Source organism: Urtica dioica, chromosome 1, assembly GCF_054948205.1.
Source record: "Urtica dioica subsp. dioica isolate 48M chromosome 1, U.dioica_male_clone48M_v1_H2, whole genome shotgun sequence".
Classification (NCBI taxonomy): Eukaryota; Viridiplantae; Streptophyta; class Magnoliopsida; order Rosales; family Urticaceae; genus Urtica; species Urtica dioica.
The window spans coordinates 18741426-18812516 of NC_142756.1; the positions used below are offsets into that span (position 1 = coordinate 18741426).

Below are 71091 nucleotides of genomic sequence, written 5' to 3' on the forward strand. Positions count from 1 at the left end.
ATTGGTGTTGCAAATTTTAACACCTTGGAAGGCATCCGATCTATGAGATAGATTGCATGTAAATAGCATCGCCCCATTAATATTTTGGCACATTCGTTGAAAACATAAGAGCACGAGTTACTTCTAAAACGTACCTATTTTTTCTTTTGGATCTACCGTTTTGTTGTGAGGTATCAATACATGAGCTTTGTTGAACTATTCCTTTTTCTCTAAGAAACTGTCCTAGAACTTTAGAAAAATATTCCCTACCATTATCACTTCTTACAACTTGTATTTTAGTATCAAATTGTGTTTGAATCGTGTGGTAAAAGTTTTTGAAAATTTGTTCAACTTTAGCCTCTTCTTTCATCAAATACACTCAACAGACTCCGGTGTGATCGCCAATTAAGGTAACAAACCACCTTTTACCATGGCAAGTTGTGACACGAGAAAGACCCCAAATATCAATGTGAATTAATGAAAATGCTTTAGATGATTGATATGGTCTAGGAGCGTAAGCGGATCGATGATGTTTAGCAAGAGCACAAAATTCACATTTAAACAACGAGGGATTTTTATTTTGAAATATTTTGGGAAATAGTTTCGTAAAATAATGAAAACTTGGATGTCCTAGTCAAAATTCCATAAATAAATTTCATCATTACTATTGAAGATAAGATGTTTGCAGACAACAATCCCCTTAAGCTTCTTTATTGGATGCAAACCCCTCGTCAAAAAGGTAGATACCATCATTTTCTCTAGCACTGCCAATTGTCCTCCCCGAGACCGGTTCCTATAATTCCTATAGACTGGATGAAAACTTAGCTATACGGTCAAGATCTTTGGCGAGTTTACTAATTGACACGAGATTGCAAGATAATTTAGGAATATGAAGCACGTTAGATAGGGTTGCTGAAGGAGAGATTTTGATATAACCAACTCCAGCTATGGATGAGTAGGATCCATTGGCAACTCTAACTTTTTCATTTCCTTCTGATGGCTTATAGGAGAAAAACGGGTTTGAATAATTTTTCATATGGTCAAATGCACCTTAATCTATTATCCAGGTGAGTTTAGTTTGGGAACAATTAAAGGAAGACGCAAAACTAATTTTACCATTTTGGACGAAGGAGCAAGAAGGATTCACTAGGTTTTGATGTATGAAGTAGCTTTAGGAGTTGCTCGAGGTCGGAGTAGTCTCACGAACAGAACCCCATACCTCCTTTGAGGTGTTCAAAAACATATGGGGTTTGGCGATTGAGGCCTCCATGGAGTTCAGCAATCACGCTGTGACCAGAGGATTCTCCGACCGCCGACTTTTGTATGTAGCTTCATCTGATTTGGGTGTTTGGTTTCTCCAGCTAGAAAACCCAATTTGCCTCTACCGTCGATGGCCAATTTAACGGAGTGTGACTATTCCAAGTAATTACCACCATTCAAACAATGCACTATAATTTGAATCGAGAACTGAGTCACATATGGGGTGACATAAACAGGGACGAGAGATATTTTTGGAACTAATCTCGGATTCGGAAGACATAATTTTTTTTTAAGATTGGATCTGATACCATATAAGCTCGAATAAAATGAGAAGCATATGTTTTTTCATTAGCCATCAGGCTATATATAATACATGCACATACATATAGAATAAAAAAATAAATATTGACTATAGAATAGGAGATAAACTAGGAAACTACCAACTATTCCTAAGGATGTGATTTGTTAAATCAACCAAATAATACCAGATCCTATAATATATATATCTAGGTATTTACATGTAACTAGAATAGATAAAATAAAATACGTATTTTGACATATATAAATATTGTTGATGTTAAAAACTAGATACACTATTTGTCTCAGCGAAAACCCATGTACGGTCATGATATGCCGACTAGAATATGCCGACCAGGACATGTTGATGACATGAAGATTTAGGCTGGATTATCCGTATAATAGCTGAATCTAGTTACAAGGAGAATAATAAATGTTGAAGGTGTTGATGATAGGTGAGAAGCATAGCCCGTCTGAATAATGAGAGAACTCTTTGATTCCCTTTCTTGATGTCATTATATAGTGCTTAAATTGCCTGAAATGTGGGTTGATCATACCCACGGTCTAATGATTATGTTGATAACCGTTCATTTTGTGCGTGTGTGAGTTATTTTGATAACCGTCTGGCTTATGTGATCAATTGACGGTTATTTGGAGTTTACATGACCATTGTAAACATTTTATTTTGACTAGTATTTAAGTAACCGCTCTCCGATATTCTCGGTTCTGTTCAAGGGTTATCAGACCTTAACTTATGGACATATTCGTTTATCATTCAAAGTTAGCAAGAACATTTTTGTTCGGCATATGTTTAGATGTTTGGTATATATAATTCATTGTTCGGTATGTATCACCTAAGTGATATTTTTCCGTTATATATAAAAGCACCCATTTTTTTGTTGTGTCCAGCTAGAGAGAGAGAGAGAGAGAGAGAGAGAGAGAGAGAGAGAGAGAGAGAGAGAGAGAGAGAGATGAACATGTGGGGAAAAAATAATTATTTTTAAAAAATTAAAATGATTTTGAGCCGTTCACGTGTCATTTTAACGGACTGAAAATAAAGATAGTACTAAAAAGTAACGATAAATATTTTTTTCGTCGGGAAAAAAAATAAAGATATTGAAGTGTATCGAATCGAAAAACTTTAGTATTTATGCGGTCAATAACCTAATTATTTATATCAAGCATCCCGACATACTCAAGTCAAAACATAAAACTTAATGATTATTACTTTGCTTCAAACAAATGAATTTGAGATAATAATAAAAAAAATTATAAATTCCTCAAAGAGGAATCAGTCTCTACTGTGCTAATTTTACATTCACGGTGCAACTTCATTTTTGAGACACTCTCTCGTTCACAAGGATCATGGGTTGTTAGGCAAGAGGAAGCTTGGAATCAATAGTCAACCCTTAAGCTTTGACCAAAGTCTCTCTTCTATGCTCATCTCTTGCGGAACAAATAGATGCCCGACATTACGGCCACACCAACGGCAGCAACGCCGAGAGCTTTGAACATCCTCACTTTTGAATCAGCCGGCTTCGGTACTTCCAAAAGTTCCATCAGCTGCAATAAATTATACACAGGACAGTCCGCATTTTAAAACGATCAGGACCCAGATTCTAAAAACCGTTCATTATGCTATTGACATTTTGGTCCCTAAACTAATTTTTGGAGCAAAATGGTCCTCAAATTAGTTTAGGGACTAAATTAGCTTCAGGAACTATTTTATCTAAAGTTGGACCAACCACGATGGGCTGTTTCCAATGCTTCTGAATTCCTTGCAGATGTCCCTTCCCGACCACAGCGACCACCGATCTATTCTTGCTCGCTACTCCATGTAGAGTCGCCGACATGTATCTGAAGAAACCCAATTAACATATACATAAGAATGAGTAACAAAATTCACTTTGAATATAATCTTACTATTTTAATATTTGCATCATCACAAGCACAAGAAAAGCAGATTCATTAGACAAAGGAAAAAGCAAAACCAAAGTATTCAATTAGAGGACATTCTAAGCTGGAATTATTCTCTGATTTAAAAAAAAATAAAGCAGAAAAAGAATACTAACCGATCTCGCTCGTGAACAAGAGTCTCCATAAGGGTGGGGAATTGTTTGCTCATTTCTTGAATCACAAGAGTTATCATGTCAACATCGTCCATTTCCTTGAGCTGAAAAAAGGCAAAGCCACAAGCTCAGAAACTTAGAGGATCGATATTGTACTTTTTTTTTTCGTGATGTATGAGAGGAAGATTAAATTCACCATTTTGTTCAGTTCTTCGGCACTCGGCAAAAAGACGGCTTGGAAAAACAAAGAATAGATCAGCTTTATCTTATGCCATCGCGGCATCTTCGCCCAAGTCCTTCGCAGTGTGATCTGTTTCATTAAATGATCACATATTACTGTCTTATTATCACAACATGCCAATATGATTTCAAATACCAAACAGAAATACGAATAAACCGTGAAATAATGTCCAACTTGTAAATTTAAGGTGTCCCTTGAGACGCTGAGAATAACAATATCAATCCAAGTATCGGTAATTGCAAATTTCATTCTAGGTATCAATAAGAAATTAAAAAAAAAACAAATTGAAGAAAGAGGCAAAATGTTTACCTGGACCGGACGGTCACCAAGTATCACTCGACCACCATACTTGATCGTTTCTTCATATCCCACACGGAACTCGGAACCAGGAAAAACTTCCAATTGACTAGCAACCTTCCACGAGGCCAAATTGGGTTCAATTCGCATCAAGTGAATATCATCATGATCATTGAAGACATCTATTAGTTCCAGCACAGTTGTAAATAAATAAATAAATAAAAAACGGTGTACGATACCTTGGCAAGAAACCACGAGTACAATATTCCAAAGAGGTTTTGATTATTTTTCCACATATCTATCATTTCTCGTGTTGTTGGCACCTGAAAAACCAAAGTTTGACCACGAACATGACACCGTGTTTCGAAAAGAATTTTTTTCTATCACACATGACACTTGAGATAATCGATGATCAAACATGTGTATCATTTCAACAAACTTAATCATATTAACAATCACAGCACAACCCTCCTAACCTTGGACAGCACTAAATTCAAGTATCAAGTTAACAAACCTAATTCAATCTACAAACCAAAAAGAAAATGGGCTACATTTGCAATTGCAGACAATTATCTTACCCCTGGACAAATATATAATATGTTTCGCATGAAATAAAATAAAATAAATATCAACACATACCTTCAAACTCTGAGGTAAGAGAATGGACGTTCGACTCGGACAGAGCTCCAAGAACACAACCTGAAATTTAAAATTAAAAACAAAGACTTTCATTTGCGATCACAGATCTTCAAGAAACAAACTTCAAACACTGCGAGTCTATAATAAATAAATAAAGTGACTTGACAAAAATTACCTCGGGTTTCAAATACTGGATAATAGCCTCAACCTCTCTGCAAGACTCCTATAAGACAAACAAGAAACCATAAAGACTTGAATTTGGAATCACAAAAAATCCTAATTTCCTCAAGAACCAATCGGAATCAAAACACTGGGATGAAAAAATACCGAGGAGACGTGAGCGGTTCCGATGATGTGGACATCGCAAGTTCCGCCGAGCGCCGACGACTCGCACTCGAGAACCACCACGCTTCTCGAGAGCTCTTCCGGGAGAAATCTCGGCCTTGGCTCCGCCTCCAACTCAGATTCCGGCTCTGGTTCAGACTCGGCGCCATCAGCGGAGGCATCGGTTTCTCTCGGCTCGTCGACGGGGACGATGCTCTCTGTCGAAGCCTCGGCCGTGGCGTTCTCGATTCGGACGATGCTTTCTGTCAAATCCTCGGACGTGGCGTTCTCGATGCGGACGATGCTTTCTGTCAAATCCTCGGACGTGGCGTTCTCGATGCGGACGATGCTTTCTGTCAAATCCTCGGCCGTGGCGTTCTCGATGCGGACGAAATCCTCCATTTCCGGCGGAGGATTGGCGTCGGAGGACATTAGAGGACGAGTTAGGTTATTGACTCGGGCGAGTTGGGAAATTATGGTTTTGGCTCTGAAACTGTGCTTTGGATTCGAGAGCAAAGGAAAGATTAAATTCATACAGAGAGAGAGGGGAGAGAGAGCTTTATGTGTAATAAATACTTTCTTGTTTGTACTTTGTAATTGTGTTTGCACTTTCCAAACGTGTGTGAATTGTTCAGAATTACATTCACCGAGCAATTATATTAATGAGAATATCACAACGATATATATATGTTCACCGAAAACTTAAACCCCAAAGTTTCAAATTGAGAAATCTTTTATATAATTGCACAATTGACTGTCTATTAGAAATGTATCATATAACCAGTTGTAAGCTTGTAATTTGTACGTATGCATATGATAATCTCGTAAGATGATGATCTTTTGGAAAAATAGTGAAGTTTGTTAAATTCAAATTAAATCAGAATTAACTCGATTAATTTCATTTGAAGTCTATTATTGTTTGAAATTCAAATAAAAATCTATTATTTTTAGTTTTATTGATATTTTTTCTCATACAAACATTAGGAGAAAATGAATTTTGAGGACGCCTTTTTAAAAGCGTTCAAGTTAAAAAAAAAGGGACAATATAGCAACGTAACCAATTTTAAACATGATTTTTAAGATTTAGCCAATATTTGGTAAATTTTGTAATTTAACCATTTACTGAAATTTACGGCTAGAAAATATCGAATATACATTTGTGTAGTTTTAATCAGTGTAACAAAACACTAGCCAACGTTTGGGTCAGCTTATTTAGAAAGTCAATTTTGTTAGTTACGCTTGAGATTGAAATTTTTAATATTTAAAAGGCAATTCATTATTGCATGTAATATAAGAAACATATTAAATATTAATTAAAATAAGTAAATAAAATCGATCACATGCGACGTGTAATGAAAACGTTTGATTAATTCATGAATTTATATAAAATCTTATACACAATTAGCTTAGTTCAGATTTTTACTTATAAATCATCAGTATATATTCATTAATTATCGTTAATAGGTGTTTGTTTTGTATGCTTTCAGGTTTTTACTTGTGATTCGTCAGTAAATTTTCGTTAATTTTTTTATTTATATATCATGCATTTTTCAAATTTTAAGAGTGTGATAATTATGCTTTTTAATATGCCTATTATAAACATTTTTCATACGTTAAAAAACATAAGTATTCCCTAATTAAGGGGATATATTCGTGTCAATTGAAAGAGAGAGTCAATGAAAATCAAATCGAGCAACTAATTGAACTACAAAACATAAAAAAATATGATGGAATAAATTCATATATCGTGTAATAAAGTGTATACAACAAATAAACCAAATACATTGGAAGCACCTACCCACAACAAACCTCCTTCACATACCACGTCGCGGTGAATTCCAACCTCTTCCGCCTTGTGCGACGATTGAGCAGCACCAAACACAATGACATACATGAGAGCGAGCACGATGGAGGGAGATGAGGCGGTCGAGGGAGGCGATTTCGGCGGTCTCTCGTGGTCTCCGGTTCACAGTCGAGGGAGATGAGGCGATTATGGCGGATCTGGGTGGTCGTGCAGATATGTGGCCTCGCTCAAAGGAGATAGCACAGTGGTTTGGTGATCTGCGCCGATGGTGGACGGAGAGAATAGCGAGTGGTGGTCCGGTGGTCTCTGCGTCGGTGGTGATCGGAGTGAAAAGAGAGAGAAGTGAGGGTAGTCATGGTGGTAGTGGTCACAGAGAGAGAGAGAGAGAGAGAGAGAGAGAGAGAGAGAGATCTGATTGTGAAACGTTGGCTACAACGTGTATTAAAGCTTCAATATTTAGCGGCGGTCAAACATTGGCTACATGTGATATTCAACTGACTTTTAAACAAAGGATAAACATGTAAATGGTTAAATGACTAATTATAGCCACGTCATCAATTGTGGATATATGTGAAACTTAGTCGAAACGTTGACTAGGTTGCAATTTCCACGTTTTAAGTGGCTTAGTCCGTGTAATTTTTCTTAAAAAAACACCATCAAAGAATAAAATTAATTTTCAGCGTGTTTCTAAAATTAAGCTCCAATTAAACAGCGCCACGTCATCTAATTTAATCCGTAATAAAAAAGTATTAACGGTATTTCCAATTTAAATGATATTAAATATATAATAGGAAGCTTGAGTATAATACCCAATTGGAAACATAAAATTGTCAAAATAGACAACGTTAATTTTATTTTGTACAATAGCCAATAAACCACATACACTACAAAATACCCATTTAGAGTCGCTCAAAAAGTGACGCATTATATTTTGGGGGTCGCTTTTTGAGCGACGCGCCCCTCAACGAACTTGACGGGAATCCATCTCGGAATCAACTCGTCTGTGGTGGAAACGCCATTATCACCGCGGTGACCTCGGAAGGAACTGAGCCCGTCACTGTCAGGTCTAAACTGACCGAAATAGAGGCTTTTAGCAGAATTATTGACGACAGATTTCGAGCCGTCCATTCTTAGATGGATTCCGCAACCAGTTCGACCTTCGAGATCGATCGGTTAGTGGTAGAAACCGGTCGAACGTCCTTTGCACCCAACATAAGCAGGGTCAAGATCGAGGATGCTGGAAAGGTCAAACTCCCAAAATACTCGGGGCCGACTAATCCAAAATCCCACATGATAGCTTTCCGTATTGCCATGGGTCAGGCTCATCTTTATGAGCACGAATTGGAGGCGGATTACTGCTAGCTGTTCGCAGAGAACCTAACTAGAGCCGCACTATATTGGTTCTACAGACTTGAGAAGGGCTCGATTGGAAACTTCCAAAAGTTATCCACTGAATTCCTTAAGCACTACTTTATGCTCATCGAAGACAAGGCAACTATGGCTGACCTTTGGAATACCTGACGAATCAGCTCCAAGACCCTCAAAGCTACATGACACGCTTCAAAAGCATCATGGAAAAGATCTCGAACATCGATAACGACTCGGCTCTGATTGCCCTGAAAAATGGTTTGTGGCATGATTCTCGTATCCGAGAGGAGATGACGATCAATAATCCGCCTCCTACTGATGCGATCCACTGCGCATCAAATTTCGCAGGGGCTGAAGAGGAAAGAAACATCTTGGCCAAGAAACATGGTGCCATAAATTTCCTCAAGGAATTTCCAACCCCGGAGATTCACAACCTCAAGTGAGTGAAAACAATAAGAAATGGAACGGAACCCCCAAAAGGAAAATGCCCCGCCAGGATTTGCATTCAATGTGAACGATAGGGATCCTGCCAGAGGTACCAACAAAAAATGGACCCGAGACCCTACATTTATTGTGAATTCCACAAAAGCAATGGCCACACCACCCTCAACTGTGAAACAATGAGGAAGGTTCTGGCCGAAAAATTTACCAAAGGCGAATTGAAAGGGATCGACTTGAGACCTCCTCCTAAGAAGAAAAACTTGAACTCGTAACCTAGAGGAAATCCTTTTCCTATTAAAAGGAGAAGAAACGATAAGGAAAATACTCCGCTCGACTTACAAACAAAACCAATAATCGACTGCATCATAGGAGGTTCAAAGTTCTGTAGAGAGTCAATCAACTCCATTAAGGCGTATCAGCGTAAGTTGAAAAAACACCCCCATAAGGCTTGAGTCGGAGGATCAGGACGAAGTCCTAATTTCCTTCAAAAATAGCAAAGCAAAGGGGCTAGCCACACCACATGACGATGCTCTGGTCATCGAACTGGATGTATCTAACTGCATCGTGACCCGAATCCTGGTCGACGGAGGAAGCTCGGTGGATGCTATCTTCAAAAGTACTCTGAGGAAAATGAAGATCGACGAGTCCAACATCGATAGGGAATCTATCGAGATGACCGGTTTCAACGGGTTGATAACACCTTCTATGGGTGTGATTAAAATCCCTGTCAGGATAGCCGTGATAAACAAGTTGGTCGAGTTCGTCGACCACGGATTCACGGCATGAATACCGTCCCATCCACTTACCACCAGTGCATTCGCTTTCCAACTCCGGAAAGAGTTAAGGAAATCCATGGGAGCCAAGAAGCATAAAGAATATGCTATATGAGCATCTACAAAATAAAGACGGAACCAACCAATAATGCCCAATAACAGTTAATGACCATCGGTGTCGCCTCACAGCCGCAGAGTGAGGAGATTGAGGAGGAATGTTTGGAAGAACAGGATTCCCCTCACCTTGAGCTAACCATCCAGGTACAGCTCGATAGAACCGACCCCGACCGCTGTGTTGGAATTGGGTCCGAGCTTAAGGGAAAAATAAGGAGGGAAATCATAACCTTCTTGAAAAAAAATAAGGATACATTTGCATGGACCACGGAAGACATGCGGGGTATAAGCATCGATGTCGTGTCTCAATAACTCAACGTCGACCCAAGCTTCAAGTCAGTCAAGCAGAAACATCAAAACTTGGCCCGGACAGAGCCAAAGTTATTAACGATGAAGTGGAACACCTGTTAAAAGCGATGTCAATCAGGGAAGTAAAATACCCAGACTGGTTAGCCACTACGGTCATGGTAAAGAAAAAGAACGATAAGTGACGCATTTGCATCGACTTCACCGATCTTAATAAAGCTAGTCCAAAGGACAGCTTTCCTCTACCACACATCGATCATCTACCACACATCGATCAGCTCGTCGAGGCCACGACATGACATAAAATGCTCTCTATCATGGAAGCATTTTCGGGGTATAATCAAATCATGATGCATCCCGAGGACCGGGAGAAAACGGTCTTTATCACAGACCGAGGAATTTATTGCTATAAAGTAATGCCATTCGGTCTGAAGAATCCTGGTCCCACATATCAACGGCTCGTCAACGAGATGTTTGCTGAGAAAATCAACAAAAACATGGAAGTTTACATCGACGACATGCTGGTTAAATCCCTCCGAGAGACTGATCACTTCGTACACTTGGAAGAGTGCTTTGAGATTCTGAACAAGTATCAAATGAAGTTGATCCCGGCCAAATGTTCATTTCGAGTTTCATCAGAAAAATTCCTCAGATATCTATTCATGCAGCCAGGGATCGAGGCTAACCCCGATCAGATTCACGCCATGCGTGAAATGCCATCACCTCAAAACCGAAGGAAAGTTCAAAGGTTAATTGGCCGTATAGCCGCGCTCAACCGATTTATCTCCCAATCAACGGACAAGTGTTTACCGTTCTATCAACTCTTGAAAGAAAATGCCGATTTATCTCCCAATCAACGGACAAGTGTTTACCGTTCTATCAACTCCTTAAAGCAAATAGGGAGTGGAAGTGGAACGAGGAATGCGAAAAAGCATTCCAAGAGCTAAAAAATTACTTAGCAACGCCCCCGATCCTCACAAAACCCGTAGTAGGAGAGCCACTCTACCTCTACGTAGCTGTATCACACGCAGCTATAAGCGACGTCATGGTTCGGGAGGAAAATCGGTATTCTATATAAGTAAATCCCTTTTCAACGCTAAGACAAGGTACCCCGCCATGAGAAATTGACATTAGCCGTTGTCACTTCAGCTAGGAAATTAAGACCGTATTTCCAATTACACACGGTCGTCGTAATGACAACCCAGCCACTGTGAACTTTTCTTAATTGCCCAAATCAGTCTGGAAGGATAATTAAATGGGCAGTGGAGCTAAATGAATACGACATCGAGTTCCGAGCAAGAACCTGTGCGAAATCACAAGTCCTAGCTGACTTCCTTGTAGAATTACCAAGAGACATACCTGAGACCAAACATGGAAATGGTGTTTGGACTTTAAATGTGGAAGACGCTTCTTCCAAACAGGGATCCGGAGTGGGAATACACATGGTGTCACCCCACGGCGAGGTAATCGAGCAATCGTTTCGGCTCGATTTCGTCGCCTCAAATAATGAAGCCGAATACGAAGCGCTTATTGCAAGAATGCAATTGGCAAAAGCTTGTGGAGCAAAGAAAGTAAGCGGGTACTGCGATTCACAACTCGTTGCTAACCAGTTTAGCGAAGAGTTAGAAACGCGAGACGAATGCATGGAAGCCTATGTAAAGGTAGTTCGATATTTAGCAAAAACTTTTGAGACCTTCGAGCTCATAAGAATCCCCCAAGGAGACAATTCATCCGCTGACGCTCTAGCAATATTAGCCTCAACGTCAGATCCAAGGCTCACTCGAATCATCCCAGTCTAGTCAGCCTGCATCTTCTCCTAGGTCCACGAATGAGAATACTGGAGCTACGCCGGAGGAAGAACCTTAGCCATAAAAATTAAAAGGCAACGATAATTTTGGCCAACAACGGTCGAGGACTGCGAAAAGCACTCCCGACACTATGACAGGTGCCAAAGGCACGCCCCAAACATAAAACAGCCAGCCTAAGTATTGTCCTCAATTCTGTCACCATATCCATTCATGAAATGGTCCTACAGCCTCGGAGCGCTAAAATTTTTATTGGTCCTCACTGACTATTTCTCGAAGTGGATGGAAGCTGAAGCCTTCCCCTTGATAAAAGACGCCGATGTCCAAGCCTTCATCTGAAAAGACATCATATGTCGACACGGGGCACCACAAGAGATCGTCGCCGACAATGGCGCAGTTTATATCAAAGAGGTTCACACAGTTCTGCTTCAACCAAGAAATTGAGCTAAGAATATATAACACCCAGGTATCCACAAGGAAACAGCAATGCCGAAGCCACCAACAAAACAATCGTAAGCTCCTTGAAAAAGAGGCTCGACGCTAAGAAATGACGATGGGCCGATGAACTCCCAAGAGCATTCTGGGCCTACCGTTCCAGTCCAAGGCGCCCCAAAGGAGAAACCACATTCTCTCAAGTGCATGGGATTGAATCAGTAATACCCATCGAGCACGAAGTCCAAACCATTAGGACAATGCATGCCCATGGGAACGAAGATGCCAACGATACGGCGCTCTTAGATTGTCTCGATTTAATCGAAAAGAAAAGAGATCAAGCTATGATCGGGCTGTTACAGTATCAGCAAAACATCGCCAGGTACTATAACAAGAACTTGCACCCTCGCCACTTCCTTGTTGGACACCTCGTTCTTAGGATGGTATTCCAGAACACAGCAGAATCTAACGCCGGAAAGCTAGGAGCAAATTGGGAATGACCCTATCGTGTTACGAAAGCGGTCTACCCAGGGGTCTATGAACTCGAGAACCTAAACGAAACACTCGTTTTGAGATCTTGGAACATCATAAACCTCAAAAAATACTACGTCTGACCACGTAGACTCCATAATCGAACTACGTCACGGCTTGATCCCAATTGTTGGGTACGTAGGCAACCATGTCTTCAAGGTCCAGCCCCCAAACCACCTAAACTCAAGAATCACCACCGTCGACTACGAGCAATGGTTCTTGACTCTACAAGGACGCCTTTGGACGAAGCCGCCCTTAAGATCATAAATCTACGTATGAGCGAGGCCGAACCTCCACCTCATACCAGCATCGAGGCTCTCGGTATGATCAAGAAATGCTTAGATGAAACATCATCACTTTGATATATACGGTAAACAAACGTCGGAACAATAAATTGACCTGGGACCTCCCGTGGGCAATGAAGCCATCGAAAAGCATCTTAATACTCAGAACGAGAGACCATTCGAATACTTTTTTGAAAATCTGGACGAGACATAATGAACAGAGAACCATAAACTCAAGGAATTTCGGACGAGCATAAATGAATCAAACGAAATCGTGTGACTATCACCCTAAAATCTAATGAGAATTTCAGCTCGATCAAAGAGCAAGCTAGCTGAAATACTTGACAAATTTATTGAATTCTTAAATAAATATTTCAGTTCGACAAAGTAGATCTCGGAATGAAATACTTAACGGATTTTTAAAAATTTACAACAAGAATTTCAGCTCGACCGAAGAACGAGCGAGCTGAAATACTCGACAAAATTTATCAAGTTTTGAAATAAATTTGTCGGTTCGACAAAATAAAGCTCGGACTGGAATACCTAACAAAAAAACTAGTTTTTTAGACAAGAATTTCAGTTCGATAGTACGAAAATCGGGCTAAAATACTTAGAAAATTTTCAATTTTTTTGGACAAGAATTTCAGTTCGACAATACGTGAATCGGGTTGAAATACGTGACAAATTTTCAATTTTTGTGGACAAGAATTTCAGTTCGACAATGCGAGAATCGGGCTGAAATACTTGACAAATTTTCTATTTTTTGGACAAGAATTTCAGTTCGACAGTATGGAAATCAGGCTGAAATACTTGACAAAGTTTCAATTTTTTTAGACAAGAATTTCAGTTCGACAGTAAGGAAATCGGGCTGAAATATTTGACAAATTTTCAATTTTAAAACAAGAATTTATGTTCGACAGTACGGAAATCAAGCTAAAATACTTGACAAATTTTCAATATTTTTGGACAAGAATTTCAGTTCGACAGTACGGAACCCGAGCTGAAATAACAAATTTTCAAATTTTAAGGTAAGAATTTAGTTCGACAATACGGAAACCGAACTGAAGTAATTGACAAATTTTCAATTTTAAAAAAAGAATTTCAGTTCCACAATACGAAAACAAGGCTGAAATACTTGAGAAAATTTTCAATTTAAAAAAGTAGGAATTCCAACTCGATAATACGAAAATCGAGCTGAAATACTAAATATTTCAGTCCGACAGTACACAAATCAAACTGAAATACTTGGTAAAATTTCATAAATAAAATATCAAGCATAAATAGTTAAGAAATAAATATTTTCGACGGGGCAGTCGAATAAAAGTATGAAGCAACGAGAATGACCCCGTGGCCACACTCATTGCATAAAAAATTATTACAAAATGAAGTGATATTTGCGCAAACAACGGGCCCAAAAGTTCGAGAATCATTCTTCAATAAAAAAAAATTAATTAACACAAAAGCAGCCAAGGGTCCATCACTTCGGGCCTTCAACTAGTTTCTCCATAGCAGCTGCCTCCACCATGACCTCGCGAACGACATCAAGTTCCTCAGCAATCCCCAACAGAGTCGAATTCTTGTTCAACCCATATTGGTCAATATCCATCTCGGATGGTGCAGTTTCAAATACGTCGTCCAGAGACACTTGGTCGAAAAACGGGGTAAAAACCACGCTATCAATCCGGCAAGATCATGGAGAGGCTCGACTGAAAGATCCACGGTGAACTTCTCAATGTCTTCACTGGCTTCTTGGAGATCGATGCGCACGTCATCAACATCACCCTTCACCGCATCTTCCAGCACGCCGATCGCAACGCGACACTGATCGAGTTTACGAAGGATAACATCCCTCCTCTTGCGAGCCGCGAGGTGGTCCCGATATTTAGCAATAATGCTACGATACTTTGTGGACGCCATCTTCCTCACGATTGAGTAGCCTGACCCTTAATCATTTGCGCGCTACGGTGAAGCTGAGCCACGTGAGCATTCGCCTTTTGAAAATCCGAAGTCACCTTGACCACATGGCAAAAAGGGACTTGTTGGCTTCCTGGAGCTGAGCAGTCTGGCGCTTAAATTCCTCAGCCTCCGCCTGGACAATGCTGAGCTCGCGCACCTTGGCCTCCAACACACTCGGGAACCCTGGATATCCAACGCTATTTCCTTGAAAGATTTCTGATCGACCAAGGCTTCCTTCAGTGCGCTCTCTCTCTCTCTCTCATCCAGTTCGACCTTGCCCTTGGCGAGCTCCCCTTTTAAGGAAGCCACTGTTGGAATTGATCTAGGGTTAAGAAAATATTTAACGCTTCGAGCAAGCGGCGGAATTTAAAAATTTTCTTTAAAACAAGTAAAACGTTTTTACTAACCTAGACAAAGAGTAAGTACATATAAATTAAAACTATTAATGAGCATTATTTGTTTACTAACCTTTGTGAAGCTTGAACGTTGAGAAGCCTTTGGAAGGTTGAAACGCTCCCCATGCAGCACGTCTCTCTTCTTTCCTCGGGAACTCGAGCAACCACAAAAGTTTCTATCACAATAATCACTCGCGAAAGAAAGGAATTAATGTGTGGGCACTTTAAACACGACGACTCAAGAACAAGTCTAAGAGTCGAAGAGCTAAAACACTAGGTCAAATGTGGACCTAGGTGCCAAAACAAAAACGAAAGAAAACTAGAGAGAGAAAGAAGAGGGGCGGCCACAAGTTCTAGAGAGAGAGTCTCTCAATCTCTAACTTATGTGGAATGAGAAAACAATGAGAATGAGGCCTCTATTTATAAGGGAGAGATAACCTTCATGAAGGTAGTTTCATCTTCTATAGAATATCCACATATTCATGAGCAACATTTTGCTCCTTCGTTCCTCATTCACACGGCCAAGACAATCCAATCAAGTCCTTGGATTTGTTTCCTCTTTTATTTTGCTCTCTCCTTGCCTTAGTTGGCCGCCCATCCTCTTTCCTTATAGAGGAAATTTATTTCCTATTTTTATTTTGGCAAGTATCTTCATACATTTAATGCACAAAATTGGTCTCTCTTTCTCTAGGTTGGACGTGCAACACCTTCTAGAAGGGGTTTCTAGATTTTTCTAAATTTGTTCATAATAACATAAGAAAAACCCATTAAGAATTTTCAAATAAAATTCTATGAGATGAAATTAATCCTTAAAGCCCAAATTCATCAATATGGCCGAGTGGTTTAAATCATTTGTCATCATATGACAATGTCAAAAAATTTATTGACATTCATTTCGTCTTATGTCCAAAAGGACAAAAATACCTTTTAGACAATTTTCGTAAAACTTGTCTTGTTATTGTTTTGACTTAGCTTCTAGTTTAACTATTCCTACTCGATATGATTTGTGACAGTGACCTCATGGATCCAAATGAACAAATCTTGAGCTAACATACTTGGACTCAAAAGTTCACAAACTTTTTCCAAGTAAAGCTTAATGTCAACTGACTCCACTAAAAAGTTGACACTGAGAATCTCTCGGGTCAAATGAATTTATTTTCTACTCAAGAATTCAACTAAATTGTGATGAGTGGATCCACTGAATGTTATCTATGTTTACCCTTCATGAATATCATCAGCTAGTCGAGATTTACAAAATTACCATTTTACCCTTCTAGTTGTTATTTCCTCAACTCATTTGTCGCTTGTGAATAAGTCAGAAACAATGTATTGACGAGGAGCTAACAAGTCACATTGTTTCATCCGAAAAGAGTCATGACTCAATTTGGACACTGGCCAGTTCATTTATTCAAATTCCAAGGAACAAAGCATGATGTGATATACATTGCATTTCAGCAATCTTGTACATGAATTCCATATCTACGAGATCTCCACAAAGTTACCCATGAGATCTTCATAACTTAGTACTTCACCAATAGGTCATGTTAAGAATCACATAGTGAATCCGAACTCTGACTTTCTCAAATGAGAATACGTAAGCTATGAAATGGCATATCTCATTTCAGGATTGAGGTAAGCATGATGCAATTCATACGTAGTGACTTCGAGACATAAGAGGTTAAATGGTTTGTTCTTATTCTGTCTCTAGAAGTGCGCTGGTTAATTCAGTACCTTCGGAAGATACCTAGAAGACCTATAGAGTCTCCAACTCTCAATGTCTCATAACCAGACATCATAGATTCTTCTAACAATCGTACTGAGATCAATAGTCCTTTGAAACTTAGATTGCGAATATATTGTTTTAAGAAAACCATGAAGAGTTTGTTCATGCAAATCTATATTTGTCTCTTCATGTGTTGTTAGGTTTGTTTATGGACTAAAGACTATGATTTTATCATAAAACTTCAGACAAGGAAGAATGAATGAACGTTTCAAATTTTATTAATAAATAAGCAGTTACAAGCAAGAGTCTTCGTGAGACTATATTACATCAAATGTATACAAATAGACACTACTACTCTTCTTGTGGGCACCATTGACAACAAACTCCTACTTGACTCAAAGAAGATGTGAGTAGTCCTTCATGCCTAATCCATCCCGATGTTGGTCGAAGACCTTGTTCGCTAGGGCCTTGGTGAATGGATCTGCAAGGTTGTCCACCGTTGAGATCTTTTTCACCTCCACGTCTCCGCACTGCATGATCTCTCGAATCAAATGGTATTTCCTCTCAATATGTTTAGAGCGATTATGGCTTCGATGTTTGGAACGACTTCCAAATACTTAAGGAATTTTCTAAGCCATACAACCTCCTTGGATGCTTCACAAGAAGCCACATATTCGGCTTCCATTGTGGAGTCAGCAATGCAAGATTGCTTAATAATCCTCCACAAAACAGCTCCACCATTAAGGATGAACACAGATCCCGAAGTGGATTTCTTGGAATCCTTATCCGCTTGAAAATCGGAGTCAGTATATCCCGTCATAGTCAGGTCAGTACCTGAATATGTAAGCATCAAGTTCCTAGTTCTTCGAAGATACTTAAGAACATGCTTAACAGCAATCCAGTGATCGGGTTCAGGGTTGGATTGAAAACGGCTAACTACGTCAACTGCGAAGCAGATATCAGGTCTAGCGCAAAGCATAACATACATGAGGCTTCCTACGGCTGAGGCGTAAGGAATTTTCCTCATGTCTTCAATCTCGTGTGCAGTCTTGGGAGACTGGTCCTTAGAGAGTGAGACTCCATGCCTAAAGGGTGTTTGACCCTTCTTGGAGTCTTGCATCCAGAAGCGATCCATCACCTTATCTATATAAGATACTTGAGCGAGCGACAGAGTCTGGTTCTTCCGATCTCGAAAGATTTGGATCCCAGAATGTACTGGCTTCTCCTAGATCCTTCATATCATATTGTTTTGCTAGCCAGACCTTAACCTCAGATAACTTACCCACATCATTACCTATGAGTAATATATCATCGACATATAGTACTAGAAACATAACTTTACCTTCGTGTATTAACTTGTAAACACACGACTCATCTATTGACTGCTCAAAGCCGAAGCTCTTCACAGTTTCATCGAATCTAATATTCAATGACCTAGATGCTTGCTTTAATCCATAAATAGACTTAAGCGACTCACAAACTTTGGTCTCTTGACCTTCTTCCACGAAACCGTCTGGCTGAGCCATATAAATTAATGTGCTCGTCAAGATTGCCATTCAGGAAGGCAGTCTTGACATCCATTTACCAGATCTCATAGTCGAGAGCTGCAGCTATGGATAGAACTATGCGGATGGATTTAAGCATCGCGACTGGCGAGAAGGTTTCTTCATAGTCAATCCCTTCTTGTTGGGTATAACCCTTAGCCACAAGTCGTGCTTTGAACGTCTCGACATTCCCATCCGGATCCCTTTTCTTCTGGTATATCCACTTACACCCTACGGGTTTAATCCCTTCAGGAAGGTCTACAAGTTTCCAGACTTTGTTGATATACATCGAGTGCATTTCACTTTCATGGCGTCAAGCCAAAGGTTCGATTAAGAACAAGTCATCGCTTGGCTATAGGAAACAGGATCATCCATGTCAAAGACGGCTACGAGAGTGTCTCCATAAGACATGTACCTGTCAGGCTTTTGAGTAGCCCTCCCACTACGTCGAAGTACTACTTGACAAGATTCTGATGAGTTAGGTTGTGTTTCAGTTGGGATAAGAACAGTTCTTACAGATGAGGTAGAAGCTTCCTCACCCAACTTTTCTTCAAGCACAATTTTGCTTCTAGGTTTTACATCTTTCATAAAGTCCTCCTCAAGGACACGAGCATCCGTGCTAACAAAAATTTTATCGTCATCGGGACTATAAAAAGTGAAACCTTTGGTTTCCTTTGGATATCCTACGAACAGACACAATTCTAACCTACTAGCCAACTTGCTAGTCTTTTGCCTCAGCACGTGTGCAAGGCAACCCCAAATTTTGATGCGGCCAAGATTTACTTTACGGTCAGTCCATCGTTCATAAGGAGTACCAGGAACCGTTTTAGACGGAACTTTCAGAATGTAAGCGGCTGTTCTGAGGGCTTATCCCCAAATGGAAAGATGGAGTGATGAGTAACTCATCATTGATCTAACCATCTCCATAAGAGTTCGGATTCTTCTCTCTGACACTCCGTATTGTTGAGGTGTGCCAGGTGCGGTAGGCTGAGAAGCGATACTTTTTTCTTTAAGAAAGTCATCGAACTCTCCAGACATATACTCACCTCCTCGATCAGATTAAAGGGTTTTGATCACTTTGCCAGTTTGCTTTTCCACTAAAGCCCTAAAGACCTTAAATACGTTAAAGGTCTCGGATTTGTGTTTGAGCAAATAGACAAAACCGTATCTTGAGTAATCATCAGTGAAGGTAACGAAGTATTCGTATCCTCCACCTGCCTGTTGACTGAGCGGACCACATACATCAGAATGTACTAGTTCCAGCAACTCAGTGGTTCTTCGACCCTTATCGAAGAAAGGTTGCTTAGTCATTTTTCCTTCTATACAAGATTCACAAGTAGGTAGTGAACCTATTGCAGAGTCTTTTAGAGTGGACCGTCCCTCACAAGTTTCTTAATCCTGTCTAGACTGATGTGACTAAGTCTTAAGTGTCAGAGATATGTTGATTTTATTAGATCGGAAGATTCAGATAGTTTGATCCTCTTTGGCTTCCTAACTAGATCATTATCTCTTTCAGTGTCTAAAAGAGAAGGTTGAGTGGGATAAATGTAAAAAAAGACCATTCTTCATACATGCATCAGTGACAAAAGAATTTGAAAAAGAAATACAAATTCTCACTACTACAAATACTGTTTTCCGGTGCGGAAGACATTCGGGTGTGACTTTTCGCACCTAAAATTCGCACCAAATGAGGCTTTCAGGTGCGACTTTTCGCACCCAAAACTCAAACAAGCATTGGAAAATTTTCGCTGATTTTTTTAACTTTGGGTGCGACTTTTCGCACCCAAAAGTCCGTCAAAACTTTTGGGTGCGACTTAGTCGCACCCAATACTTTATCAAAACTATTAGGTGCGACTTAGTCGCACCCAAATGTCCTAAATTTTTCCGCGGCCAAATTTTTCCCCTCTTTTTAAAAATATCACTGGGTGCGACTTTGTCGCACCCAAAAGTACTGACACGGGTCATTGGGTGCGAGTTTGTCGCACCCAAAAGTGTCATTGGGTGCGACAAAGTCGCATCCAAAATCTAGGTTAGGATATTAAACAAATTTTCACTTCGATTTTCATTCATTCTTAATATAATTCCGAGTCCTTCTCTCTCTCTCTCCGAGTTCTCTCCTACCACCACCACCAGTCCACTCCGAGCGTCCTCTCCACCGAGCCTCTCTCTCCGACCACCACCGACGGGTACCACCACCATCGAGCGTCCTATGGTGAGTTTCCTTTCCCTCTCCTTTTTTTCTTCCTCTTTAATTTCCGGCCAGCTAAACTCCGACTATTCGCCAAACTCCGACTTCCTCTTTTTTTTTCTTCCTATTTTCCAATGCACCCTAACAACATGTTGATAGGGTGCATAGGGCGCTATCGGCCGAGCTTTTTCACCACCGTGCGTGCCAACTGAGGAGAGAAGACGCCGCCATGAACCGTTGAGTCGCCGAAGCAAGGGGTAACCATCAGGAAGAGGACGAGGAAGCTGTGAGAATGAGAAATTCCTTGGTTTGAGGTGAGAATTTCTCTTCCTTGGATTAAAATTCGAAGCTAGGGTTCTTGGTTTGAATTTTTGGGGGTTTTGGTTCCGGGTTAAAATCTGTGGAATTGGCCGTGTTTAGATGATGTTGGAGCTTGATTATTGATGTTGATGTCTTGAGTTTGTCAATTGATTTCAAATTTCTTGGTTTTGGTATGATTGGCCGAATTTTAGGATGAACTAGGGTTAGAGAACCCGAGTTTTTGAGGTTTTTTTATTTGTGAAGTTTGATTGATAATTCTGTGATGTTTTGTGGCTCATTAAGTGTTTTGCTATTGATTGGAAATGGCTTTTGAGTGTTGATTAATTTTTGGACGAATTTAGTGTATTTTGTTACTCTTGGCCGTGTGAATTCTTTGGTTTATTGTTAACAATTCTGAATTTGTATTGTTGTTATGAGGCTGTGATAATTTGTTTAAGACTTTGGATTTTGGATTGAATTATTGTCTTGGTTGGGTACAATGTAATTATGTATTTAATTACTTTAGATTAATTGTAATTAGTATAATTAGTCTAGTAGTTAATTAGTTAGGTAATTAAATAGTTTAGTTTTATATATATATATATATATATATATGTGTGTGTGTGTGTGTGTGTGTGTGTGTGTGTGTGTGTGTGTGTGTGTGTGTGTGTGTGTGTGTGTGTGTGTGTGTGTGTGTGTGTGTGTGTGTGTGTGTGTGTGTGTGTGTGTGTGTGTGTGTATTAATAATGTAGTTAGTTTGATAATCGTAAATCTTAAATATGATATAATTATTAAAATTGGTAAATATGATATAATTAGTAAAATTGGTAAAATTGTTAATTATGTAATTGAAATTAATTTGATATAATTATTAAAATTGTTAGTTATGTAATTGAAATTAATTTGATATAATTAGTAAAATTGGTAAAATTGTTTATGTAATTGAAATTAATTTGATATAATTATTAAAATTGTTAATCATGTAATTGAAATTAATTTGATATAATTAGTAAAATTGGTAAAATTGTTTATGTAGTTGAAATTAATTTAGTTAGTAATTTTTTAAGTTAACATGATATAATTTAAGTTATTTGTTCAATTGTTAATCATGAAATTGAATTTAGTTAAGTTATTGTATAATTTAGTTTTAGTTTACATATATTTGATAAATGAGTTGATATTATTGAATTTTTGTTGTAATCGAGCCACGGAGGTTCGGTTTATAGGATGTCGACCGCTACAAGTTCTGGTGGAGATTCGCCACAGAGACCGGGTTCTCAAGGTCCGCCACAGGAACCTGATTCCCAAGGTCCTAAGAAATCAAGGGGACCAACAACTGGCTCGACGTCGGCGCGAGCAACACATGGTGTACTTGGTGCGAAGGTGGTCAAGTGGGACCCAATAAACCAAACCGTCTATCAAGATATAAGGAAAGAAAATAAAAAGATTGGACTATTTAACAACCGCCTCGGTGCTTTGGTGAAAACATATAATTATTTATCGTACATTATTATTATTATTATTATAATCGAAGAACAAACGGATAATTTTTATTATAATTATGAATATTAATTAATGAATTTTCTAATTAATAAACTATTTAGCACATATTATTTTATTACAATCATAGAATATATAAGCATAACAAAAAAAACACTATCGGGTGCGACTATCAGCACCCTAAAATGAGGCGGGTAGAAGTTTGGGTGCGAATAGTCGCACCCAAAGGTCAATATTCCCCGCCAAATTATGGCGGGAAGACCATTGGGTGCGACTTTTCGCACCCAAAGGTTGATATTCCCTGCCAAATTATGGCGGGAAGACCATTGGGTGAGAAAAGTCGCACCCAATGGTTGGGTGCGACTTTTCGCACCCAAGACCTTTACGTGCGGACTTGTGGGTGCGAAAAAGTCGCACCTAAAATTCATGACCATCGGGTGCGACAAGTCGCACCCAATGGCCTTCCCGCCATAATTTGGGACTTTTTCAACATCACTTTTCTGACTTATGGGTGCGATTTTGGGTGCGCAAAGTCGCACCTAAAATTCATGACCATCGGGTACGACTTTTCGCACCCAAGACCTTTAAGTGCGGACTTGTGGGTGCGGAAAAGTCGCACCTAAAGGTATCATTGGGTGCGACTTTTGACTTTTAGGTGTGAAAAAAGTCGCACCCAATGCTATTTTTTGTACTAGTGTCCATTCTTTATAAACTTTAAATAACAATCTTGCTCGAAAAGTTGAGCAACAGATATTAGGTTTTTCCCAAAGGAAGGAACATAATAAACAGTATTCAAATTTAAAGTGCGGTCTTCAAAAGACAGCGTCACGGATCCCACAGCCTTCGTAGACACCACGCTCCCATCACCCCACTTGAAGCAGAAGTCGCCATCCTCTAAGCTCTTGCTTTTCCTAAAACCAGTCAAGGAGCAACAAATATGGTTAGTAGCAGCGGAGACAATAATCCACGATGATACATTATCAGCTACTAAGCAAGCTTCGGTAACAAGTACAAAACATTTTTCCTTGGTTTTGAGGTAGGCAGAATAGTTCCTACGCCAGTGACCAGGCTCATTGCAGTGGTGGCACTTGTCGTTAGACTTGTCCACCTTAGGAGCCTTTGGCGTCTTCTTCTTCTTTTGAACCTTAGGTTGGTTCTTCTTCTCGGCCTGACGAGGTCTCTTCTTAGATCCAGAGGTGGAGGCAGTAGCATGTACCTCTCCTTGAGTCCTCTTTTTCTTAGTGAATCCCTCAACGGTGTGAAGCTCCTTCATAAGCTCGGTAACAGTGTACTCTAGCTTGTTCATGGAGTAGTTCAGCTTGAAGGTGTCAAAAGACTCGGGGAGAGTTTCCAAGATCATGTCTATTTTAGTCTCCCCATCAATCTCAGATCCAAGGATCTCCATTTCGTTTAGATAACTAATGATCAATATCATATGATCTCTAACGGGAGTTCCAGCCTTCATACGATAGTTCATAAACTGTCGGACCGTTTGTTGCCTTGCTTGATGGTTTTGCCCTCCAAACATCTCATGGAGATTGTAGAGCATATCGGCGGCAGTCTCGATGTCACGATGTTGTTGTTGCAACACATTGTTCATAGATGCCAAAATATAGCACCTCGCAATCTCATCGGATCGAAGCCAGGCCGCCAGGGCGTCTTTCTCCTCTTGTGTCGAATCATCATTCGTTTGAGGACAAAGGGTGGTGAGTACTCGTTTGTGCTTGTCGACAGTAAGGACTATGTCGAGGCAACATTTCCAGTCGACGTAATTTTCGCCTTCGAGTTTATTCGAGGAAATAATAGTTGAGAGAGGGTTGAGAGACATATTGCCTATAAGAATTGAAACAAGTTTATGATTAGTCTTCGGTTTAGGATTTAAGTTTTTAACATTTGATAACATCCAAAAGTGTTACAAACAAAATGATAATCTACTCCCTCAAGAGAAGGTCGCAAAAAATCTCCTTTTATAAGTAAATGACACATCATTAATGCTTAGCCAAGATGTCAATACACCAATTTTGACTAGCCACCTTTTAAATTGGTTTGATCACTCACATCTTTTCGCAGAGCCTCAAGGGAGGATTACTAGGGATTGAGCCTAAGTGTGCAACCAACCACTTAGTCCAAAAGGTCAACTTTGAAAAAACAATCCCCCAAGATGAGGTCTTGTCTTCATCATCTCACTCTCGGACGTAGCTCATTGAGCAACGATCGAAGAAAAAACGCCATAGAGTACTCCCATCGAAGATAGGGTCACAACAGTGACTCTTGGTCTCACGTTAATTGCTTTTTTCATTAGTGTTGGGGATCATGGGTTACAAACAACAAGTATAACCCTCCCACTTAGTGTTTGGAGTTGACACATCGTCTTTATAAGTTCGAAAACAAATTTCCTAGTTACAGAGCGATAGAGTGGACTACTAGAAAGGAATCCTAGATTTTCATGTTCAAGGAATAACAGTGTTAGTGCATAAAGACACAAGGTACATACTCGGACATTTTCCTATTTTCTATTCGGGAAAGTGCATGAGGGAAGTGTGAACTTCAACTCACTCGAACACTTGTAAGTTTGAGATTAACATCTTTTATTTTTCGGCTCGTCTAAGAGGAGACCTCCCACTCAAATTTTCAAGAGCATATAGATTTTGAACATATGTGATATAGATATAGCTTTGAAAACATATTGAAAACTTATTTGATTTGGATGAGAAAATATTTTCAAGTTTGAAAGCGAAAACGGTTTTTCAAAATTCAAACTAGTTTTGTAAAAATTCAATTTCAATTAAACTTTCAAAAATCAAAACATTTTAATCTTTCACATTATGTTTATTATCTTATAAAAAAAAACAATTTTTCTCAAGGAAATTTTCTCATTCGAGTTCTATAACTCATAGAGTGGGGTCCTAAATTCGGAATTCAATAATTCTAAAAAACTGGACATTTGGAACAGCCGCGCACCTCGGAGTAAAATCGCCATAACTGGCGCCTCCGATGTCCTTTTGACCTAAAACCAATTGCATTGGAAAGAGGACAAACAGACCTTTAATTTTATTCAAGAATCATTAAATTTCGAATTCTGAGCTGAGAGTTATGCCACTTTTACTGCGGGTTTCCTCGAGCTCGAAGAAAACTGGAAATAATTAAAGTTCGGACTTTGAGTGCGAAAAAGAATTGAGGGTAACGGAACGTTTTAGGAAGTTGTTAAAGTTTTTATATGTGTTTTATTAACATGGTAATAACATGGTATAAAAGAAAATAACAACAAACATAAAACGAAACGAGTAAATAAACGAAACTAGCAAGACAATATAATTAGTCACAAAATTACTCGAAATTTTCTCAAACTTAAAAACACGTTTTTCATTATAAAAAATTAAAAACTTTTAGAACTGATTCTAATGTGTTTTAAAAACATCCCAAGGTCATAGAAAATCAACATGATTTTTAATTTAAAGGCATGAGCAATAAATAAATAAAAATCTAAGAAAACAATTCTAACTTGTCACAAAATTAGTAAACTTTCGAAAACGATTTTCAAGCTCATAATTTTATTTACATGTACATGCATATCTTTGACCATACCTCTGATACCATTTGTTGGAATTGATCTAGGGTTAAGAAAAGATTTAACGCTTCGAGCAAGCGGCGGAATTTAAAAAATTTCTTTAAACAAGTAAAATGTTTTTACTAACCTAGACAAAGAACAAGTACATATAAATTAAAACTATTAATCAGCATTATTTTTTTACTAACCTTTATGAAGCTTGAACGTTGAGAAACCTTTGGAAGGTTGAAACGTTCGTGTCCCCACGCAATACGTCTCTCTTCTTTCCTCGGGAACTTGAGCAACCACGAAAGCTTTTATCACAATAATCACTCAAGAAAGAAAGGAATTAATGTGTGGGCACTTTTAAACACGACGACTCAAGAACAAGTCTAAGAGTCGAAGAGCTAAAACACTAGGTCAAATGTGGATTTAGGTGCCAAAACAAAAACGAAAGAAAACTAGAGAGAGAAAGAAGAGGGGCGGCCACAAGTTCTAGAGAGAGAGTCTCTCAATCTCTAACTTATGTGGAATGAGAAAACAATGAGAATGATGCCTCTATTTATAGGGGAAGGATTACCTTCATGAATGTAGTTTCCTCTTCTATAGAATATCACATATTCATGAGCAAAATTTTGCTCCTTCCTTCCTCATTCACACGGCCAAGACAATCCAAGCAAGTCCTTGGATTTGTTTCCTCTTTTATTTTGCTCTCTCATTGCCTTAGTTGGCCACCCATCCTCTTTCCTTGTAGAGGAAATTTGTTTCTTCTTTTTCTTTTGACAAGTATCTTCGTACATTTAATGCACAAAATTGGTCTCTCTTTCTCTAGGTTGGACGTGCAAAATTGACCCGAACCCGCTGAACCGAATAAACCGGCACTCCAATCCGCTCCGCTGACCCGACGAACTTCGACCTGCACAGACCCGATCAGTTTCGGATTGCACCAAACCGAACCGTCCGAGATTGTCGGACGGTTTTGGTTATCACTGACGGAGCAGCGGGTCAAACCGACCCAACCCGCATTGAAGAAGCCCTAAACCATTTTGTTTCCCATTTGATTACCTATATGTTCGTCGAACTTTTCTGACTTTGGGCGTCCAAATTCCATTAACGATTTGTCTTTGTTTCCATAAGTTAATATTCCTCATCTTTTTCCAAGAGTTTTTATTTTGAACGATGTATTCTCTGGTTGTGTTATTCGTAAATAAGTCTTCTTTATAATTTTTTTTGTCAGAGTTTGATATGGGTGTTAACACACAACCCAAATCCGTCATCGTCGTCGCGCTTCTCTGACCTCGACTGCCCGAAATTAGTCGACAACTATCTTTGTGTAAGTAATCATTTTTTTGAGCTCTATGTGTTCGATGTAATGACTATTTGTATTTCTTAGATACATTAGCAATGTATAATGAAGTTTGTATTTCTGAGACACATTACTACAACTTTATAAGTTTTAGGAGCTCCATGTGTTCGATTTAAGGTCTATTTGAAAGTGTGGGATATAGTCAGTTTTGGCTCCACTATATCAAACATCTGTTTCCTCAGAATTTGGCTGAAGTTGTTTGTTTTCTCTTTGTTTCACTGCGTTTATTCTATCATACTCTGTATCATCGGCATTTGCTTTGCCTTTGTAACTCATAAATCATTCAACTATGATTACTTATAATCAGTTGTACTCTAATGTTTTTGGTGTTTGTTTTTTCTTTGTTTCAGTGCGTTTATTCTACCAAACTATCCTCTGTATTTGGCTATTTGCTTTGTCTTTGTAACTCATAAATCATTCAACTATGGTTACTTATAATCTGTTGTACTCTAATGTTTTTGGTACAATTTTATATTTTTTTTATCGAACTTGGTTACTGTTTTATGAGTTTGTAGAACTCTGTTTCTTTTGTTTTACTTTAATGATTGTTTAGAGAACAAAGGAGCCATAAGTTATGAGATGAATATGAATATTGCAATATCAATATTGTCACCCCAATGTCTTTTTCTTAGATAAGTCTTTCACGATCATTTTATTGTAATATGTATATTTATTGTTTGTTCCTTTAAAAAAAAATATTTACTCTTTGTTCAATGATTTGTCTCTGTGTATTTAGAAGCAAATATTATTTGTCTCCATTCAATATTAAAAACAAAAGCAAAGCTGGATATGCTATTTGTCATCATTTTTGGATTTTTTTTACAGCGGCCAGAGTCATCTTTGGCTATTTCGACCCAGGCGAACAAGGAGGATCCGAACAACCCGACTCGAAACGACCCAAACAAACCAATCCAAACCAACCCGATCTTTGTTGGTTTGGGTTGGTTTGGTTCACATACCATAAGCGGTTTAGTTTGGGTTTTCAAATTGACAAACCGAATGCATCGGGTTGGGTCCGTCAAAAGTATAAAACCGAATAACCCAACCCGATGTACAGGCCTAATTTGAACTCCCTTTTTTCCTGTTTTGATGTAATTTTGAACTCCCATTTTTCCCTGTTTTAAAAGGGGTTTAATTGGCTGGCCTATTAATCTCTGTGAGCATCTTTCAAAAAAAAAAAAAAAAAAAAAAAAAAACCCAGACCCGAATTTTGTCCATGACTTTGCTATATTGTTTGTGGAATTTGCTGTTGAAGTCACAACAACAGCACATTATTTCATTTGTATCACAAATGAGTCTAAATTGCATTCGTGTCTTTTTTTTGCATATTTGTCATCTATACAATGTCTTTATTGCCCTTCTATTTTATATCCAACAAGAATTCATATACACACTCAAACCATAATCTCTCATCAAATTCTCTCTCAAACCCTAATCTCTCTAGCTTAAGCTCCGACCACCGCACCGATCGCCGCTCCGACGAGGCCACCGCCGTCGTAACCCTCGCCGGAGCTCTCGCAGGAATCACAGATTCAGCCTTCTAATTTACTTTTGTTTTGTAAATATTTAACTGTGATTCTACTTTTTTCTTCTAGTCTACTTTTGTTTTGTAAATATTTAACTCTAGTTCTACTTTCTTCTTTTAGTCTACTTTTGTTTTGTAAATATTTAACTCTTGTTCTACTTTAAGGGTATTTTGGTCTAATAATAAATAAGAGTGACTTACTTGCAACACGTTTTTCGGTGGTGACATAGATGCAATTTTGTTCATAAAAAGTTACTTTGGTGCAAATCTCCCATATTGTTTTGGCTTTAACTAAAAACCCTGATAAACCCTTTAATAATAATTAAAAAAAAAAAAAAAAAAAAAAAAAAAAAAAAAAAAAAAAAACCCATTGAAACCAGAACAAACTTCAATGGAGATTCCATGTCCAATCGATTCCCAGTTCGCCCATGTCATCTCTACTCTCCTCTCACCTCCTTCGCAACTCCAAGCTCAGGTTCTCTCCGTCTCTCTCTCCGTTTGTTTTCTTCTTCTTCTTTTTTTTTTAAATCTATCTGAGTGTGTTTGTGTGTGAATTTTAGGAGTATTTCGACGAGGTCATATCCGAGAGACAAACCCGTGGAGTCGCAGTGAAACAAAATGGAGACTATGGCAAATGTAAAAGCATAATTATTTATTTTTTGGGATACTTTGTGTTTGGATTGATGATTTGAAGCATCAAACCCGTAATTGAAGGTTTGTTCGCCGCTACGGAGTTCAAAGAAGGAGACCTCATTTTGAAGGATCAAATGCTCTTCGGAGCTCAACATTCCTCAAACAAGGTCTCTTCTCTCACCCACAATTTCAACAAAAGATTCAATCTTTTTAATGAATATAAGAAATTGTCTTGCAGATGGATTGTTTAGTTTGTAGCTTCTGCTTCCGTTTCATCGGTTCGGTCGAGCTTCAGATTGGAAGGAAGCTCTATCTGAGGGAATTAGGAGGTTCTGCGAGTCACGGCGAGTGTGATATGGAGGGAGGTTCTTTGGGCGATGACGGCGAAGAAGATATTTCTACGGAGATCGGGGAAATCGAGGGTGGCAAAAAAGTTGAACTCCCGATCGGGGTTGTGGAGTCTCTGATGAATGGTGGATTGAAACTGCCTTTTTCGGACAAGTTCTCTTTGCCCTCGGCTCTTCCTTGTCACGGGGGTTGCGGGGAATCTTATTACTGCAGGTAATTTATATTCTTCGTTCGAACCCAAATAACAATAATAAAATTCAAAAAATGAAATATATCGATATATCTAATTAGCTTGTGCTATTCAAAGCATTAAAAACTAAGGTAAGTGTATGGAAACTGATAGATGTCCCGTGTATGGCAAATATGTTTTCTTTTAGATGTTTTTCGTCGATACTTGTATATTTATTTTTATTTTTGAGTTTTTTTTTTGGTATATTTTTTTTTAATGTAGAATGTCGTTGTGGATTTTTTCCAGTGAATTCTGTGCTCAGGCGGATTGGGAGTCTTGTCATTCGTTGCTTTGCAGCGGCGAGAAGTCAGAAGCAATGTCGAGAGAGGCACTTGGAGAGTTTATACATCACGCTAATGGTATATCATGACTGGACCATTGCTTTCATTTGAATGATTTTCTTTTTCTCACCTCCGTTTGATTCTTTCACCAGAAACAAACGATATATTCCTTCTCGCTGCAAAGGTATGACCAAAAGATTCTTTGTCCTCCATTTCATACTCGCGAGTGGTCATTTCAAGCTTTCATTGCCGTTTGTTCTGATGATAATCTATTGTTTCAACCCAGGCAATTTCTTATACTATATTAAGGTACAGGAAATTAAAGGCGAAATGTGTTCAGGGAAAAGGGAAGCTTAAAAGTGTTTCAGGCTCCACAGTTCCATCGGCACTCTTTGAGGCATGGAAGCCGATTTCCATGGGACACAAGAGAAGGTACTTATTCCATGGTGAAACTGTCAGGACTTTAGATATTAGAGTAGAATACTTAAGAGGTTGAGTTAGCCTATAGATAAGCGGGATTAGTAGAGACAATGATCATGAAAATCGTATGAGAGATTAGTTGGAGGAAGAGATTCTTAGCGGGAGAGCAACGAAACGAACCTCTTAAATGTCATCCATCAGTATGATTCCTTTCTTTTTATATTTTCTTCAATACATATATACCACTCAGTATCAGAAACATGGAATCATTTCAAGCATATTATTCTATATTTTTTTAAGCATATTATTTCTTAAAAAAAATTAGCCATTTTATTTTCTCTCCTGATTGAATTCAGATGGTGGGACTGCATTGCGTTGCCTGTCGATATTGATCCTTCTGACGAAGATGCATTTAGAATGCAAATAAGAAGCTTGGCATTCACGGTAACAATTTTAGTTTGGCAATATCGTAATATTATTTTCAAACTTTTTTGGACGAAAAAATTGTGCTGAAGTGTATTCAAGTGCTAATTAAGCGTTTTGGGTTATGTTGTGCTTTCAGTCACTCCAACTTTTAAAGGAAGCCATGTTCGATAAGGAATGCGAACCATGTATCCATTCAAACGCTAAGCTTTGTTAATCTTCTTAATTTTCTGTCTGAGATTGATGATGCCCTTGACTTCTAGAAGTATTCTCTCTCGAAATTTATGGACACATTATTGGCATGTTTGAGTTGAACAACCTGTAAGTTCCCGATTCTTGTATCAGTTTTATTTATTTATTTATTTGAAGTTAATATAAATACTTGTATGCTATAGTGATTTGGTTGTAGAATCTCCGGTTGAGGATTATTTTCTACACATCGATGACCTTCCATCAAGTGAAAAGGTTAAAGCTTCATAATCTTTTAATTAGACCCGCTTGATTTTCGAAGATTGGAGACGCTAATACCCAAATACTACGAATGACAGAAAGTAGCGGAAAAAATTACGAGACCAATTTTCGAAGCTCTCGGCGACGACTATTCAGTTTGTTGCGAGGGTACAATCTTCACTGTTTGCGGATTTGGATTTATTCGATCCCAAGTCATTTAACATTGTTTTAATTTGATATGGTTATGAACTAAATATTGTTTTCTTTTTCGGTTTAGGCACGGCTTTCTTTCCATTGCAGAGCTGTATAAATCACTCTTGTTGCCCCAACGCCAAAGCATTTAAAAGAGAGGAGGTATGTGTTGAAAAATTTCAATTCGTCTCTCATTTACAAAGTGAATTTATCATCAAAGATTTTATATATATATATATATATATATATATATATATATATATATATATATATATATATATATATATTATGAAAATAGAGGAGTAATATTTGGACTACTATATGGTTTGCAGGATAGGGATGGCCAAGCGACAATACTTGCCCTTAAACCTATACGCAAAGGCGAAGAGGTAATTTTATATTTAAGAAATTTGATACCACAATTTTTAAGAATTTGAAAAGTATAATAGAGTCTCACATTAAAGGAAATGTACACAGGTCACTATTTCTTATGTGGACGAAGAGCTAGGGTTTGAGGATAGACAGGCGTTGCTTGCGGACTATGGTTTTCGATGCCAATGCCCAAAATGCTTGGAAGAGGACACCATGAGCTAGGAAATATACATTCAGCAGTTGATATTCTGCTGAAAATCAGACAAGAGTAACATTTAAAAAAAATAATAATAATAATTTCTTCTGGTATTTGATTGTTTTGAAAAATGGCAGTGCTTTTGATCCTTTCAGGGCTTTATTTTCGTTTTATAATCCCTTCACATTTGTTATGAGATGGATTTTGAAAGATTTAAACATGGCTTGTGTCATTTGTGTTTTTAAATCCGGTGAAGCTTTTAATCTCAGGACCATTTTCATGGAAAATATTGTTTGTCTGGTTTCAAAATTAACACTGCCGTAACAATCAAGCCTGAAACTTATTCACTCACCGATGAAAAGAAAGGGATACTTGAAAACATCATTGACCATTAAACTTCCCAACTAACGCTGCACAATGTCACAACACATCTTCTCTGACAGTCTCAAAACATTTGATGAAAAAAAAAAAACAGCTGTATCAAAAAATTTCATTGATAAACTATGATGTGATCTTTATGTTAAATATCCAGCTAGACCACCTCATCCTCGTCATCAATCCCGTCCACGTCTATCTTCTCATCATCCCCTTCATACTGCATCCCCAAAACAAAAAACAAAATCAATGCCTGGGAACAAAAACTGGCCATAGATGAACCGTTCGAAAAGGGGCTGGAATCAAACGGAGCAGACTTACCATCGAGTAATTGGTTTTCAAGTTCGGAGGGCGCGGAGGAAGAGTCAGAGGCAAGGCGTGGATCTGGTTCCCGACTCCAATCTCAAATCTTGTAGAGTCGGTCCCGTTCTCCAGAAGATCGTCGTCCAATTCAATTTCAATTTCCTCATCATCATCATCGTCCTCAACAACTGCTCGGGCAGCCATGCCGGTTTGTGGCAACACGAGCCTCGAAGCTAAGCTCTTCGACTAAAGAATGAAAATCATAATAGAATTAGTCACAGGAAGCACGGTTGGCATTGATGAGGTTACAACTTCGGAGAAAATACAAACAGGTCATTTGGGGTTTCAAGCAAAAGATTGTGGCACCGTTACAACTTTGGACAAAGTTAATTGTTTAGGGTCAGAATTAGTATTATTAAGAGTTGAAAATAATCATTTAAGAGGGAAAAAATAGAATTAGTTCGATTATGGCATAGTTTACAGATCTCTTGAATCCCCAATTTTCTTATACTTTGTAATCGATTACCGATGGAATTCAGAGGTTTATAAAAAAATTGTCACCTTGTGTGCAGAAGAGTTGAGATCGGCGATATTTCTTCCCTCATGTTTGTCTTCAACCGCAGCACAACTCGGCTGACTATTTATGCCGACCACTGCCTCGGTCTTCTTCTCATTAATTGGCTGAGCAGAAATATTCCAACGAGAAACTCTCTTTGATTTTATCGGAGTTTCCTCGCATACTTTTTATGTTGCAAAATCAACCAAGTAAATATCAAATGTCAGCGAAGAATCTCGAAGAACAATCGTAATGATCATCAATTGCTCTGTTTTATAAAGATCTTTAGCAATCACGGTCACTTAAAAAATATAACCCATATGCTGAGCAAATGAGACCAAAATCTTGACCAAGTTTTTTATGCTAGAAACGTACGGATTTCTAGTTTTCCGTGTACCTTATTTGCAGAACACACACACTCCATGAGCTGAGAAATTAAGTGGACATGGGAGTTTTAAATTCTTATAATATGGAATAACACGATCACCTTGTTTTGATTCTCTGAGAACGCTACAACCTTCCAGCCTTTTGATACTTTGGAAAACGTCGTTCTGCTTTTCGTTGTGTGAGCTTACAGGATAACCAGAAGCCTCTTCTTCACTGACAACGTTGATGCTTAAATCCTCTTCATTACCACTAATTTTGTCAATATCTGAACCGAGATCATCTCCCAACTTACGAAGCTGATCTTCTGATCTATATGTGTCAATGATAACATATAATTATAATCATTACGTTTATGGCCCACACACACAAAATCACGAAAGAAACCCAAATGTGGGAAACCAGCCAGAAAATTAGAAGAATACTGAAAAAGAAGCTAACTTTTTCAGTTGATCCTGAATCCTCGAATGTCGCTTGTGTTCCTTGACGAACTTCTTGATTTTTGACAATGTTCTGTGCACGAAATATTCAAATTTGGCTTTGTAACATTAGCAAATTGTTCCAATAGGAAAGAGAAGAGATTTTCTTTAAAGTGATATTGTCGATACTTTTGATTATCCTCCTTCACTTTGTGTAATTGAGCCTCAAGCTCCTGGATTTTAGAAGTAAGACTTTCCACTTCTTGAGCCCTCCCTTCTAATTTGATCTGTGTTCAACAGCGTAAAACTACAAAGTTGGGATTCAAATATCCTTTTGGATTAGAAAATATAATTACAACCAAAGAAACAACGATATGTACAAAATGTTAAAGAGGTAGGAAATGATTCACTAACGGACATTAGTTCATGACAGTGAAACAAAAACCAGATTACAGACACGCAATACTAATAGATGAAGAGAAAGAAAAATAAGGTTTATAAAAATTTTAAAAAAAAAAAAAAAAAGAAAAAAAAAAGAGGGAGACACCAAGTTCTAAAAATTACTACCGCAAAAAAACTAAACTGAACAAATAACTTGCAACAATCCATAACCGATAAACCAACAGATAGTTTTATTGGGCATGGCTCATGGAATTATGATAATAATACTGTAGTACATAACAGGTCTCCGAATAGAAACTCTGGATCCGGAAAATTTTGTATAGCTTAGACTGACCTGTAGTTCAGATTTCTGGTGATCAAGCCCGTTGATATCAAGCTGCACTTGTTTTAACTGCCACAAATCCATGAGGTAACTAAAGTCAATCGCAGTAGATCCAGTTGAAACTAGGAGTCCCGTTTCAGACTGCCATGGCTAATGCAAAGTGATGAACAAAGTTGTAAGACCTGAGCAGAAATTTTTGCCTCCTCAACCTTGTGCTCAACACCATCTGAAATTCTCAAACTTTGAGAGATATCACTCTGACCGTCTAACCGCCGGTTTTTCCTATGTCTTCTGTCACAATTTAAATAATTTGAGGTTAATTGTAAGATGACATAGTCAAATTAAATGCCTAAAACTTTGTCTTGAGTGTAAATAAGTATTAAATGAGATTAGGAATGCCCTCCAGAAAGACACTAATCACGCTGTTTCTGTAGAGAGAGAATAGAATTATAGTATGCTAATCTTTTCACACTTGATTCTCAAAAAGTCATGACCACTTTCGAACAACTAAACTAAGTGGAGTAAAATAAGGAAAGCAACAAGCTGAAAGTAAATGAAGAGTCTTCTTTAAGCACAGGTTTCTTCAGTGTTTCCCAAGACTAGATCTAAAGGTCTAGAACTAATATTAGGTTTTCACGAGATCTCAACAAGTTTAAACATTTTTTTTCTTCCTATATGAAACTTCACAAGCAATGGATCAAAGCCAACTCCCTACAAATTTGCTAAAATTAATGGAAACTGAGAAAAGAAATTTGCTTCAACGTATGAATCGTTTTATATATTTAAGGACTTGTCCCAATGGGAAGTATCCAAACTTCCGTTACTCTTTCCATTTTATGGATTGGCCATTAGGTTCTGGGACACAGACACAGAACCATGAAAAAGGGAAAGCAGGGGATAAAAATACTCCATGAGCTCTAGAGTCCTTTTTAACTTCTTCATATAAATATTCACTTATAATTATTTACCAAAAGGTCCAAAACAAATGAGTAAGGTAGGAAAATCGAAAAAAAAAGACTAATCCAAGACATGAAATTAGAACAAATATTTTGCAAAAGAGTAAAAAAAAAATACCTTTCTGTTTCTGGAGACCTGGATACCCCATGTTCTGAAGCTTAATTTGAAGCAAGACAAAGATCGCCATAAGTTAAAAAGATGAATAAGAATCACGTAGAGATACACATAAAAATGGGAATACAAAACTAAATTAATGTCCATAGTAAAAGACACCAATTATTAAGAATCATTTAGTGATAAAAACTGAAAAATAAACACTGAACATAATTAGTGCTTGCAGAAACTTAAATTAAAATGAAATGCTACATAGCATGATTAATCAACCAGTACAAAAATTACAAAAGCAGGATGCAAATCTGAAGCATTGGCTATATTTGCATGACAATTTCCTTGAAACCGGATATTGGCAAAGATCAGCAAAAAAGATGAAATAACGATAGACAATCACAATTCCATGAGAACAAAAAAATATGAAAAGAGAAAAATGGTCAGAATTTTTTTCTACCACGAACTGAATCTCGGACTCTTGCGTCTCTCACTGGGGAATATGTTCGACGAGGAGAATGTCGTCTGTCAAGCTTGTCTCTCAAATCACCATCTCCAAAGTCCCGCTTTCCTACAATGCCGAATATAACATCTCTCATAATGATAAGAACAATGATTCCGCGAGCATGAACAAAGGAGGCAGGCAATCAGCAATGATAAGGCTACGCTTACCGTGACATGGTATAACATGAGATACATAACTATGTACAATAAGTGTTTCGTCCGCATCAATTCCAAAGGAACCATAGAAATTATTGCCATCGTGATATCACGAATAGAAAGATCTAGAAAAACCCGAGTTTGAGCTTATATTGCAAAAGCTTCATATAACTATGCAGCATCGAACGAAGAAGAATATGCTTTCCCATCTTTCCGTGGAGCAAAAAATGAATACTGAAGTAAAATAGTAGAATTCTCTCTCTGAATGAGCCACTGTACGATAAAGATACTTCCAAGAGAAATGCAACAAATATTCACTTCTTTCAACAAAAAAACAGCTTTCTTCTTCCATTAGAAGCTTTCCTTATTAATGAGAAACAGAAGTAGAAGTAAAGTGAAAGCCATGATTCCTTTGCTCGTGAAAACCGGCGAGCCTGATAATAGTGTTGTTGGACATAGGCCAAACCATTAAAGAAGATACATCCCAGAAGTGAACACACTAATCCCTGCTCCGAGATGAAACATCGAAAATGCATAGCGTAATAGGGCTCGTCATAGATATACCCTAATCGGGACAACATTAACCAAACGAGCAAAATCCAGTCCGAACAAGCAATACAGAATAACCCATGTCAGTCCTTATGATGCTAATACGCCAAATATCTCCCGAAAAGACTTCCTGACTGCAAATCTATATTCAGTTCATTGATAAAGAACTTAATATATATCTACCACAATATATTTACAGAAAACAAAACAAAACGGTGAGAATTTTCATCCCCCTCAATCTTCAGCATCGTTTCATTTCTTCTCTTTTTACTAGATAACAACCTTTTTAAAAAACACTCTAGCAGAATATACGAATCATTATTGGTTTATAACATTTCAAATCACATAACTAGGTATATCCATTTTTTTTTACTCACACAAGAAAGCACAAAAATTTACCATGAAAAGAGCCCGGGAAACGGCGAAGCTCAGATTCGCCATGAGCAAAGGAGCAATTATAACGAACGCAACTACCTCTTTTAAAGAGCAAGCACAGCTTCGTCTTGAAGAGATTCCCTTCAACCATTCCGAAGATGATATATATAGATATCCCTAAATTAAAATAAAATAAATACAATCCAAGCACCAGGAGATAACCCTGCGAAGTTCAAAATCGCGAAATCGTGAGACCTCAAACAATAGGCAACGATATATACATGTATATCTATCTATGCATAACGAAGCTATTTTATGCTGCTGTTTATAAGGTTCGATTTGATTTTTTTTATTTTTTCCTTCAGGTTTTAGATGTATAATACCTCAGAAGAAGACAGACAATGAATTGATTCGGAAGACAAGAAGCTTCAATGGAATTGAATTGAAGAAACAAGAAGCTGACTCTACAACTTACAGTTATCTCAGAAGAACTTAATAAGTGACCTTAACACCTCTGCCTCGCTTTCCCTAAGAAGATATATTGTTCGGTTAATTACAAAACAACCCTATATTTATTCAGTGTTATATTTTGTGCCAGGTCAATTGGGGAAATATCAATTATATACTTTAAATTGGGAATAATATCACAAAATCCCATTATATAAAAAATAAATCTCCTAATTCGCCATAACTAACAATTTTCTTAATTATTTGATAACTAATTATATATAGATTTGTAAGTAATTAGGCCACTTTAAACATGTGATTTTGGATCTACCTTATGTTTGACAATTTTTAGGGATATAGTCAAATGGCTTATGTGACAATAATTAGGTCTGATTTGCCCTTATTTATTAACAAATTCGTCACTTTCTCTCTCCTATTTTTTTTTCAAATAATTTATTTTGCATCAAAACTTCAAAAAATCGAAAATTTCTCATACGAACTCGAAATTGAGTGATTTCAGATCCTACAAATTCGTGGCGTCGAGATCTTCAAAAATAGCCCATTGTGTTTGATGAAAAATTATATTTAATGCATCATAGTTATGTTTCCATTTATTTTTTTGATAATTTCAAAAATTTCCAGTTATTTCCATATTTAAGATAGTAACGTGATTTTTCTACATCTATGGTATTAACACATGATTTTTCATCAAACACAATGGATCTTACTCATATGAGATAGATAAAATATCAAAATATTCTTACTTATATGTGATTAAAGGTGACATTTTGACCGATTAAAAATAACAAATTTATATTTTAATCTTTTTTTGTCAAAATTAATCAAGCGGTTAATTGGTTCGCTATATATATAGTCATATAAGCGTAACAAAATTGTTATTTAATAATCAATTATATATATAACATAAAAATATCAAAATATTCTTATTATATGTGATTAAACGTGACATTTTGACCAATTAAAATTAACCAATTTACATTTTAATTGTTTTCTTTTTGTCAGAATTAATCAAGCGATTAATTGGGTCGCTAACTATATATAGTCATATAACCATGACAAAATTGCCATACAATCAATCTTTCGTTAATAGTAAATAAATGACCATGTCTCTTTATTAACATGGTCAAATTTACGTAAATACTCAAATTTATTTAATACATAAAAGGGTACATATAAAGTGCTTAAATTATCCACATGATGACTTGAATGATTATTTACTTTTAAGTAATAAAAGGTTGACTATTTAGTAATTCACAAACTTTTCATCTTAAAAATAACGGTTATATCATAGTTTACCATGGTTAACAGTAGACATTTTAAAATTACATTAAATCAATTATTTGGTCAAAATGAACCAAGAGATTAATTTTAAACGTTTATTTCATAGTTAATTGTTGTTAATAACCAATCACCAAGAAAATAAAATAATGAAACTAACATTTAGTCAGTGTTAAAAAAACACGTTTAATCAGTCAACTCTTTATCTATTTTGAACTATTAATAGTTAACCTTTTAATGGGTTTACATTGCTAATTATTGTCCACTTTGTATTTGATTAAGAATATTGTTTTTGAAGTATTGTTTACCTTCAAGATGATAAATATAAAATAATTAGAAATTTAACTAATATTATAAGAAAATAATTGATTTATTTATTTGATGAGTAAGGTAATTTTTGTGTAAAAAAATAAAAGCTAACAAAATTATACTTTATTTCACCGAGGTATGTATATATCAAGGATTTAAATGATGTTTTCGATGCCGTTTCAAGCCTCTTAATCTACGGAAAATCGAACGAAAAAAGGTGGAAAATGGCAAATATAATATCGTTTTCAAATGTCGTTTTCGATGGAAAACCGAACGAAAATAATGTTGCATAATATATTTAAAATAAATACATATATATATATATATATTTTAATTTTTTAAACTTGCAAACTGTTATATGATCTATAGACTTAATATATAGTATGTATAATTTTAATAAATAGAAAAAAAAAATATTTTCATTTTTAATTCTTTTGGACCATAAACTATAATAACCACAAAATAAGAAGACGACTTGGACTAACTTAAAAATGTCTAATATATTAATTTAAATAGGTCATTATATTTTTTCTCAATAGATATAGATAAATTTTTTATTTCAATTTTTTTTATACATTTTAATTTGTCTAACTTCTTAGATAACTTTTTATACATTTCTAATAGGGTGATGTAGCTAAATACCCAATTTAAAGTTATGAATTTGCAAAATAGACTAGGTTTGTCTTAATTTAGTGAAATAGCCAAAATGTACAGCAATCTGGTTTCAAAACTTTTTTTGACCCCAAGATTAATTTTTTTTAAAGTGATAAATTGCTTATAATAACCATAAAAAAAATTTAATCTTGGCTGTAAAAAAAAATTGAAAACGTAAATTTGGCTAGTTTGCTGAGAAAGTTGAAACTTTTGCTATTTTGCTAATGAGTAAGTTTCAAATAACTATTTTGTACAATTTTTCTTTTCTAATATAACATTCAAAATAGTGTACTAGTTTTTGTAAGTACGCACTCAATTAATATGGTTAGTAATGTTAAACTTATTTGCTAACTGTTGTTGGATGTGGACTAATTGTCCCATAAAGAAACTGAATGAGCTGACCCATATTTCTTTCAAATAAAATTTATTGGACCACATATTACAAAAATAATTGGGGCAAATGCTAATATGAAAGGGATCCCAGTATGAAACCCTAACATCATTTCTCACTTCTCAGATACAGAAAAACAGAGTCTCTCCACTTTGAAGCTTTCATCGGCAACAATGGTTCCATCGCCGATAATCGCCAGCTCCGTCGAAATCTTGTGGAAATCAGCCTGAGCTCGTCTGAAAGTCATCGATCGAGGCCGAAAGTTGCCGAAAATCTCCGATTCTGGGTCGTCTTCAACAAATGCTCCGAAAGTCGTCAACATCGCTTCGTTTCGTCCGATTCTCTGTGAATGTGGCCGAAACTCATTTGGTTTTACTCTTCATAAGAGACGAAAACGACCAGTCGCATTTGATGGAAACGACAAGCCGATGTCACCGAATTTCCAACGACAAAATAAGGAAAAACGACATATACACGCTCGCCGGCCGTTTGTTGTCTGAAAACGGTGCTGTTGCCAGGCACGAAGCCACATGGAGGTGAGAGGGGCTATAGCCCCCCCTCATTTTTTTTTCATTTTTTGTCCATTTTTATTTTATTTTTACATTTTTTTACCCTCAAAATTTACAAATCAGCCCCCCCTGAATTTTTTCTTGCAAATTAGCCCCCCCTAACCTAGATTTCTGGCTTCGTCCCTGGCCGTTGCCGAGTATCGGAGAACATCGTCGGCATTTGAAACCTTGGTATATATATAATGTGTGTAAAAGTAAAGACTTTGGTGTCAAACGTGTGTATATATATACACATAATTATTTAGCGATATAAGTCACAAAAACATAGCCAACGTTTTGTAAATTTTTCGTAAATAGTCAAAATGCTTCATAAATAGCATAAAATATTACGTAGCCAACATTATTTACACATATTTACTAGAAATATACTTTGCGTTTTTTATCATTTTGTAGCGTAAACAGATTTACGTGGCTATTTACCAAAAATTAACGAAACGTTGGCTATTTGAAAACTTCTAACATTTCATATGGCTAGATAGTCATTGGACCCTTATATATATATATATATATATATATATATATATATATATATATATATATTACCTATACTAAAAGAGCGAATGACATATGGAGGAAGAAGTAACACTTGTCACACTTTTTAGTGTTTCTTTTACATTTTTTCTTTTACGGTTTGTATCTTTAGATGATCTCCAATCCACACTATTTTGGTGTGGGAATTGACACGTATAGTGTTGATTGTACTCCAACTCAGACTGTATTTTACATCAAATTGATGTAGAATTTGATGTAATGAATAGTATCACACTAAATATTTTGTGTGAGATTGATCACCCACACCAATTATACTCAATAAAATTAAACTTATCACACACCCATAATAGAAAAAAGAAATACTAGTGCATGCATAATCAATATGAACCATATATTGAAACAGAGTCAAATGAGTAATATAGACAAATCGAAGATGAAGATGCTCATATAGCCTTTCGTTATGCGTTAATTGATCATTTATAGGAGGACTAATGGTACAAAGTAGTGAGTATCAACAGTTTATTGTGTGTTTTTATTTTATTTTGCATTGCGTGTTTATTTTGTATTTAATTTATTTTTAGTATTTAAATTTACCAACAAAATGCAATATTTATGTAATCTTTAACTTATGAATACTATCTCAAAATATGTTTGTTTTTGTATGGGTATTTTTTTAATTAATTTTATTGTATTGACATAATATATAATATTATTATAAATTAATTTGATTTTGTCGATATACAAAAAAAAATATAACTTTGATAAGATTATTATTGACATAACAAATTAATAAAGGGGTTAATATGTTATTAATATGAAGTAATATTAAAAGGTATAAAAAGAGAAATTCTTTTTGGCGTAGGAATTAGTATTGCAGATTGGAGATGAAAACAATGTTTGATGTTATATTTGTACTAATTTAGTTTATATGTTGCACCAATTTAGTGTTATGGGTCAGAGGTGGTCTTAGATGAAAATTGAAAACATGAAATGCTGATTAACAACACAACACATGGAAGATATCCACAAAGGTACAAAAACAATGGTCAGGCAGCTCATGCCATATGTCAAGGAAAAATAAAGGGTCCTACAGTGATGGATCTAGAGATATGATTCATTGGGAGCACAAATAAAATGATTAAATATAATTTATTAGAAGCAAACGTGTTTAAACTTTTTGTTGGTGTACATTAGATATATAATTGGATTGTATATAAAATTGAATTTTTAATTTTTTTTTAATTTCAAACTAATAATTGGTATTAAATTTGTATTTCAAAATAGATTCGAAATACTTATTATTATAAAATAAATTAAAATAGAAATATAGAGGATTGATTTTTAATTTTATAAAAATGAAGAAAAAAATTAAACCATATTCTGACCGTAGCAAACTTGTAAAATTATAAATGCTAAAATTATGCTTCAATTCACAACATAAGTATATAATCTATTAGTTGTTTAATTAATTTTTTTTAAAGAAATATGAGTTTACAATTTATTGAAAATATGTATCATTGGACAGCTGAAGCAAAAATAAACCAAAAAAGAAAAAGAAAAAAAAAACTCTAAACGCTGATAAAGAAAAATTGCTAATTCTGGGTTTCACTTGGCCATCTATATATAATGTGAACTAAAACATTTATGCCTGAGCCGGGTCATGGGCACGGTCAGAAAACTTGTATATATGAAAGGAAAAATGGTATGAACTAGCCAATCCCAAACTATGGTTTTTACAAAATAGCCATAGTTTCATTTGTTTGGTAAAATAGCTATTTCTCAAAAACACGTTAGGAATATGCGATTAAATTTAGTTCTATTCTGTCCGACACATCCTGGCTCTTCCGGAAGATCTGCATCTCCATCGCCCGCTGGGGCTACGCCGTCTTCGCCGCCGATCTCCTCGGCCACGGCCGCTCCGACGGAATCCGCGGCTACCTCGGCGACATGGACGCCGTCGCCGCCGCGTCGCTCTCCTTCTTCCTCGAAACTCGCCGGAGCGCTGATTACGCCTCTCTACCGGCCTTCCTCTTCGGCGAGTTCATGGGAGGCCTCGCCACCATGTGGCGCCCAAGAAGCAGCTCAGCCACGGCGGAGAAGCCGTGCCGGACCGCCACGTGCAGGGCCGTGTCGCGTGCGTCAGCATCACGGGCCCGCAGCATCGCCCCGCTGTCCTCCACGTCATCGCTCGCCGCCAAGATGAGCCCGACCATCTCGGCTTCGCCGGTCCTCGCCGCCGGAGTTGGGCGTGGTTACAAGCTTCGGGCAGTGACCGATGACCTCAGATCCACGTTTCGGTTCTGCTTCAGATCTGTTGGATTTCCAGATTGTCATTAAATTTAATCCTGCCTCGATTAATTTTAATCCAGCCATCATAAACCTTACATTCTATCTTTATAGTTCGTTGGGATTAAATTTAATCCAACCAAGATTAAGTTGGCTAGTTTGCTTATAGTTGACAAACTATGGCTATTTTGCAAAAGCTCAAGTTTTATTTGGCTATATAGCCGCTTCACCCTATATGGAAAGAATACAAAAAAAAAAAAAAAAAAAAAAAGATTCGTGATATTACTAACGGCGAATAATAATAATAATAATAATAATAATAATAATAATAATAATAATAATAATAATAATAATAATAATAACTGATGGTATTTGTGTGATAATCTCCTAAATTTAAGTTTTGCAAAGCAACATTTACTTAAACAAAATAGTCAAACTTAACAAAAAAAGTCTTTAACATATTCAAAGTTCGAACTACAAGTTACAACTAGTGTAACACATAATAAGTTTTTCACAATATATATAGTTTCTTTTTTAATTTTAGTGAAGCAAGCTCCCAATGCCTGTAAAATGTCATTCTCAAAAGACATGAAACAAAAACAAGGAAAGACAATAGCAACGAGACAACAAATCCTTTTGATGCTAACAAAAAAAAAAAAAATTACAAATTGGGTCCTAAAACTACTAACCTACAAACACCAATGCGGAACTCCAGATTATTCTTAGAATGAAGCCATACTTTTTTACTACATCTAGTATTACAGATTTAAAAATCTCCAAATGTGACGATATTATCCAATCTATTACAAAGATTTTCAAACAGAGTTTTCTATAGGAGGTCTTTCATTTCACCACCAGTCACTGCAGGCATATATGACAAAGAGAACGCCGAAAGCTCGAAAAATGTTGGAAGCTGGAATGCAAAAAGATTGCAAATCAGAAAATGTCTATTGTATGATTATATTTGCTATTTTATGTCAACCTTTTTTTTATCACTTAAAAACCATCAAACTGATCCAAAGAACTGTTCCAAGGACGGTGAGTTGAACACATTAGAGGCTTTCCGTTCGGTTCTAGTTGCAGATATGTGAAGTTCGTATTTGATAAACCTCTGCGATGATAAATGTAGGATTGAGATGATGAAAAAGCATTTTGCAGAAGAGTTATATGATATCGACGTAAGAGAAAGTGTAAAAATGGTAGGAAAATGTACAGCCAATTGCATGACGATCTCAGGATTCGTGTCGATATGCCAGTCTGGTTCCAATTGACGAACGAAAGATGTACGCCCAATCTCTGTGCTACAGAAGAGAACCTGAAAATGCATATCATTTTATTTTTTTTAAGTCAAAGTTTATATGCCAAGATTCGAAAAAGAAATAAGCAGGCCAGTAAGAGAGTGGTAAACAAGGATAAAATCCAATTTTGTAAGAGGGTCGGTATTTTTAAATGGGAAAACAAGTTAGATTTTCTACGATTTACGCACAAATTGAAATGACTATGTAAATGGATTATGATAGCTTAATATACCTTGTCTTTGACCAAACCGTTAGATGTGAAAATCCCAGCCTCTTCCAAAGCTATGAGAACCCTTTTCTGCACAGTGGGAAATTCAATTAGTTGCAGCAAAAAATTCACTCGTTATCTATTTCGAAAATGTAGAATGCAGTGAAATTCGAACCACATTCCTTTATCATGCAAGTATTTATTTAAAGGGATTAAACCACACTGATGTGAAAATAATTGTCTGTAAAACATAATTCTCGATGTAAAACTAGTTTGTACTTTGTACTAAGCAACAAATTTTGCAGTCTGTTTTGTATTCTACACAAATCCTGAAGGTAAAAAAGCCTTATGATGAATTAAAACAATTTCAAAAGGGTCAATAAAAAATAAAACAGCACTGAAAATCTCTAGAATTGGATGAATCGAAATATGTTATCTCAGCGGCCATAACACAACACAATATCATTGTTTAATATATCGAGGCCACCACTCACTTCGGTTTCGTCGTCCAAAACTGTCTCCATAAGATACAGATCACAATATTTTGTGATCTCCAATAAAACTTCCAAAGCTGAGGACTTCACAGTGACTTGTTTCTGCCAGGTAAAAAAACATTGAATTATTGACCACCCACAATTTCCAAACTCAAGCGTTAAATCTACTAAAAAGAAAACTCTGCTACGATCCAATACCTGAAGCTCCTCCGGAGTGTTTTCCTCGAGAATTACACCAAGCAACTGGCACGTTACCTAAGCAAAAAAAACCAACCAAGACATTAGCTTGACTCAAAAGTCATATACCATAAACTATGTGCTCATCCGAACCATCGAATCTAACTTTAAAGGGTTATAAGTTTCTTATCACAGCACCAAATCATTAAAACCAGTACAGCAACACGATTCTTGCTAGAAATAGAGAAATGGATCTCGTTTCTTTGACAAACCATACAAACCCTTCATACCTTTCTTCCTTCGCTCAATTTTTGCCTAACAATTTGCCCCAAGGTCGGCTGAAACGTGAAAAAAAGAGCAAGAACAAGATCAGAGGCAATAAAAGTTAAAAAAAAATGAAAGAAAACTGAATAAGCGATTCAACTCGTACTTTCACAGGTTGGAAAAATTCGTCCACGACATTATGAGCCCTCACGTCCTCCGGCATAGACGAAACTCCAGGCGGCACCACCGGCGTCGCTCCGGCGGAAGTTCCCGGCGAAGAAGTCGGCCTTTTTGGCTGTCTTCTTTGGGGAGTGCTCGGAGATCTAAAGAGCCTCCACGTGAACACTATCGCCACTGCAAGCCCCGCAACAGCCCCGATAGACCGTGAATTCTGATACCATTGGTTCCCATAAAATGATATTATACACCATCCGTTGAAACTATCCTATTCTTCCAAATTAATTATAGAAGAATGATAAACCTCAAAGAAGGGTTTTTTTTTTTTTTTTTTTTTTTTTTTTTATATTTCATTTAGGATTAAGAACAATATTCCAGAGAATATAACAATGGTCTTGAGACTAGGGATTCACGAGCGTGAACCACGAGTGTTACGTTTGCTGAAAATATAAAAGTTATCTTCACCTAAGAATCAATTACACCCCAGTTCTTTCCGAATCCAAAATAAATTCTAAATTTTGTCGCAATTTCACATCAATTAATAAAAATCAGTGATTAGTTAAAAATTTAAATTAAATCCAAAATCAGTGAAATGAACGTATCAAGTCAAATGCATATATATCAAACCCGCAATGATGTTCGGCTAGAATTTATCCCCAAAATGAGACTCAAATACAGTATCAGATCCATCATAAATATTCGAAAGAACAACAAATTAGAAAATAAATATATAAATATATATATATAGAGAGAGAGAGAGAGGAAGAGAGAGAGAGAACCAGATTGTTGAGAGAGATCGGAAAGAAATTAGACATCTTGAAAGTGAGATAAGCCCCGAAGCGTTTGATTAGCTGAACCAGTTCTTCCTTAGAAGATTCCGAAGCCATGGCCGTAACTATCGATCTTAACCGGAGCAACACGACGTCGTATATCTGTGATGTGTGACTTTATCTGCGAAAATTCTATCTCTCGCCTGAGATTAAAATAAAGAAGAGACTTTTGTCGCCTCTTCTGTCTCTCAGCATCTGGCGATGATGATGAGATGTCTTCCTTCCTTCTTTCACTTTCCTTATTCCCTATTATTATAATCATTATTAGTTTTTTTGTTTTAAATTATTTATCGAACATTATTAGTTATTTAGCATTGCCACTATATGGGTTTTCCGATAAAATCGTATGGTAAATTGGTAATAAATCAATGAAAGAATACTATACAATTAAAGTAAGGTTTAAAATTACTCTCTCGAGTAACCTAGACGTCATAACATAAAATTATCAAAGTTTCAGTTCCGATGCAATTTCGATGCATAAGTTTACGCCACCAATAAACAATAAAGTTATTTTACCATTAATTTGTAAAGTCATTTTAATTTAATTTATTTATAACATAAAATTATCAAAAAATTTAGTTCCGATGCATAAATTTACGTCATCAATAATATCGTTCTGGTAGCTGACAGTAAAGCCATTTTACCATTAATCTGTAAAGTCATTTTAATTTAATTTGTTTATTTTAAAAAAATATATGACCGTTGCATAAACAAAAAACCATAAATATTTTACATGTTTTTGCTCGTTGTGACTCGAAAATAATTACAAAAAAAATTTAATCCCTATTTTTCATTTGTTTTATACGTCCCTATTTTCTTTCATTTTCACAACATCAAACATTTAAACACTCTCCCAAACATACATTTTCAAACACACAAGCTCTCTATATTTATAATCTACACTTATAATTTCTAATTTATAGTATAGAGTTTTGAGAGAATTTCTTTTGTCTTCATCTCATCAAAATTCTCATCATACTCGTTCTCGCATACCTCCAAAACCACCACAAGAGTCACCCGAAATTTACAAGAAAATATCGTCTCTCCCTCAAATACCCCCATAATTGATTAGGTTTGTCACAATTCCCAAATTATGAAAACACGGAATAACCCACAAAATCTCGTCTCTCAATCATATTCATATGAGCCTCGAGCCTCCAACGCACAACCAAACTAAATCATTTTTTGCTCCAGCATTTACTCACATATTCACCTCGAGGAACTCTTTTTTTTTTAAGTAGTCTCCTTCGTCTCGACTCTTTGAGTAATATAATTAAACTCACTAATTCAAATAATGAATATAATATGCGGTGTTTCTAAAGAGCGTTTTGTGACTCGGCGTCGATTCGCTCGAGAACTCGCCTGGCTTCCTCTTCTGTCGCCGGAACAACGTTGCGAATGCGCACTCCGTTATTCACAGCCTCCGGACTCACCGTAAATGTGAAGTAGAATCTGTTGGACACCTATTATCATTAACAAAAATAATAAACAACAAATCAGTAAAAAAAAATAAAAAAAATAAAGGACCCACAAGAAAGCAAATAGTGATCACCTCACTGGATCGGAGCTCGGGCCTGGTGACGTGGGCGATGACTTCGACATTGATAAGGGGCTCTTTCGGGTTTTCCAATTGCGTATACAGAATGCACGACTTCATTCGAAGGAAATCTCCCACGTCAACCTGCCAAACACACGGTCAACCATTTTAATATATTATATATATTCTTGTCACTATTATAAATAAGCTACGACTTCGAATCCTGTAACTAGAGAGATATATATAAACAAATATTTTGTTTCTTAAAAAAAAAAAACGACCGACCAATTCTATACTAGAAGTATAGACAAGTTTCTTAATGTGGTTAGTACATAAACAAATGTTGCCAATATTACATAGAATAGATCTGAGTATGAGTATTTTGATGATAAATGGTAAAGCTGTATTTTGATGATAAAAAATAGACATTTTAAGTCTTTTTTCTTAATTCAATTAAATTCGGTTTTATTTGTGGGTTCAAGTTAAAAATTGGAAAATGGGAGAGAGAAGAGAACTGACAGGCTTGAGGAAATCGACGTGGTCGACTTCGAGGAAGAGAGGGGCGGCGCCGGCGAAGGAGTAGGCGGTGGCGAAGGCGAGCTCGAAGGCTCTACGCATGAGAAAGCCTCCGAATATCCTTCCATGGACGTTCCTCTGCTGCGGCTGGCACACGAACGAGTTCTCCAGCCTCGTCTCCCTCATCACCATGCTGTCTCTATCCGCCAGTGCCGGCATATCCTCGAAAACCCTGCCTTCCGCCAGAAGCTTCCTCAGCCTCTCGCCGTCGATTCCCCTCCCCGCCGAACTCCGCCGCCGAGCCTTCCTCTCCGCCGCCTCCCTCCACAGCTCCTTCTCCCCCTCCGTCTCCGGCGAGATCTTGTTCACCTCCGCCGATTCGCCGCTCGCCGCGTCGCGCGCCACGAACGTGAAGTTCGCCGCCAGCGACGGAGCCGAATCCGGATCCGGATCCTGAATCACGCGGAGCTGGATGTCGATGGAGGATCGGCCGGTCCAGGTCACGGCGCCGAGGAGAGTTAGGTCGTCGGCGACAGAGATCGGCCGAGCGAGGAGGATCCGTTCCACGGCGGCGGTGACGATCAGGAGAGGACGAGTGGTTCCGTCCGCGGCGGAGCAGTGCTTGAAGGCGACGGTTCCGGCTAGGGCGTCGAGATCTTCGAGAAGCTTTCCGATCCTGATGTCGCCCCATGGATTGCGGTACTGCTCGCGGAGCGCCAGGTCGGAGGAGAAGCCGTACGCGACGGCGGTGCGGCTCTGCGAGGGAGTCTTCACGGCGAGGACTCCGGCGGCTGAGCCGACGGTGGCGGTGGTTTCAAAGATGGAGGATCGGGCTTCCCATAGAGCGTTGGTGACTGGTGAGCTGTACGTTCCTGGCCACACGCTGATTGGCTTTCTGATCGAAGATCCGGCGTCGATTGACGACGGCGATGGCGGTTTGGTTGAGAATCCATTGCTGAGCAATGATGACGACGATCGATTGCGAAGAAGTAGAATAAGATCTCCGTGTTTTCTGATACGAGACATTCCTCTCGTGCTCGTTCTTTTTTCTTGTCTCGGTTGAATTGGATATTTGGATATGAAATGATACGATACTGTGTTCTGATTTTGAGAAATTATTTTAAAATATCTATTTCTGTTTCTTTGTTCCCCAATATACAAAAAGTTTAAATTACCTTCTTTAATTTAGCATTTTTTTTCAACAATTAACTTAAATAAAATCCAATTAATTATCTTTAAAGTTAGGACATTATAAAGAATAATAGAGGAAACGGCATAAAGGCTACTCCAACCCACCGCCAAAACGCTATATATAGCGTGAAAATAGCTCCAAGAGGCAAAATGTTACAATACGATGCAATGGTTAGAATTTAGATCTAGAAATTCGATAGTCTAGATCTATTTGTTTCTTTATATAAATGACTGAGTTTCATATTTGAAAATATGTCATCACCTTAAACCGTATACTTCTTCTCCTCATAAAAGATGAATTTTCAGGTAGTTCATCTTATATATCTTCTTCTTCTTCTTCTTTAGATAATGAATTTTATGAAGATCTAGAAAACAAAGTCATATCTCAAATGACTGAAAATAACAATTTTATGCTAAATCATTTGCTAAATACCGAAGGCTATCATCGTGGATCTATTCTTGGTCATATGGTTATCAACCGTGATCGGGACATGCCGCTCGCAATCTCTTCAACGACTATTTTGCAGGGAATTCTAGATTCCCAGAGACAATGTTCCGACGAAGACTTCGAATGAGCAGAACTTTATTTCTTCGAATTCATGATAATGTGTAAAGGCATGACAATTACTTTGTCGAACGAAGAGATGGACTCGGTAAATTCGCCTTTCGAATGTTGGCATATGAATCACTAGCAGACTCCACCGATGAGTATAATAAAGTCTCACGAAGACTCTTGCTTGTAATTGCTTATTTATTAATAAAAGTTGAAACGTTCATTCATTATTCTTTGTCTGAAGCTTTATGATAAAACCTTAGTCTTTAGTCCATAAACAAACCTAACAACGTATGAAGAGACAAATGTAGATTTGCATGAACAAACTCTGCATGGTTTGCTTAAAACAATAAATTCGCAATCTAAGGATCAAAATGACTATTGATCTCAGTACGATTGTTAAGAGAATCTATGATTTCTGGTTATGGGACATTGAGAGTTGGAGACTCTATAGTTCTTCTAGGTATCTTCCGAAGGTACTGAATTGACCAGTGCACTTCTAGAGACAAGATAAGAATAAACCATTTAACCTCTTATGTCTCGAGGTCACTACGTATGAATTGCATCATGCTTACCTCAATCATGAAATGAGACATGCCATTTCATAACTTATGTATTCTCATTTGAGAAAGTCAGAGTTCGGATTCACTATGTGATTCCGAACAGAACTTATTGGTGAAGTACTAAATTATGAAGATGCCATGAGTAACTTTGTGAAGATCTCATAGATATGGAATTCATGTACAAGATTGCTGAAATGCAATGTATATCACCTCATGCTTTGTTCCTTGGAATGTGAATAAATGAACTAGCCAGTGTCCAAATTGATTCATGACTCTTTTGGATGAATCAATGTGACTTGTTAGCTCCTCGTCAATACATTGTTTCTAACTTATTCACAAGCGACAAAGGAGTTGAGGAAATAACAGTTATAAGGGTAAAATGGTGATTTTTTAAATCTCGACTAGCTGATGATATTCATGAAGGGTAAACATAGATAATATTCAGTGGATCCACTCATCACAATTTATTTGAATTCTTGAGTAGAAAATAAATTCATTTGAACCGAGAGATTCTCAGTGTCAACTCTTTAGTGGAGTCAGTTGACATTAAGCTAAACTTGGAAAAGGTTTGTGAACTTTTGAGTTCAAGTATTTTAGCTCAAGCTTTGTTCATTTGGATCCATGAGGTCACTGTCACAAATCATATCGACAAAGCGATCAAACTGGCAAAGTGATCAAAACCCTTCGATCAGATCGAGGATGTGAGTATATGTCTGGAGAGTTCGATGACTTTCTTAAAGAAGAAGGTATCGCTTCTCAGCTTACCACACCTGGCACATCTCAACAAAACGGAGTGTCAGAGAGAAGAAACCGAACTCTTAAGGAGATGGTTAGATCAATGATGAGTTACTCATCACTTCCTCTTTCCTTTTGGGGATATGCCCTCGAAACAGCCGCTTACATTCTGAACCAAGTTCCGTCTAAAAAGGTACCTGGTACTCCTTATGAACGATGGACTGGCCGTAAAGTAAATCTTGGCCGCATCAAAATTTGGGGTTGCCCCGCACAAGTGCTGATGCAAAAGACTAGCAAGTTGGCTAGTAGGTCAGAATTGTGTCTGTTCGTTGGATATCCAAAGGAAACCAAAGGTTTCACATTCTATAGTCCCGAGGACGATAAGACTTTTGTTAGCACGAATGCTCGTTTCCTTGAGGAGGACTTTATGAAAGATGTAAAACCTAGAAGCAAAATTGTGCTTGAAGAAAAGTTGGGTAAGGAAGCTTCTACCTCATCTGTAAGAACTGTTCTTACCCCAACTGAAACACAACCTAACTCATCAGAATCTCGTCAAGTAGTACTTCGACGTAGTGGGAGGACTACTCAAAAGCCTGACATGTACATGTCTTATGGAGACACTCTCGTAGCCGTCTCTGACATGGATGACCCTGTTTCTTATAGCCAAGCGATGGCTTGTTCTGAATCAAACTTTTGGCTTGACGCCATGAAAGTTGAAATACACTCGATGTATGTCAACAAAGTCTGGAAACTTGTAGACCTTCCTAAAGGGATTAAACTTGTAGGGTGTAATGGATTAAACTTGTAGACCGTCCGGATGGGAATGTCGAGACGTTCAAAGCACGACTTGTGGCTAAGAGTTATACCCAACAAGAAGGGATTGACTATGAAGAAACCTTCTCGCCAGTCGCGATGCTTAAATCCATCCGCATACTTCTATCCATAGCTGCAGCTCTCGACTATGAGATCTGGAAAATGGATGTCAAGACTGCCTTCCTGAATGGCAATCTTGACTAGCGCATTTATATGGCTCAACCAGACGGTTTCGTGGAAGAAGGTCAAGAGACCAATGTTTGTGAGTTGCTTAAGTCCATTTATGGATTAAAGCAAGCATCTAGGTCATGGAATATTAGATTCGATGAAACTGTGAAGAGCTTCGGCTTTGAGCAGTCAATAGATGAGTCGTGTGTTTACAAGTTAATACACGAAGGTAAAGTTGTGTTTCTGATTCTATATGTCGATGATATATTACTCATAGTCATAGGTAATGATGTGGGTAAATTATCTGAGATTAAGGTCTGGCTGGCAAAGCAATTCGATATGAAGGATCTAGGAGAAGTATTTTAAACTTGGAAAAGGTTTGTGAATTTTTGAGTCCAAGTATTTTAGCTCAAGTTTTGTTCATTTGGATCCATGAGGTCACTGTCACAAATCATATCGAGTAGGAATAGTTAAACTAGAAGTTAAGTCAAAACAAGAACGAGACAAGTTTTACGAAAACTGTCTAAAGGGTAATTTTGTTATTTTGGACATAGGACGAAATGAATGTCAATAAATTTTTTGACATTGTCATATGATGACATATAATCACTCGGCCATAACAAGATTATTGGGCCTTGTGGATTAATTTCATTTCATAGAATTTTACTTGAAAATTTTTAATGGGCCTTTCTTATGTTGTCATGAACAAATAAGAAACATCTAAAAGCTATTTCTAGATACACTATGGCCGTCCAACCCAATAGAAAAAGGAGAGATTATTTTGTGCATTGATGTATGACGATACTTGCCAAAAGAAAAAGAGGAAACAAATTTCCTCCATAAGGGAAGAGGGAATTCGGCCAACAAGCTAGAGGGAAGCAAAAGAGGAAACAAATCCAAGCCTTCTAGAATGTCTCTTGGCCGTGTGAATGAGGAAGGAAGGAGAGCAAATTTTGCTCATGAATATGTGATATTCTATAGAAGAGGAAACTACCTTGTTGAAGGTAATTCCTCTCCTATAAATAGAGCTCTCATTCCTCTCATTCTATTCATTCCAAAGTTTTAGAGTTCGAGAGCTTCTCTCTGTAGACTTGGCCGCCCATCTCCTCTCTCTCTCTCTCTCTCTCTCTAAGTTTTCTTTCGTTTTTGTTTTGGTACCTAGGTCCACATTTGACCTAGTGTTTTAGCTCTTCGACTTTGAGACTTGTTCTTGAGTCGTCGTGTTTAAAAGTGTCCACACACTAATTCCTTTCTTTCTCGAGTGATTATTGTGATAGAAACTTTCGTGGTTTCTCAAGTTCCCGAGGAAAGAAGAGAGACGTGCTGCGAGGGGAGACGAACGTTTTAACATTCCTAAGGCTTCTCAACGTTCAAGCTTCTCAAAGGTTAGTAAACAAATAAATGCTCATTAATAGTTTTAATTTATATGTACTTTCTCTTTGTCTAGGTTAGTAAAAACGTTTTACTTGTTTTAAAGAAAATTTTTAAATTCCGCCGCTTACTCGAAGCGTTAAATCTTCTCTTAACCCTAGATCAATTCCAACATATATCAAAATAGGTGAGTCTACAACTTTGGAATGCTTAAAGTGATTTTTCCGTGCTATTGTCGAGGTGTTTGGAGGCCATTATCTTTGAGCACCTGATGCTAATGACGTTGCAAGGCTACTCCACATTAATAAGCATCAAGAATTTCCAGGTTTGTTGGGTAGTTTAGATTGTATGCATTGGAAGTGGAAAAACTTCCAAACAGCTTGAGGAGGTCAATATGCTGGACGTAGTGGATCTCCTACTATTATTCTAGAAGCTATAGTTGATTATGATCTGGATATGGTATGCGTTTTTTGGTCTACCGAGATCTAATAATGATACTAATATGCCAGAGGCATCTCATCTTTTTTCTAATCTTGCTGAGGGTACTACTTCACCGTCCAATTATGTCATTGATGGAAAGGAACATAGTATTGGTTATTATCTAGCTGATGATATATACCCAAAATGGTCGACCCTTGTTTAAACTATTCATGATCCACGTGGTAAAAAAAAGTTATTTGCAATGAAACAAATAACATGTAGAAAGAATGTAAAGAGTGCATTTGGAGTGTTGAAGTCAAGATTTGCAATTGTGGCCGGACCATCCCGCTTATGGAGTAAGAAAGTGTTACATGACATCATGACATCGTGTATTATTATGCATAATATGATGATAGAAGATGAACAGTATGTTAATCAAACCATTGAAAAACGAGCCGAAGTCCCAAATGCAGAACTTGAGATGGTGGGCGATGAAGATGCTCAATTTCAACAATTCTTAGCTCGACACCGACAATTCAATAATAGAGACGCTCATATTGAACTTCAAAATGTATTAATTGAGCACTTGTGAAATGAATATACTAATTCCGATAATTAGTATGATGTAATCTATCTTTCAAATGTATGTTTTTTTATGTTGAATTATTTAAATGTAATATGTTTTCTTTTTTTTGAGTAATGTAATTTTTATTTATTTTAATTTTTGTTATATATTGACAAGTAATAAATAATTTTAATCACTTAATTAAAAATATAAACATTATATTTATTTGAATTGTGATGATACTACAATGATCGAGCCGAAAAAGTTCGCCCCCATCACCAGCCTAACAACATGTATTTTATATCCAATTTGCCAATGTCTCCCTCATTAATCCAAACACATACGTTCAGATTCTATTGTTTAATATGTAATACAGGTGTGATATCTAGTATAGCCTAGTGGTAATTCCACACCACCTCCTGTGGGGAGGTCGTGGGTTCAATCCCCACTGCAACAAAGCTGCCTTAAAAAAAAAAAAAATGTAATACAGGTAACAATATTTGAATCTCTTCGGCGTGAGTCTTCGTCAAGATGAGCCCTTCTCCGAAATGACATCGAGTTGGTGGTATGCTTTAACTCTTCATCGAGTTTCTGAAGATGAATCCAACTCTTTGTCGGAATGGGTTGGGATCACTTTTCTTCGTTTTTTTAAATGGGCTTTTCCCAACTGGCCCCTAATTTGTTGGGACTTTTCCTATGGACGATATCCAGCACCAACAATTGGATCTCGGTTTTCTTCAATCGTAACAAAACATATTTAAGTTTAATTAAAAGCTCAGGCCCAATCATATATTCCTATGGGAAATAGTAGGGCCAATTTACATAATTGGTCCGTGGAAAAATAATTAAATATATTTAAACTTTATTAATAAAAATTAATTAATATTTATTTTAAAAAATTCAATCAAGCCCATAAGGGCTAGAAATGGAGAAATTGGGCCAAGGCCAATTTGGAAAACAATATCGTGCCCTAAGACTCGGTTGTTTGGCTGTGCGCCGCACATTAATTATGTGTACCGCGCCAGACCCCTGCCCAACGCTCTCACCTGGCCAAAAAGCCCGATTCTCCTATTTCCAAGGGCTGGACACAAATACTTGTTGTTTAAGAATTGTTAGTTGTTGTTAAGAATTGTAAACAAATACTTGGCTATGGATTAATAAAGAAAAAAATAGAGAAGGAGAAAATTTAAGAAAATAAAGTTAAATACTAATTTATTTACTTATTTAAAATGTATTTAATGTTTTAATTCAAATATGTTTAAGAGCAATTTTGTTCGTTAAAAATTTGAGTCGTTAATTTTTAATTAGTAACAAAACGTCGACTAAACATCAATTTCAACATATTTCAAAAAGACTATCTAACAACGTATGGTGCCCTTTGGAATAATCCCGTTAACTTCTCCAAAGTATGCAAATAAGAGCAACTCTATTGCTATGAAGTATCCATTTTGACACATCCCTTTAAAAAATTGATTTTATTAAAAATCCATCCACATCACTAATAACAATTTTTTTACTAAAAATCGATTGACAACTTTAAAAATGATTCACCATGGACCTACTTTAATATTTTTGTTATTTTATTACGCATTGTTATTTAATATTTATATATATTTTTTTATAAGGCAGCTGAGAATAAGGTTGTGCCGACGAATATCAGCGACTTTCGCCGGTGCCGGTGACCTAGCAGCCGAAGAAGACTGTATTTTTTGTTTCTTCCTAAAATGTCGTTTGATAATTGGCCGAAACGACGTGCCATCCGTCAATAAAACGACAGTGTTTTCGGTGTACGTAAGGGATAAAAACTGCAGAATGCCAGGGAATCTCGACTAAAATCGTCGATGTCCACATTTTTTTTTCTTTTCGTACGATTGGTTTTTTGTTTGTCGAAGAAACACCGTTTTGTGTTTGAGAAGAAACACCGTTTTGTGTTTGAGAAGAAACAGTCAGAAGAGAGGAGGTTGTCAGTTTTTAACAATTTTTTTTAATTAGAAATCAATGTTACTTATGTCTTTGTGCGCGTGAGAAGTGATGACTACTCATAAAAGTCAAAAGCCATAAACCTAAAGCTGCTCCCATGGTGTATTTATTATATATTTATATTTATATATATATATATATATATATATATATTCATAGCCCTAGCTTCATTTTTTCATTGATTTCAGATTTTGGTATAGTAATTTTGGTAAAAAAATTTCTTCGAATTTAGATTGAAGCAAAACAAAAATATATTTTTATTTATTTTATTATAATTATAACATGAATTTGAGCAAATATACAATATACAAATTATAAAAAGAAAAAGAAAATAATAAATTTGTTATATATTATGAATGAAATATAGTAATATCCAAACTTTGGACTATATTTACAAGTATCTTTTTATTAGTTTATTTTGTAACATTATTTTCGTTCGATTTTTAATCGACGGTTTTTCATGGAAAATGGCGATTAAAAACGATATATCAGTTATCTTTTTTCATTTGATTTTTTATCGACATGTTGATTTTTTGTGAAAAGAAGCTTGAAATGGACTTTCAAACTTGGACTAAGCATCGATGAAAGGAAAGCATGGATGCCCAAAAAATAATTGGACCCAAATTTGTTACATAGTAGTGAGCAACTAAAGATGTTCTTTATTGAAATGACACCTCAGCTTTCATCACTTGCGTTGGAGTTGCCTGCGATATAGAAATAGAATTGTAACAAATATGACAATTGCAAATTGAAGTAGTCAAAGTCTACCAAGATTCCCGAGTCTCTTTAATCGAATACCATGTGTATGTGTATGTCCCACTAGTGGTGTACCTTTTATTTTTTTTTTTGAAAATGCGGCCTGCTAATTTAAATTGGATAAAACACCCGTTCAATACAAGAAAATAACCACTAAAAAGATGACATACCACAAACCTAAGTCAGAGTGAATTTAACAGTAAATACATGCGCTCTTTCTATGTGTGTCAACTTCCAACAAACGTAAAATCACATAGCACATTACTAATCGAGCACGTACAAGACTCTTTCAATATACTTACTATGATTGATGGAGAGAGTCAAAGAACCGTAGTCCAATGACCATGAAGAAAATGATTCTTCAACCTGCGATAAAAACTTGTCAAGAAAGCCAAATAAGAAAATTGGACGACAATTATTCCGTCTCCAAACCAAAAACAGTTCATCCAATGCAAGAAAACAAAACAACGAACCACAAATAAAATTAAAACTAAAAAAGAAAATAAAGAAACCAGAAAATGTCCCAAGAAAGATAACATCGTGCAAAAAAAGTAGCAGAGAACGGCTTCAACCACCACAAAGTCGAAGATCCACCAGATCCAGGACCGTTGCAGACGAGTGAGCTACGAGTCCCGCCGCAACACCGCTTCCGACCTTACGGCTTCATTAGATTCATCCCCGTCACGCAATGGTGTTCCGCTCAGCCCCATCACCGTCAACACCAGACTTTGAACCACCCCCGCAGACACAACGAGATCGAACGCCGAACATGTTCGCCCTCGGCGAGGCACCTTCGCTCGTTACACATTTGCCCTCCGACAGACCACCACCGCCATCGACTCCATTGCGGGTCTCCACCAAGCCACCATCCATAGCTGCACAAACATCATCGAAACAAGCAATTGATTTCGCATCCCTCTCAGTTGGATCGAAAGGCCGAGCGGAGTGGTCGGAGCCACTGCCGGTGAAGGAACCAGGGGAGAAAGAGGAAAAAGAAAAAAAATAAAAAAATGAAGAGGAGCGGCGCACTTTTTCTTAGAGTTTGCGTTGAGGCTTGTTGTCGCACGAAAATAAACAACGATTATCTACCTCGGGCGGTTCGATCCAAGGCCGGACCAAGTGATCGCACCCGGGCCAAAAGTGTGAACTCGAAAGTCTCGAGCTAAGCTTTCTCCGATCAACCCACCTATCAGAGGAGGAAATGAGTGAGGAGGAGGAGTGATCGTGCCTTTTTCGTATACGCTGCCTACATACCCGTGTGTGGGATCAGGTCAGAACGTAGTTCAGGGCGTATGTAACACTGAATGAGGCGCGGAGCCTGGGAGTGGGCGTTCTCAACGAAGGAGACGGGGCGCGGAGGTTTCCTCGGCGACGTCTCTCAACTTCGGAAATCGCGGACGCATCTAGTGTGTTAGACGCGTAGGGGATTTTCGATAGAAAACCCTATGAGCGTGCGTGGGCACTAATATCGATGTTCAATCAGAGGGAGCGACGTCCGGGAGTCCCCAAGACTGCTTCGGAACCTCTGAGAACGAGAGAGAGACTTGTAGAGAGCGCTTCAGGCAAGAGATGGCATCAAGAGAAGCGAAGGAGAGCGAGAATTCGAGTGTATCGAGTGGAATTGATTAGGTTGCTTCCCCCTCAATGAGATGAGGTATTTATAGTTGTTTGATGGCATTAGAAGGTCCCTTTTCTCGTCCATGTGGGACTAAGGGCGCACATGTGTAAAGGAGGCGCACAGGTGTGCGCGGCACACAACGCACGGCGCGCGACATGCTGTGCGTGGCGCGCAACCCGTGGCGCGTGGGATGCGCCGCACTGCTCGCGGCGCGACCTCAGCCAGGCGCGGCGCGCGCCTGGCTGGATTTTCGTGGGCCTTTGCGGCCTTTGTTCTACCGGACCCATTAGGCCGTTTTTGGGCTTCGGATATTGCGTTTGTCGCGCGAAATATGAAAGCATCTATTCGACGAGTGGAATTTGATTCGTGACTCGAGGCTCGACTCGAGGAGCGATGCTCGACTCGAGGAGAACGACCCGAGGCTCGGCTCGAAGAGAATATCCCTTGGTTCCGTCCGAGGAACAAGGCTCGACTTGAGGAGAACGACTCGACTTCGAGGAGCGAAGCTTGACTCGAGGAGCGAAGCTCGACTCGAAGGGTTAAGAGTCTTGGTGCGAGGGCTTGCCGGCGACTTGTGAGGGAAGGCTTACCGCTTTTTAGGACCTCCGCCCTGACCATCGGCCCTTTGAGCGACGCGTCTTCTCGGCGTTCCGGGTTTTCCGAAAACGACCGACAACATTAGCCCCTCAAGTTCGTCGTTCGGGAGGATCCTGGTGATGAACTTCAAGTTTTTCGGTTGGGTGTTTGAGGAAACTTCATTTTAAAGTCCTCGTTGCCGCCCATATTTTTTCTTCTCTTTTTTTTTTTTTTTTTTTTTTTTGGCGAGACCGCGCGGTGCGCGCCTCAGACAGCGCGGCGCGCGGTGCGCGCCCCGTGCGCGGGGGTGACGCGTTTTGCACGGGGAAATCCGACTCTTTGGAGGTTTTTCTCCTTTTTCTCTCCTTGTGGGAGTAGGATTTGGACTTCTACCCCCAGGAGTCTATAATTAGTGGTCTCCCTTTTCTCATTCTCCCACTTTATTTTGTTTTCTCTTTCTCTACACTTTTTTCTCTTTCTCTACACTTTTGCATTGTGGATATTCCCTCCCCCTTCTCAAATGAGGATCCCGAGATTGATTTATCTCTCTTGTTTCAGGACTCTGAGCATGTAGAGGATGACCTCTTCGTGGGATTAAGGGAGGTTCCTTTGCACGTGGAGGAGAATCCAAGTGGAGTGGAGCAGTGGTTTGAAGAAGGCGAGCTGGGCGCGACTGCGCCCGTTCCTCAGCCTCGAGAGGGGTGCGCGCCAACTGGGCGTGGCGCGGACGGGAGTGCCGGCCAACCCGAGTCCGGGGAAGCCGTGCCCCGCCTCGTGATCAACTTGGTTGGCGAGGGGGGGCGCGACGTGCCCCGTCCTGACGCGGCAAAGTCCGACTTGGACGTTCGCTGTGCGCCGGGAGAGGTCTTAGCGTGGCCACGACGACCCTGCTAGAATTGGTCCTCGACGAGATTGACTGCGTGGACGACTTTGGGCCAGAGTCAGAAGATCCCAGAGGCAACTCGGAGACATGTCCGAGAGCCGAAGGCCCTGCACCGATGTGTCTCGAAGGGCCAATGGCGACTGCCGCAGCCGTATTGGAAGGTGGAGGCCCTTCCTTGGAGCATGGAGGTGCTCAGCTCGAGACTCCTGACGGGGAAACGATAGTGTCAGCGAGGTCACTTGCTAGGACAGAGTGGTATCCCGAGGAAGGCTTTGCTGCTCTCGAGGGCTTCGATTGTTCGGGGGTCGATGCTTCGAGCTCGCTCACCTACCGAACATTCATTGACCTTAGGGAGGCATACGCCATTCCATCGTCCGTGGCGTTTCTCCGTCCCTTGTCTGACGATCGTCCTTTTCTTCCACGTCGTGGATTCGCCGTAGTTTCGGTTGCAAATCTCAACTCCGGGTTGCGGTTGCCGTTTCAGCCCATCGTCCATTAGCTCCTCGCGCGATTGGGGGTGCACGCTTGTCAGATGACCCCGACATTTTACCGCATGGTGGCGATATCATTATCGCACCTAATATGACTATTAGGTGCGACACTGTCGCACCCAATGTGAAATTCCAGAACCAAAAATATTCGGGGGGAATTTCTGACCGTTTGAAATTTTTAAACCCATTAGGTGCGACACTTGTCGCATCTAATGGTTGTCGCACCCAATAGTATCAGGTGCGACATTATCATATCGGGTGCGACAAAGTCGCACCGGATAGCACTAATCATCAGCGAAATTTTTAGTCGCTTGGAAGGGTATTAGGTGCGACATGTCGCACCTAATATGTACTTAGGTGCGACATTTAGGTGCGACATGTCGCACCTAATACCCTTCCGCACCTAATATGTTAATTTGTAGTAGTGCATGTTAGGTTCCTTGGCAGTATAATCTCCTTTGACCTAGTTTACGATCAACTGCGAGTCGCAGTGTATTCGCAGGTTTTTTGAGCCGAGCTTCTGCGCTAGCTCTATCCCTACAATGAGAGCTTCATATTCGGCCTCATTATTGGAAGCTTGGAAGCCGTAATGAAGGGCGTATCGCAACTTCTTCTCGTCGGGGTTAGTCAAAATTATTCCGGCGCCAGTCCCCCGGGCATTAGATGCTCCGTCTACGTACAACTCCCAGATGGGACCCGTTGGGTCAACCTTTCTTTTCCGAGTCATTGCGTTATCGGTTAAGTCATTTTTTGCTCTTTCCATATCGGGAGTATAGAAGAATTCTGCCACAAAGTCGGCTAGGGCGTGACCCTTTATAGCCGCTCTTGGGTGGAACTCAATCCCGTACTCGCTCAATTCTTGGGACCAGATCGCCATGCGAGTCGATGTTCCCTTTTGAAGAGCCTTACCGATTGGATGCTCAGTTTGCACCGCGATTGGGTGAGCTTGGAAATATGGGCTCAGCTTTTTGGCTGCCGTTACGAGAGCCAGAGAAAGTTTCTCTATCTCGGTGTAGCGCGTTTCCGCGTCAAGTAAGGCTTTGCTCACGTAGTAGACCGGCCATTGGACCTTATCTTCTTGGCGGACAAGAACAGCACTTACGGCTCTTTCAGAGACGACGAGATATACGAATAACATCTCGCCCTCTTTTGGTTTGGAGAGGAATGGAGGGGACCCGAAGTAAGCCTTCATTTCTTGAAAGGCTTCTTCGCATTCGTTGGTCCATTTAAAGTCGTCCGTCTTCTTTAGAGCTTTGAAGAACGGTTGACACTTGTCGGTGGCTTTTGACACGAAGCGTGTCAGAGCAGCAATCCAACCGATCAGGCTCTGCACCTCTTTGATTCGTCTTGGAGATTTCATCTCAAGGATTGCCTTGATTTTTTCGAGATTCGCCTCTATCCCTCGTCGGCTAACGATGTATCCAAGGAATTTTCCGGATTTAACCCCGAACACGCACTTGTTAGGGTTGAGTTTCATTTTATACCGGCGGAGGATCATGAACATCTCCCTTAGGTCGTGTACGTGATTAGTTGCCAATAGGCTTTTGACGAGCATGTCATCCACGTACACTTCCATGGTCTTGCCGATCTGTTTGGCGAAGATCCGATTAACCAAACGCTGGTAAGTTGCTCCCGCGTTTTTAAGGCCGAAAGGCATGACCTTATAATAGTAGAGACCTCGATCGGTGACAAAGATCGTCTTAATTTGATCGGGCTCATGCATCCGAATCTGGTTAACCTGAATAGGCGTCCATGAAACTGAGGAGTTCATGGCAAGCCGTGGCATCGACCAGTTGTTCGATGCGCGGGAGTGAGAAGCAATCCTTGGGGCAGGCTTTGTTAAGATCTTTGTAATCTATGCAAATACGCCACTTCCCATTAGGCTTTTTCACCATTACCACGTTGGCGAGTGGAAGTCGAGTACCGATCTTTACAACCTGGTCGGGCTTAGATTCGTCTAGCAGGACTGGGACAAGGTCATCAAAGGTTTCCACTTTGAGTCTCTCGACTTCGTCCCGAGGGTCAAGTTCTCCGAACTTCCTTGCGTCCCTTAGGTCGCATGGGTAATCGTCTTCCAGTTGGAAGATTGTGTTGACCATTTTTCCCGCGGACTTACCATCGACTCCTTGCACATAGCATATCCTGGCCTAGGATTGGTCTCCGGCCATGATGCCAATTCCCTCTTCAGTGGGGAATTTCACCTGTAGGTGATACATGAAAGTAATAGCTCTTAGCCGGTTCAGCGTGGGTCGCCCGATGATTAATTTGTAGGGCGACTCCTGGTCAACCACTAGGAATGGGACCATGTGAACGACTTCAATGCCTCCGGGGATCCCGAAGGTGACCGGTAGATCGATGATGCCTTCGGTCATGACCGTCTCCCCAGTGAACCCAAACAAGGGCGTTTGGGTCGGAGTCGGGCGTAGCCCCCTGAGCTTCATGCGCTCTAGGGTGGACTTGAAAATTATGTCGGCAACACTGCCGTTGTCGATGAGAACCCTTTTCACCAAGTTATTGGCCACTTGGGCTTTGAGCACAATCGCGTCATTGTGCGGATGCACAACTCGCTTGGCCTCTTCGTTGGTGAAATACATCGTCTCATGAGGCATGGACGGAGGTTCTTCATACATAAAGTTGACGTGCATGGCAGCGTCTTCCTGAGCCACGACCCTAAGGAGTTTCTTCCGCTGTCGGGCTGAATCTCCATCTTGCGGACCTCCTAGTATGGTGGTCACAATGTAGAGTTGCGGATTGGCGTTGGCAATAGCCGCGGTTCGGTCGGTAGAAGCGGCTGTTCCTCCTCCCTTGCCAGACTGTGGTCTTTTTGTGGTGGGGCCCGCAACGCTGATCATGCGTAACATGAACTCTTTCAGCTCACCCCGTTGGATCAAAGCCTCGATTTGCCTTTTAAGATTGTAGCATTCGGAGGTCAAGTGACCGTATTCCTGATGGAACTCACAATATCTAGATCGATCGCGAGTCGCGGGGATCTTTTTTCATTGGAGCCGGGGACGTGAACTTGTCACGTGCCAAGGCCAGGATCCATTCTGGCGTCGTGTTCAACGGTGTGAACGACGAATACCCTTTAAAGTCTTCTGCAAGTCACGACTTCTGGGGTGCAGGGGCTGGTTATTGGAAACCTGATTTCCCTTATTTCATCTTTTACGAGGTTCACCTTGCTCGTGGCTAGGTTCTTCTCGACGACGAGAGCTTTGATTGTTGCTCTTGCGGCCGTCGAGGTAATCTTCGACTCCCATGAAGGTCTTAGCTCGAGTCATCAACTCGGCCATGGTAGAAGGGACACAGCCAACGACTGACTTGAGGAAGTCACTTGTGCGCAAGCCTTCAATGATAGCGGCAACTGCGTCACAGTCGTCAAAGCGGTCAACCTTGTTTGACTCTTCGGTGAATCGGGCGAGGTATCGCCTAAGAGACTCGCCACTCTCTTGCCTGATTGACCACAGGTACATCTTGGTCTTCTTTTGGACCATAGATGTGGCGAATTGTGCTAGGAACATGTCATTCAGGTCTTTGAACGAGTGGATGCTTCCCGGCCTTAAGTTCTTGAACCACTCGAAACCGGGTCCGGCGAGGGTAAGACTAAAAGCTTGACACATGGCACCGGGAGAGACACCCTGCATCGTCATCCAAGCTTCGTAGTGCTGGATGTGGTAAGCAGGATCTGCTTTTCCATCATACGGAGCGAGGTTCGGGAGTTTGAAATTCCCCGTACAAACCTCAGCCAATATCTGAGCCGTGAAAGGCGAGGAATTCTCCTCAATGACTCCATAGGCGTTTCCGCCTATTCTGTATTCCCGGAGATCTCGTACCTCATTTCGAAGATTGTGGATCATAGTGACCACATCGAGATCGGTTGTCGGAGTAACTCCCTGTTCGGGGGGAGTCACATGTGGCCTTTCATTAGACCCTTGACCAGTGCGGCGGTTCCCGTTAGTTGGGACTGCCAGCGGGATGTTGGGTCTGGAGCTCAGTCGCTCTCTCAGATCATTGCCACGTCCGATGCGTTGAGCAGTGAGATGATCCCTGAGATTAGGGCTTGTCGTACGGAGGCGCAGACTTCGTCTACGACGGCGCGCTCTCTGCGTGCCCTGACTTTCCGCAACATTCTCCTTTTGACCAAGTCGGTCAAGGGCTGAACGTCGGGAGTTCCCCTCTTGGGAAGCCGCAGGTGCGTCACCTGTCCTGGGTAAGGGGTTCGAAGGACCAGATTCAAACACGGCGGGGAGTCCCCCGTCCTTCCTGAGAGAAGTCTCGATATCCTCTGAATCGCTAGTACCCTCTTAATCAGGGTCGCGGTCGCGACTTTCCTCATTGAGGTTCTCAGGATCCCCGTTGGGGGTCACCGTGTTATGCGTAGGTCGCTTTGCAGCCAGTCGGCTGTGGTACCTCGCGTTCTTCGCCTTCAGTTGGCGGATATTCTCCTCCAACTCCATGATGCGGTCGTCCCTGCTATCTAGAGATGGAGATGGTGAACAAGTCGAGCTATCTTCGCGGAGCGACTCTTCGTCACCATGCGCTTGAGAGCGAAAGAAATATTTTTTGGTCCCAGTGACGTTATCGGGGTTGTTAATGCCCTCAAAACGTATGGGTGGCTGACTACTCATCTTCTCTCAAGTCCGAGAAAGTCGAGTTTTCAGAAGAAAAGAAGAAGATGGATAGAAGGGATTTCGGGCTGAACAGGTCGGGAAGTCCCCTCCTTCTAGCGCCAAAATGTTGTCGCACGAAAATAAACAACGATTATCTACCTCAGGCGGTTCGATCCATGGCCGGACCAAGTGATCGCACCCGGGCCAAAAGTGTGAACTCGAAAGCCTTGAGCTAAGTTTTCTCCGATCAACCCACCTCTCAGAGGAGGAAATGGGTGAGGAGGAGGAGTGACCGTGCCTTTTTTGTATAGGCTGCCTACGTACCCGTGTGTGGGATCAGGTCAGAACGTAGTTCAGGGCGTATGTAACGCTGAATGAGGCGCGGAGCCTGGTAGTGGGCGTTCTCAACGAAGGAGACGGGGTGCGGAGGTGTCCTCGGCGACGTCTCTCAACTTCGGAAATCGCGGACGCGTCTAGTGTGTTAGACACGTAGGGGATTTTCGATAGCAAACGCTAGGAGCGTGCCTGGGCAATAATCTCGGCGTTCAGTCAGAGGGAGCGACGTCCGGGAGTCCCCAAGAGTGCTTCGGAACCTCTGATAACGAGAGAGAGACTTGTGGAGAGCGCTTCAGGCCAGAGATGGCATCAAGAGAAGCGAAGGAGAGCGAGAATTCGAGCGTATCGAGTGGAATTGATTAGGTTGCTTCCCCCTCAATGAGAGGGGGTATTTATAGTTGTTTGAGGGCCTTAGAAGGTCCATTTTCTCGTCCATGTGGGACTAGGGGCGCGCGCACCGTCAAAAGGAGGCGCGTAGGTGTGCGCGGCGCATGGTTCGCGTGCGTGCGGCGCGCAACCCGCGGCACGTGGGATGCGCGGCGCGACCTCAGCCAGGCGCGGCGCGCCTGGCTGGATTTTCATGGGCCTTTGCGGCCTTTGTTCTACCGGGCCCGTTAGGCCGTTTTTGGGCTTCGGATATTGCGTTTGTCGCGCGAAATATGAAAGCATCTATTCGACGAGTGGGATTTGATTCGTGACTCGAGGCTCGACTCGAGAAGAACGACCCAAGGCTCAGCTCGAAGAGAACATCCCTTGGTTCCGTCCGAGGAACAAGGCTCGACTTGAGGAGAACGACTCGACTTCGAGGAGCGAAGCTCGACTCGAGCAGAACGACTCGACTCGAAGGGTTGAGAGTCTTGGTGCGAGGGCTTGTCGGTGACTTGTGAGGGAAGTCTTGCCGCTTTTCAGGACCTGCGGTCTGACCATTGGCCCTTTGAGCGGCGCGTCGTCTCGGCGTTCCGGGTTTTCCGAAAACGACCGACAACAAGGTTAATAATTATTTTTTTATTTTACCACAAAAACTGTTCTTCAATGGTAAACAAAAAAAAAAAAAATAAATAATCATATATAAAATAGAAAATTTGACACCAATATTACTAATCCTATGCCACTCTACCAAATTCAACCAAAAATTACAATTTGACACATCTATTACTAAGTTAAAAACAACAATCGGAAAAAAAATTATAACAACAAAATACAACAAAGCTAAAAACCGATCTATAGAGGCATCACCCTCCCCTTGGCAGTGCCTCTACTCTCCTCAACCCCTTATGTCATCATCTTCGGCAGCCGTGTCCACCTGTTCCGCTTCGACGCCTCGCTCGAGCTCTTCCCTATCGGCGGCACCCTAGAGCTTTTCATGCAAGAAAACCCGGGGTTGAGCTTCTTCGCTGCCATCGTTGGGATCCGACGCCCAATGCTGCCGCAGAGTCGTTGGATAACATGCTCACCAATTAAAGGTTGACTCCGACGTTATCACCGTACCGCGTCGAAGAAGAAGAACACCAATTAATAGCTTGGTCTTGACACCGAGTCGACTCGGACTTTGCAGGTCTGCGATACAAACGAGCTCTCCAAAGCCGGTGATGACCCATCGTCAGAGGCAAAAATGTCCGTCGGAGAAGTTTCGCCGACAATTATGGAGGTCGATTAATTACGGACAAAACCTTCACCGGGTCTTTATGTTGCAGTGCAGGCACTAGCGCCTATGCTGTCTGGGTAAAATTTCTCATGATTCTTTCCTCTCTTCTCTTGTTTTTTTGTAACATATCTCTTTTTTGTTTCTTTTTGAATGGTTTGTTTTGGTTGGGAACGATAATCCAAATAATGGCAAATGGGATTAGAGGAAAAAATGTTTAGGGTTTATTTTGGTTTGTAATACTTTTTTTTTTTTTAATGTCAATATGTTTGGATTTATTCTGATTTACGCTTAAAACAAGACAGTGGCCAATTAGCCCAAAAAGAAAATAGAACTTAATTAGTTTGTAGAAGACGCGTAAATGGTTCTTTGACTTAAAGTTGTAGATTTTTATTTTAATACAAATACATTCATAAACATGTTAGTGTTCCTAGTTTGAATGAAGGTTTAAAATTTCGGGAAATTGCATGAAAATTGCGTCCAAATTGTAAAAATTTGAGAAATCCGGCACATTTACGGTCATATGTGCGTTTCACCATTTTCTGTCGCGGTATTGCATCGAAAATGCGTAGAAATTTTCATGTTGTTGCAATCATTAATATGTCGTTTAGCCCATGGTATAAAACACAAAAAATCATGTCATTCTTGTCATAATTTCCATCGCATTTCATGTCGCAATTCCGGCCGTGTCGTCCAAAAACCGACCAAGCTAGTGCAAATTCAACAATATTTTGGAAAATTATGTGGAAATTGCGTTTATTGGTGTTTTTCAGCATATAAATTATAATTTTTAAGGTTTGTTCAATTTTTTTTTCATAGGATGTTGTTTGTACTTGTTTCATAGTGAACATATTATTGTTTTGATATTTTTGAAGAGGTTACAAATTTAAATTGATGTTATTTGGAAGTTAATTATTAAGAAATTGTAGTTATATATGTATTCGTAAACAAGTATTTGAAAATATGAAAAATGATACATTGCTAGTGAATTTCATATATCGGGTAGTACATGAAATTATGATGTATATTTAGAATTTATTATGTGTGTTTCTTATATTGTGCTTCACTTAGATATTTTTCAACTTATTATGTGTGTTGATTATACGTATCTTACTTTGAAGTTTGAACGTATTATAGTTATGTATTATATGTGTGTTTATAATTAAAACTTATTATGTATGTTTAGAGTTTCTTATATGTGTATGAAACTTATTTTTATATTTGAAATTGTGCAACATTATTTCCGTCCCAATTTTCATGTTTTGTCGTAATTTTCGTTGACATAATTTTTCAAATTTTCATATTATTTTCGTCGCAATTTCCATCGACCACCGCAATTTCCACTTTTTTTCGGACCATCAACACAAAATCGATAACCTACATTTCAAACCTTGGTTTGAATTATGGTGTCCTTGTTAGCATTACTAATAAAAAAGGTCTTTGTCTAGCAAGTTTTGGTAGATAATTGTTTATTTTTTTTGGTGACAAAAGTTCGATTTTGTAACAGGCATTCGAGAACCCATTTGATCACTGCGACATTGTTATTTCAACTACACATAACCTTCAATGTCCTATAGCATAATACGATAGATGACTAACCCATAATGTTAGGAACTGTTGGTTTTTTTTTTTTTTTTTTTTTTTTTTTTTTCTTTGTACTTGTATATATTTTCTGAATATATTTACAAAAATTAAAGAATTCGTGACCGATAATTTTTGTGGCAGATGGATCACAAAATTCTCCGATTTAGTGATAGATCAGTCAAAAGATTATCAAATTTCGTGACTGATTTTTATTAAGAGTATTACAGTCATTTTACAACTTATTTAGTAATAGATATTTCATATTTTATTTTACAACTTATTTAGTAATAGATATTTCATATTTCAATTTATAATGGGACTTTTTTAATTAA

The 71091-nt window shown here is 38.8% G+C and overlaps 5 protein-coding genes across 6 annotated transcripts; 1 reads left to right on the forward strand and 4 right to left on the reverse strand.

The window, feature by feature from the left end:
• Positions 1–2658: 2658 nt before the first annotated feature.
• LOC149407676 (uncharacterized) lies at positions 2659–5721 on the reverse strand. Its single transcript, XM_089614817.1, has 9 exons — positions 5110–5721; positions 4958–5005; positions 4783–4842; positions 4383–4466; positions 4156–4260; positions 3802–3915; positions 3609–3709; positions 3282–3393; positions 2659–3099 (listed from the first exon to the last, which is right to left on the reverse strand). Exons 1-9 carry the CDS (start codon positions 5638–5640, stop codon positions 2977–2979), a joined length of 1278 nt encoding a protein of 425 aa, XP_089470943.1. The 5' UTR covers positions 5641–5721; the 3' UTR covers positions 2659–2976.
• A 23604-nt stretch (positions 5722–29325) lies between these two features.
• ATXR2 (histone-lysine N-methyltransferase ATXR2) lies at positions 29326–32770 on the forward strand. The gene is made up of 15 exons (XM_089614829.1): positions 29326–29483; positions 29569–29644; positions 29723–29808; positions 29880–30202; positions 30465–30577; positions 30652–30683; positions 30786–30931; positions 31276–31363; positions 31482–31530; positions 31609–31663; positions 31738–31807; positions 31891–31960; positions 32070–32146; positions 32317–32373; positions 32462–32770. Exons 1-15 carry the CDS (start codon positions 29400–29402, stop codon positions 32576–32578), a joined length of 1443 nt encoding a protein of 480 aa, XP_089470955.1. The 5' UTR covers positions 29326–29399; the 3' UTR covers positions 32579–32770.
• Positions 32771–32921: 151 nt separating this feature from the next.
• On the reverse strand, positions 32922–38469 carry LOC149407678 (Zinc finger C-x8-C-x5-C-x3-H type family protein). Its single transcript, XM_089614841.1, has 12 exons — positions 38343–38469; positions 37984–38182; positions 36836–36946; positions 36388–36427; positions 35496–35604; positions 35326–35382; positions 34779–34876; positions 34612–34683; positions 34274–34482; positions 33792–33970; positions 33249–33476; positions 32922–33147 (listed from the first exon to the last, which is right to left on the reverse strand). Exons 2-12 carry the CDS (start codon positions 38108–38110, stop codon positions 33085–33087), a joined length of 1293 nt encoding a protein of 430 aa, XP_089470967.1. The 5' UTR covers positions 38111–38182; positions 38343–38469; the 3' UTR covers positions 32922–33084.
• Positions 38470–45019: 6550 nt separating this feature from the next.
• PEX22 (peroxin 22) lies at positions 45020–48108 on the reverse strand. 2 transcript variants are annotated; one of them, XM_089614859.1, is made up of 9 exons: positions 47804–48108; positions 47014–47238; positions 46874–46921; positions 46605–46661; positions 46407–46508; positions 45937–46002; positions 45620–45721; positions 45403–45517; positions 45020–45319 (listed from the first exon to the last, which is right to left on the reverse strand). In XM_089614859.1, the coding sequence occupies exons 1-8, from the start codon at positions 47909–47911 to the stop codon at positions 45413–45415; spliced, it is 813 nt and encodes a 270-aa protein (XP_089470985.1). In that variant the 5' UTR covers positions 47912–48108; the 3' UTR covers positions 45020–45319; positions 45403–45412. The 2 variants fall into 2 exon arrangements, with proteins under 2 accessions (XP_089470985.1, XP_089470978.1); XM_089614852.1 differs by having other exon boundaries at positions 45389–45517; positions 47804–48107.
• A 769-nt stretch (positions 48109–48877) lies between these two features.
• On the reverse strand, positions 48878–51054 carry LOC149407680 (acyl-coenzyme A thioesterase 4, mitochondrial-like). The gene is made up of 3 exons (XM_089614866.1): positions 49911–51054; positions 49407–49535; positions 48878–49317 (listed from the first exon to the last, which is right to left on the reverse strand). Exons 1-3 carry the CDS (start codon positions 50931–50933, stop codon positions 49171–49173), a joined length of 1299 nt encoding a protein of 432 aa, XP_089470992.1. The 5' UTR covers positions 50934–51054; the 3' UTR covers positions 48878–49170.
• Positions 51055–71091: the final 20037 nt, after the last annotated feature.

What these genes read in the sequence shown, in the direction of transcription:
- LOC149407680 (XM_089614866.1), bottom strand. Translation starts at nt 50,933, where the DNA reads ATGTCTCGTATCAGAAAACACGGAGATCTTATTCTACTTCTTCGCAAT. An exon ending in ACGTCGATTTCCTCAAGCCT is followed by an intron (nt 49,536 to 49,910) that starts GTCAGTTCTCTT and finishes TGTGTTTGGCAG; the next exon opens with GTTGACGTGGGAGATTTCCT. An exon ending in CCGAGCTCCGATCCAGTGAG is followed by an intron (nt 49,318 to 49,406) that starts GTGATCACTATT and finishes TAATGATAATAG; the next exon opens with GTGTCCAACAGATTCTACTT.
- LOC149407676 (XM_089614817.1), bottom strand. Translation starts at nt 5,640, where the DNA reads ATGAATTTAATCTTTCCTTTGCTCTCGAATCCAAAGCACAGTTTCAGA. An exon ending in TCCAGTATTTGAAACCCGAG is followed by an intron (nt 4,843 to 4,957) that starts GTAATTTTTGTC and finishes TTTAAATTTCAG; the next exon opens with GTTGTGTTCTTGGAGCTCTG. An exon ending in ATTGGAAACAGCCCATCGTG is followed by an intron (nt 3,100 to 3,281) that starts GTTGGTCCAACT and finishes AATTTATTGCAG; the next exon opens with CTGATGGAACTTTTGGAAGT.
- LOC149407678 (XM_089614841.1), bottom strand. Translation starts at nt 38,110, where the DNA reads ATGGTTGAAGGGAATCTCTTCAAGACGAAGCTGTGCTTGCTCTTTAAA. An exon ending in TCTCAGAGAATCAAAACAAG is followed by an intron (nt 33,971 to 34,273) that starts GTGATCGTGTTA and finishes CAACATAAAAAG; the next exon opens with TATGCGAGGAAACTCCGATA. An exon ending in TCAACTCTTCTGCACACAAG is followed by an intron (nt 33,477 to 33,791) that starts GTGACAATTTTT and finishes TTCATTCTTTAG; the next exon opens with TCGAAGAGCTTAGCTTCGAG.
- PEX22 (XM_089614859.1), bottom strand. Translation starts at nt 47,911, where the DNA reads ATGGCTTCGGAATCTTCTAAGGAAGAACTGGTTCAGCTAATCAAACGC. An exon ending in TTTTGGACGACGAAACCGAA is followed by an intron (nt 46,003 to 46,406) that starts GTGAGTGGTGGC and finishes CCCACTGTGCAG; the next exon opens with AAAAGGGTTCTCATAGCTTT. An exon ending in AGATCGTCATGCAATTGGCT is followed by an intron (nt 45,518 to 45,619) that starts GTACATTTTCCT and finishes TTATCATCGCAG; the next exon opens with AGGTTTATCAAATACGAACT.
- ATXR2 (XM_089614829.1), top strand. Translation starts at nt 29,400, where the DNA reads ATGGAGATTCCATGTCCAATCGATTCCCAGTTCGCCCATGTCATCTCT. An exon ending in CGATAAGGAATGCGAACCAT is followed by an intron (nt 31,531 to 31,608) that starts GTATCCATTCAA and finishes GACTTCTAGAAG; the next exon opens with TATTCTCTCTCGAAATTTAT. An exon ending in AAGCATTTAAAAGAGAGGAG is followed by an intron (nt 32,147 to 32,316) that starts GTATGTGTTGAA and finishes TATGGTTTGCAG; the next exon opens with GATAGGGATGGCCAAGCGAC.